The following is a 72,089-nucleotide window of genomic DNA, read 5'->3' as shown; positions in this document are numbered from 1 at the left end:
GCTCTCTTCCAACTTCTTGACCCAAGTGAACTCTTTTCCATGTATGGCATCCTACCAATTCTTTGAGTATTTTCAGACTCTGAAGTCAATTCTATCTCTTTATATCTAAGAAGTTTCCCTTTCTTTTCGATTGGATATTGTTTTTCAAGCCTTAGAACTCTGTAGATTCATCCTGGAATTCTTGAGGGTATTTATCTCATATTTCCTCTTATTTTCTATCCTTGGTCAATGGAAAGTTTCCATACATTTAGGGCCACTACTTACATATGTTGATATGCATTGTAATGTTACTACTACTGTCATTGAGTCAATGGAAAGGATAGGTGAATGGAAGAATTAATGTATGGGGGCTGGGAAGGTGGCTCAGTGGTAAAGTACTTGCCTTGCATGCATGAGGCCTTGGGTTCGATTCCTCAGCACCACATAAGCAGAAAAAGCCAGAAGTGGTGCTGTGGCTCAAGTGGTAGAGCGCTAACCTTGAGCTGAAGAGCTGAAGGACAGTGCCCAGGCCCAGAGTTCAGGCCCCACAACTGACAAAAAAAGGATTAATGTATGGATAGATAAAAAAATTGGATAACAAATTGACAAATTGACATGTGGGTGGAAAGATGGATGTGTGAGAGAATATGTGTGAATGATCAATGGATGGATAGATGAAGTACATGGATAAGTAAGTAATTATGTGAGTGAATGTAATAGCTGTTTAAAAACTCATTCCCTCTAATATTTTAATCCTTCACAGGCATAAATTATCCAAAGGTCACATTCAATTAATAATCATTTTATCATTTCATGCCTTATTAAAACTCTAACATTCTTTCTGATTATATTATGAACTAAAACAAAATTTCTCCTCCTTACCAATAAAATTATTTTCCCAGTCATATGTGCACACCAACCTCCTTATGAAATAATTTTGTCTGTTTAAAGATGTTTACTCATTTTGACATATAATTTTCTTAGTTAAAACTTTATATTATTAGTTGCATAAATGCAATTTGGTAATAGACTCAAACTAAACCTTCCCGTAAAAGACAGAAAATAGCTAATTCTATAGAAATATGACTATGAATATTAAGTAAAAAGCTTGTTAGTAATCTTGGGAAAGGGAATCACTATTAGCTGTTGCTATATGCCACTAAATTCTCATACCTATATTGTGAGTTAACGATTATTATATGTATTTTTTTTTTGTATGCTGATACTGGGGCTTGAACTCAAAGCCTGGTTCCCTTAACTTTTTCTCTCAAGGCTGGTGCTCTACCACTTGAGCCATACCCCCATTTCTGTTTTCTTGCTGGTTAATTGGAGATCAGAGTCTAACAAACTTTCCTGCCTGGGCTGGCCTCAAATTGGGATCCTTAGATCTCGGCCTCCTGAGTTGCTTGGATTATAGGTATGAGCCACAGATGCCTGGCTTATTATATTCATTTTATAAATCATCAAAGAGGTGATAAATCTTGCCCGAGGTGGCACATTTCATATATATGGGGAAATCAAGATTAATAGCTGTACTATTGTTAATGACTTAACATACTTCTGATTCATACTCTTTCCTCCTTGTCATGTGGGGATGTATGTGTGAACACTACCTAGCAATAAAAAATAGCGAATACTGGGACCCAGAACATACTCCTTTTTTTTGCGGGGGGGTCCGGTTGTGGAGCCTGAACTCTGAGCCTGGGCGCTGTCCCTCAGCTCTTCAGCTCAAGGCTAGCGCTCTACCACTTGAGCCACAGCGCCACTTCCGGCTTTTTTTCTTTTTGCTTATGTGGTGCTAAGGAATGGAACCCAGGTCCTCATGCATGCAAGGCAAGCACTCTACCACTGAGCCACCTTCTTAATCCCCAAAACATATTCTTCTAAGTGTGGTGCTTTGACATGCCAAAGACTTTGAAACCGAGGACATCTGAAGGGCCCTCAGAGCACATTCTCTTTCTGACATTCTCTTACCCTTATCTCCCAAGAGAAATCATGGAAACCAGAATTCCTCTTCCCCAAAGTGGATCATGAGAATTTGCAATCCTTTCTCTGAAAGACATCCATAGAATCTAGAAATGTTGCTCTACTCTTTCTCCTGCTTTTCTGTATAGGTGCTGCCCATTAAAAAAAAAAATATCTGTGAGCTACCTTGTTTGATAGTAGGTCATATTACCTTCATTCCACAAAAGATTCTGCCCTATATCAAGGAGAATGAATCACCACAGGAAAAGGCCAAGAAGAATCTGAGTAGACAAGTTTTGTTGGGTTTCCCCTCTCAGTTTGTTACTATTAATACACACCCATTTTTTGTCCAATAACATTTCAACACAACTGTCCATTCTTTATGGAACATAGTAAAAATAGAAAGTTTTATCTGAGTCTTTGAGTCTTTTCAGAAGTTTTATCACAAAAAAACTTGATTACATTAATCTCTTGGGTTTTTCTCTTGTTGATCTGTTATAGGAATATCATCTGTGACTCTTATAAAGTCACATCATAAGAAGTAATTACATTGTTTCAGTAGAGAAAAGGTACAGTGGGTTTGCCCCAATTCCCCAATCCACTATTCCAGTTTTCCAGTTTTCCATCTCAAGGAGAAAAGTATTATAAAAGAGAAGAAACTGTGGGGGAAAGGAATAAAAAATGACATGGAAGACAAAAGGAACCTGAAAAATCTACAGGATTTACCAAAGAATTTTTGACCATTTACTCTTCTTCCAACCAGGCTTTTGACTACTGATCAAACTTCCAAGTCATCCACTTCTTAGGAAAACGTGTTTAGGAAGAGAAAAGAATTGGGGAAGTGGCACTGTGGCTCAAGTGGTAGAGCACTCGCCTTGAGCTGAAGAGCACATGGAGCGCCCAGGCCCAGAGTTCAAACCCCACGACCGACCAAACAAAAAAAAAAAAAAAAAGAATTGTGCCTCCTGTTGGCAGACATGACAGATTTCATTTTCATGGCTTTTAACAGATGGGCTGTAGAGTCTCTTTTCCACATATGTGATTCGAACTTTGTACCTCTGATTCCTCACCTGTGAAATAGATACAATCATATTACCTACCTCATTATGTAGCTATAAAGATCAAATAAATAACTCTAAGACTGGTAATTGAATAATATTTCATAGATGTCCATGAAGATAATAATGATGATGATGATTATAATGATGATGGTCATATAACACTGGTGATGGTGATGATGATGATGATGATGGTGATGATGATGATGATGATGATGATGATGCTATAGGACAATTTTGTCTGAAGACTCCAGGGAGGCTTGTGAAAGAGTTACATTTGAGCTGGGTGCTGTTGGCTCATTTCTGTAATCATAGCATTTAGAACAGTGCATGGTACACAGTGAATATTCAGCTAGCAAGCCTAATTCTTACCCTCATGTATATTTACATTGCCACAAACATACACTTGTGAATAGACCTAGAGCTTGGAGTGAAATGCAGTGGGTGAGTGTGCTTGGATTAGACTTGACAGCAGTTATGTTTAAGGAAAACCTTCCATGCTGCTTTTTGTGTGTCCTGGTTTCTGGGAAGTGGTAAGAGGCATTTTTTCTTTCAGAGTACAGTTTATGTTGCTTCTGGATTGCCTAGTAACAAAAGTCTCTCCTTGTTCCTTGTCTGATCTGATTGTTTTTACCTCAATAATATTTTTTTAAATTGACAGTTTAAAAAAGTATTATTAATTGTGTTTTACTTTCCTGACCATTTGAAGTCACTGAATCTCAAACAGAATGTTTCAGAAGTGCGCGCGCGCGCGCGCGCGTGCGCGCGCACACACACACACACACACACACACACACACACACACACACACACACCATTTTCTGCTAGAACCTGCTCAGTTATTAACTTTCAATTCTGTTATTTTCATGTGCTTTCTTTGATGCATACATAAAGAAGTCTTACTCTTAAGGCAGCCTTACAGGCTGGGGGAGGCGGGGATGAGGTGTGAGGGCTTCTGACCAAGCTCTTCTTAAAGACAGGGTTCTCTCATTTTTCAGGCCTTGGTTAAGGAAAGAAAATGTGCTTGGCAGTTGAGTTCAATGGTACAAAACCCAAACAATCATTTGTATAAGAGTAGAGTTTATAGAGGAAAGAAGAGAAGTATGGTTTTAGAGTGCATGTGCCTGTGTGTGCGCACGTACACACATGCACGCACTCAGGGTCAACTCAGGGCCTTGAGCATGCTAGGGGTGCAAGCAGCCACTGAATTACATCCTCAGGCCAATAGAGATGTTTTTGAGTAACTTTAGTGATGTCTCTATAATCCCAATGGAACAGATTAGCTGTTCATTTTCAAAGTTGATATCTCACCTAAGAGGATACAAGAGGAGGGGTAAGGACAGAGTGGAACATGCTGGGGAAAAAGAGAATAGGATGTATTGGGCCTTGCTCTAACCCTACTAGAAGCTTCATTGCCATGAGTTTGGAAATGGGGAGCAGGATCATTATCACTAAGACTCATGGTGAAACATAGCAGCATTTTCAGCAACAACATTGCATAAATTGCTTCTTGTCTCCATGAGGATGTTTTCATGTTTATCAAAAGAGGAAGCACAATTAAGGTAAAGGCATCCACCATTAGGACTCAGTGAGTTTCTACTTCTTGCTATTCTATATCTTACTTTTATATTAAAGAATGGTGACTGTAGACATGAGACAGGTACTGAGCATCCTGTTCTATTTCCCTAAAGGCAACCAACCCACCACCACCCCCACACAAATGGGAAACGAAAAGCAAAAGATGTCATGGCTGAAGAAGAAACCAAAACTATAGCTGCTAGATTCTCCCATGACCCATGATGGATTTCCCCCTAGTCTTTTCAACTGCCTACTTCTTTATCTGTGGTTTCTCCCTATTCATATTTCAGCATATATGTTTTTTTCTTTTCCCTGTTTGTCCTTTTGTGTGTGGATGTGCGTGTGCCTGTAGGAAAGCTGGAATTTAGTGGCTCTCACTCTCACCTGCCTTTTTCTCTCAGGGCTGGCACGCTATCACTGCAGCCTCCTTTCTACTTCCTTCTACTTTTGCTAGTTAATTGGCGATAAGTCTCACAGACTTTTCTCCTCAAGATGGCTTCAAACCATGATCCACTGATCTCAACCACCTGAGTAACTAGGATTGCAGGCCTGAGCCACCAGTGCCCAGCTTCACATTTCTATATCTACCTCCTGTCCCCCAAGAAATGGTATGGTCCAGTGGTCAAACCTCCAATCACTATAACTCAGTTATTAGCCATGTGACTGAAGGGAAGCTACTTCCCCTCCCTGTGCCTCATTTCCTCCTTTAAAGAGAGTGTAAATGCTCCTATATCATAAGGTGATTGTAAGGATTCCATGAGAAAATCCATACTGGGCCTGGTGTTATATCCTTGGTTTTCACTTCTCTGAACAAATCCCATACAAGTTCCATGATCTGGATAGCTATGCTGGCTTCTGTAAGACAAAAGCATAATTTTGAATGCATTAATGTGTGCACATGGAAGAATGGGGAAGAATGTAGGAGGGGACAGTCAAAAGAGCAAAGACTCTCTAATTTCCTACCACACCCAAGAGACATTTTCCTGAGCAGACAATTCAACAGACACTCTGAAAGCAGTTCCATCCCAAGTCATGTAGGTCCCCCCACACTTCTGCTTGGAGCTCCATATGGACTGATGTTCTAAACTGGCAATGAATACCTGAATGTCTCAGCCCACATGATGCCACACCCTTCTGGGGAAGGTCCACTTCCTCAACTGATGCCTCAAACATGGCTGCAGTTACTTGCCTGGCATTCATAGCCGTGTTAGTGATGAATTACATTGTTGGCAGTATGGAAGCTTCTTAGAGCGGAGAACCGAAAAGTAAATACAAAAAAGTAGACAGCTCTTTAGGATGAACCTTGACACCCCTTATCACAAGTCTTTACCAGCTCTCCGGTCAGAGTTAGTCCTGTTGCACTTTGGCCCTTCCCAGTTCTCCACTTGCAATATGATTTTGAAGCAAATCCAGCTTCTCATACTATTTCATCTATAAATATCCCAATACCATTTCTCAGAAACAGAGTGAGCCATCTCTGGCCTGTGGGCTGATCTCCTGTTTTGTAAATAAAGTTTATTGGAGCCAAGCCACACCCATTCATTTTCTTACTGTCTATTGGCTACTTTCCCAGACAGGAAGCCTAGGCTCCTCAAAGCCCAAAATATTTACATTTGCCCCTTAAGAAAAAAATGTCCAGAGGGAAGGGAAGGGGAGATGAGAAAGAGTACTGGAGGGGGCGAAATTGAACAAAGAACATTGTGTGCCTATGTGGAACTATCATAATGAAACACCTTTGTACAATTAATAAATGCTAAGAAAAGGGTGGGGAGGGAGTGTACTGACCACTTCTGTAAAAGATAAGGACATTTTAGAACAACTAAGATGCTATTATCACACTTAAAATTAATACTAAGTTTATCACATTCATTAGAAATTGTTGAGGACTTGATGTCTTCTCAGATGCCTTTATATTTGTTATCTTATTTGAATCTCTCAACAAGAGGTAGAGAGAGAAAAATCTTAGTGTCATTTAAATCTCTTTGATATGTGAAAAAAGTAGGCACAGAGAGAGATTAAAAGGATTGCATCAAAGGAAGGTAGCTAATGAGCAATTTGGATAGGAGTCTACTTCTGATATATTGTGATGGAGCAAAGAGAAGCCTGAATTCTGCAGTAGATGAGTGATAAATTCCCTGTGTATTTCTTGGCTGTTCTACTTCAAGAGTATTTGACTTGAAGAACCTGGTATGGGATATATATTTCAGACATGACTTGGAGTTAATTTAAGGTGAGCCTTCTTCAAGCAGTAAAAATAACAGAGGTTTTATATTGAGTGAGAGTTCCCATGAAACCACTCTGTGTTTGAAGTGCCATAATGGTATTTGGAGAAAAATCTATGGGTAAGCCTTTTCTAGCATCTTCCTTAGAGTAGAACATGGTATGTTATTTTACAGGCCAAAAAAAAAAAGGTGAAATGTGAGGTTTGGATTCACTTTAGTTTCATGAACACCAAAGAGTCTTGAGGAGCATCCTGGCTATTTTGTTCCATAAAGCAGGCTGAAAACAAAATAAAAGTGAGACTTTCTTATGAGAAACATGATGACATTTTTATTGTTTTCCCCTGTGAGATAATACTCTGAGAAGAGAATCCAAAAAAACCGTATAAAACTAGAAAATGGTCACAGAAAGTCCAATCACACTTCAGAAACTATAAGAACATTAGTTTCCAGTTTGTTTTGTTTTGAGATAGAGTCTTACTATGGTACTCAGATTGACCTGGAAATCATAATCCCTCTGCCTCACCTTCCCCACTGCTAAGATCTAGTGCACACCTCCACTCAGCTTTTTCTGTGGCCTGTCCTAGGACTTGAACTCAGAGCCTCTTATTCTTGCTCAGCTTTTTGTCTTATAGCTGATGCTCTACCAGATAAACCATGCCTCTACTTCCAGTCCTGTTTTTTTGAAGCTAGCTTTCATCTTTATGTGACCTAAACTCCACTAAACAATCAGTGATCATTGCTGAAGCATCTTCCAGATTGTTTAAATAGAATATTTGTTTCTGTTTATAGAATGGATTTCTTCACAGACATTAAACCTATTTTACTAGTTAGTCAATTAGCTCCTTGAAAGCAAGGACTATTTGGTAATTTGTATATTCCCAGGACCTAAAACTGGGTCTGGAAGAGAGTGGCACTTCAAATAAGTATACTAAATGGCAGCATAATGTCAACCTCATTATTTATTTAGGTGCAAGTAAGATCACATTTCTAGTCATTAAAAGGTATCCAGGGCCCCAAGTATAACTTTACAATGGAGAATCCTAGCAGGCTCCAACTTAACCAAGTGATTGAAATTAACATCACCACCAATAAATCATGTAGATATCATGTACCTGTAGTAGGCTGAATATTGGCTCCTAAAGACATCTAGGCCCTAATCTTGGGTCCTGTGAATATGTTCCTTTACATGACCAATGGACTTTGCAGAGACAATTAAATTAAGGATCTTGAGACTATGTTAGATTATTTAGGTGGTTTAAATGTGCCATAAGGGATCTTACAAGTCAAGGGCCAGAGGAAGGTTTGCCCACAGAAGGAAAGACAATGCGATGAAAGATGAATTGATATGGTCACAAGCCAAGGAATGCCTGGACCATCAGAAGCTGGCAGAAGCAGTTAACATTTCCCCCTAGATCTTTCCAAAAGGAATCTGGCTAGGTGTCGGTGCCTCATGCCTGTAAAAAGTGGAGCTGAAAATGATGGAATAAGGATACAAGTCGACCCATTGTAACAATGAGATGGATAAGACACCATGTTGAAAACAAACTTTACAACTTGGGGTGAGGGGAGAGTTGGGGAGGTGGGGAGGGAAAGGATGGTAGGGGAAAACAAAGGAGGGGGTAACAAAGCTTGATAGGAAATGTACTGATCACCTTACTCATGTAACTGTAACCCCTCTGTACAGTATTTTTACAATAAAAATATATGTACAAAAAAAGAAGTGGAGATGTAGCTCAAGGAGGTAGAATGCTAGCCTTGGGATGAGGAGGACTCAAGGACAACACCCAAGCCCTGAGTTCAAGCCCCAGGACCGACACAATAAAAGTGAATATGTCCTGTTAACAACTTGCATTTATGCCCATAAGCTCATTTAAGATTTCTGGAATCCACACTTGCTCTTTCAAGCCACTAATTGTTATCATTTGTTATATTAGCAACTAATACTCACCTCCTGAAAGGATGTGATAATAAAGGCCCCTGCCTCTATGATGTTTCTCCCTTAAGTTCACACCTCCAATGTAGTCATGAAATGATATCAAGCAAACCTAGACTGAGGGACATAGAACTAGCCAGTGTTTTTCAAAGTGTCAAGAACATGAAACACAGGAAAATCTGAGAAAAGTTCACAGGAAGAGATGAAGGATTAGTGATCATTAAATACCATGTTGCTTCTTAGATTAGCCCCCAGAACCGAAAATGGTGATATAGAAAGACCAGAAGTCTGAATAAGATCTATAGTTTAGATAATTGCTTTATGCCAACACTATTTTTTAAATTTTTGTAAGATGTGAGTTAACAATAGACAAAGATGAGTGATGGTATAAGGGAACTATTTGTGCTATTTTTGCAGCTTTTCTATAAACCCAGAGTTTCGAAATAAAATATTTACAAACGGATCCATCCTACCAACATGTTTCTGGTTACATGGGTGTTATTGAAGGTAACAGTAACACAGAGGTAAGTTTAGAGGGGTTTAGGGTATAGTGAATTGGACTCTTCAGGAGGGAGGAAGAAAAAGCTGGAAAGAAATGGCTAAGTGTAGAGGATAATAGAACTCCTGGTTGCCTTTAGTGTTACGGAGTAGTTACTGATGAATCATGCTGTCCCAGGGTACGGGCAAGGGGAAATTGTCCCTGTATTTCAAGAATGGACAATCTACAACACAGAATACTTCAGTAACAAATAATGTTCATTGAATTGATTTGACTTGCCGAAGCTCACTGGCCAGATGTGGAGATGGAATATAAATTGTCTGATTTCCAGGTATATGGTGGCTGAGCAGAAAAGTTCAACTCATTTATAATATTTTTTTAAATACACATATTTATCCAGATAGGAAACTTGGGTGTTGCTGGGTGACAAATGGATTTCAGTCTGCATAACTTCTAGATTTGTCCAGACTTTCCTTCACCTCAAAGTCAGTTTGAACGTTCTAAGCTCAACTCAGCTTTAGGACACTTATCTTTTGTTTTGTCTTTCTTCCTCCTGTCCATCTGTTTTATGGACCAGGTATTATTGATCATGGCATAATAAATTAATGTAAAACAGTGGTTTTGATGTAACATTTGTGAACTCACAGTGTCTGTGGGTGAGGAATTTGGAAGTCATGTGGCTGGGTGGTTCTGATCACGGTCTGTCATGAAGCTCAGTCAGGCTCAGTCAGTTGAGTCTGCAGTCATCTGAAGGGTTGGTTGGTGCTAGAAGACTCAGTTGGGGCTCACATAGCTGGGGACAGGAGATCTCTGTTCTTCACTAGGTGGACCTACTACTACGGTCACTTGAGCATTCTCATGCTATAGGAGCTGGCTTCCTCCAGAGCAAGTGCTCCCAAAGATGAAGCCCCAATGCCCTTAACCATTTAGTCTTCTACAGTTACACACTCTGCTGCCGCATCGAACTTGTGGATAAGTACTAAGTATACCAAAGAAAGGGACATTAATCGCCCTCCTTGAAAATAACAACTGATGGATAAAGCGAACTGCCAAGGGCTCATGCCTGTAATCCTAGCTACTCAGGAGGCTCCAATCTGAAGATCCCAGTTCAAAGCCAGCCTGAGTAGGAAAGTGCCTGAGACTCTTATCTCCAATTAACCAGCAAAAAACTAGAAGTGGGGCTGTGGCTCAAGCAGTAGAATGCAATCCGTGAGCAAAATAAAGCTACACAACAGTGCCTTGGACATGAGTTCAAGTCCTAGTACTAGCACCCAAAAATAGAAAGAATTGGAAGATACACTGTAAAATCACATGGGTATTGTCTTCACTTCTGAGCTGACTGAGAATGTGGTCTTTCTCTTCAGGTGTTCTCTAGTCATCAGCAGGTATACCCACATTTTTGTGGGACTCAAAATGAAACGTCTCGTTTTTTTCTGGAATATTTCTCTCATCTTTTGCTTAAGTTTCCAAGCCCCACAGAGAGTCCCCGAATGTTGAGAACAGAAAAGGGAACTTGAAATGCTCCCAGCGTTAAAGGATCTGGATATAGTCATCCGCCTTGTTTGTTCCTGCTAGAGCACTAAAATTTGACATCTCTGATTCTTCTCAAGCAAAGGTTGCTGCAATATTTTCAGCAGTTTCTCCATGGTGCTGTCACAAATCTAATGCTGAAATCCTGCTCAGTACCCATTGACTTTTACCACATGACATTTTCCTCAAAGTCTAATGTCATTCTATTCTCCGTGAATCTATCAGTATACATTTGAACTATTTGCCATTCAGTATTCTAGTTCTCAGTTAGTCCTCTTAATTATTTAACTCCTGCCTTCAGACTTCATCTCTCATTTCCTTTGACTTACTTACATTCCCCTGCTCATAAAGCAAACTCAAGACTAGATTTGGCATTTCCCTCTAGAGTGTCTTCTCTCTTGCCCTTGTTCTTTATTCTTTTGAGATACACCATAAGAAACAAAATCTCTATTTGTGGTGGAATAATAAGAGTCTTGTCCCTGTGCTGTGACAAAAATGTCATACCTGCTGCCATGGCGTCTATGACAACTCTTAGCTGTTATTGGGGGTATCAAAAAGTCACAAAGCAGCACAGTGCTTTGTTTTGTTTTCAGAACTGGTCTTGCTCTTCAGCCTAGACTGGCTCATGATCCTTCTGCCTCAGCCCACGGAGGGTTGGGCTACAGGCACACACCACCATGCTTGGCTATAGTGTTCTTAGTTTAACTTTGAGTTGAAGTTGCTGGTTCAGTTCTCAACTCACGATTCTAGCCTCCAACCGGTTCCCAGTTCATGTCTTGGTTTCTAAACCAATGTTTCTAGCTCTCTTCTCCACAATACCTAGACCAGGATATACCAGAATTTAATGTGCCCATGAATCCTTAGGAATCTCGTTATAATGCAGATTGTTTGAAGAATGCAGATTATCACAAAGTTTAGTAGTGTCTGAGATGCTGCATTTCTAATATGCTTTCCCGTTTGTGTCCATGCTATGTGGCTTAAGGATTAGATGTTGAGTAGCAAGGAATATAACCTCCTATGTGTCCTTGCTTACTCTCTTCTTCAGTAGAAGTGGCAAAACAAGAACTGTCATGTTGTCATCATCTCTGGTGTACCTGCTGCCTCCAGCACGGATCCAAAGTATAACAGAGTGCTGGAATCCCCTGAGAATCTCAAGAAAAATACTGATCCTTCAGTTCTAGGCCTAGAGATTCCAATTTAATAGATCTGAGATAGACCCTCAGAATTTTTTATTGTGAAAATACTGTACAGAGAGGTTACAATTACATGGGCAAGATAATGAGTACATTTCTTATCAAGCATTGTAGTCTCCTCCTTTGTTTCCCCTTCCCATCCTTTCCCATCATCCCTCCGACCCTCAGAATTTTTATCTTCATAAAATACCATCAGAAAGAATGACATTGCCCCATTTCTTAGGAAACGGAATGGCTTGGAAAAAAACTATATTAAGTGAAGTAAGCCAAGCCCAAAGAAACATAGGTCCCATGGTTTCCCTTATTTGCAATATCTAGTATATGTCTGAGTCAAGCAGAAAAGGTCAGATAAGGTGATGTTAGGGAAATGAACCCTAAGATATGTATTCAAATGTTTTCTTTTCTTTCATGTGATTGTTTCTAACACATTTATAAGATTATTTCTTTGTTGCTATGTATGTCCCTTCCCCACAGTATAACCCCTGCTTTCACTGTATTTGATGTCGGTATAATTTGTGGAAGGGAAGGGGAAAAAACAAATTGTTTAAATAGGGATACAGGTGGACCCATTGCAACAATGAGATGTACAAGTCGTTATGTGGAAAACGAACTTTACAACTTTGGTGGGGGGGGTGAGGGGGGGTGGGAGGGGGAGGATTGGGTGGGGGAGCAGCGGGGAGGATGGGAAGGGATGAGAAGGGGAAACAAAGGAGGAGGCTACAATGCTTGATAAGAAATGTACTCATTATCTTGCCCATGTAATTGTAATCCCTCTGTACAGTATTTTCACAATAAAAAAAAAAGAAACCAAAAAAAAAATACCACAGGCAATCTTAATGGGGTTTTTGTTGATGATGTTTGTTTTTATGTGCCAGTCCTAGGCTTGAACTCAGGGCCTGAGTGCTGTCTCTGAGCTTCTTTTATTCAAGGCTGGCTCTCTACCCCTTGAGCCACAGTTCCACTTCTGGGGTTTTTGGTAGTTTATTGGAAATAAGAATCTCACAGACCTTCCTGCCTTGACTGGCATTGAACCATGATCCTCAGCCTCCTAAGTAGCTAGGATTACAGGCATGAGCCACCAACACCCAACTTTTGATGATTTTTTTAAGGAATGGTACCTTTTTGCACAAAATCTAATCTGAAGCCTTAAATGAAAATTTTCCCCAGAAGATTCTACATCTTTTATTTCTCGCTTGTTTCTTCAGTATCTTTTATTCCTTCCTTCCAAACTTCTGTTCCATACACACTGCATCTCAAGTGGACCCAGCGCAACCCCTTCTCTTTACTCTGGTTCCATTTACAAATCCCATTCATTCTATAATTAATCTTCTCAGTGTATGTCTATGCTTGCTATACTGGAAGACACAGCACCATCACATAGCTAGTAGGAAGAAATTAAGTCTCTATGCTCTTTGGTTCCATCAGATCTACCTGTCCTCCTACAGTTTACCAAGTAACACATCTCCCACCCTATCCCTGTCATTAAAGTTCTGCAGAAATTCTACTTCTTTGGAAGAATGGAAAATGTGGCTATTGAATGTAACAAAAGTACAAATGACACCCTACCCTAACACATAAGACAAGATGTTGAGTCAGAGTCCAATGCTATTCACGGACTGCAATCCCTGGGAACAGGGACTCTATTATATTTGTTCTGTATCATTTTGATAAATCACAGGCATCTCATGCTTTTCACTAAATTAAAAAAGCCTGAGTGACTTTGGTTCTGGGCTGAAATATGACACATAATGGTGGGAATGGGAAGAATCATTACAGCTAATTAGTTGAAATGGCATCAAAATTCTCTAACTAACCTTTTAAATCTTCCTTAATCCTAGAAAATATTAGGTGTCAGACCTTAATATACCTGCAGCACTAAAATACCATTAGAATATTCTATGGTGCTGTGCAACATGTAATGTCAAGCAAGTGTGAGAAATCATCTATCTGAGGATCCCATTTCAAAGCCAGCATGGGCAGATAAATCCATGAGATTCTTATCTCCAACTGACTACCAAAAAGCTGACAGTGGAGGTATGTCTCAAGTGGTAGAGAGCTAGCCTTGAGTGAAAAATCTAAAAGAGGTCAGGCCCTGAGTTTAAGCCCCAGTACTGCCACCAAAACAAAACAAAACAAAAAATCCTGCTATTCCTGTGTTCATTACTCTATTACTAAAGGCTTAATGAATGAATCCTGTGCATCTATTTCTCAGTAGCTCTCCCAATTCCAAGATGGCCAAGTAGGGCAGGTCACACATGGTTACCCTGTGTATCCTTGTGCGTTAAATCCAGACAGACTTCCTTTTCTAGCAACCCTAGTATGTCATCCTAGAAAAGATGAGAAAATGGGACAAGCCCCATTTGAATTCATGGAGGTAGTGTCAGAAAGATTGCCTGTGCTTTTGCAGAGTGTTAGCAGCATTTATTAAATACCTACTACAGGTGCTGCATGCTTCAATGAGAAGCCAAAAGTCTCTACTATGCCACGTAGAAACTGCAGTTGGCTGACTGATTCTCATTTGCAGAAAGCAGGTGGCTAGGCAGTGATTGAAGTGTCCAGCAGGGGGCTGGCATTCTCTGTCTATATGTGCTCCTGGTTCCTCTTCAGAGCCTCAGCTCAGGAGAGCTGCTGTTTGCTGGTGAAGCTGGTGACGTGTAAAGCATCCTGCCTATAGGATTGGACGTTTGCTCAGTGCAGTTTTTTTCTACTCACTTTAAACCTTCAGGTTCTAAGTATCAGAAAAGGCAGGAAATGCTGTGTGAAACTAGCAGGCCAAAAGTTCTTAGGAAGCTGCAGCCAAGCAGACTCAGACTGGGATGGAGGTAGAAAGCTGATAAAGAGCAAGCTTCATTCTAACGCCTCTTTGGGCTGAGTTCCTGTTGCTGCTCACTTCTTGGATTTAGAGGTAGATTGCACTGGTAGTGTGAAGAGGTCAGTACAGCACCAGCCGTGACAGATAGGTTTGAATGCCATAGTCTAGATGCCCTTGTAGTCTTTATTAAAGAAGATCAAAAGCTCAGCATAGATAATCTACTCATCATCCTCATCTAATTGCAAACACCAAAAGTGAAGCCACAGCACCTTAAGGAGACTGGGAGGAGAAAAAGTTTAGAGATGGATCCAAGTAATTGTTTCCTTCTGAACTTGGACGTGGACCGTTCCGTATACTGCAACAGCTCCAATGACAGTGTGGAGCTCCCCATGAATGGAGACTGGTTACACCCGGGGATCCTCTATATTATTCCTGCAATTTATGGGCTTATCATCCTGATAGGCCTCATTGGCAACATCACTCTGATCAAGATCTTCTGTACAGTCAAGTCCATGCGAAATGTGCCAAACCTGTTCATCTCCAGTCTGGCTTTGGGAGACCTGCTCCTCCTGGTAACGTGTGCTCCTGTGGATGCCAGCAGGTACCTGGCTGACCGATGGCTCTTTGGCAGGATTGGCTGCAAGCTGATCCCCTTTATACAGCTTACTTCCGTGGGGGTATCTGTCTTCACTCTCACAGCTCTTTCGGCAGACAGGTAAGTACTGACTGAAAGTTACATGCTCTCCCAGATGGTAGATGTCTTGCTAAATGAACGACCGTATCGTGACAGACAGAGTTGTTTGTGTAAAGGGAAGTTTTATTCCAACTCAGATTCCCTTCCAGGCATGTTTTTGTTCTGGGAATTACTTTTTGAGTTTGCTATATTGGTTTGAAAAAGAAAAATGGGTGAATGGTAGAGACAGAAGGTGACAAATGAGAATTAAAAAAAATTCTCGAACTGAGGTGTATTTTCCGAAGACAAACTATTGCCTTTTCCTAACTTTGCTCTCCCTGCAAAATTAATTGCCCAGGTGGGAAAGACAATCACATCTCATAGCTTCAACCTCAGGCAAATATTTCTCAGAAGCAGTTCAAAACCTTCAGAGAACAGGAGAAACCGACCACACTTGTTCAAAGTATTCTTTCAGAAATCACCAAGAGAAGAAAGTACACCTCATTTCTTTGAGATTTATTTTCCTCAGATTGTTTTTATATTGCAGCTGATTTTGTCTTTGGATATTGGTGACTGAATAGTTAGTTGTGTGCTGGCTTTTCGAAGTCTAAAATGGAATTGAGTATTTTTGTTCCTCTCTTCCACCTGAATAATGCTCCACTCAAGCTTAACTCCTAATTTTAATGTCTTCATTGACATTCTTCTATATACAGTATCTTCGGTGGGTTGTTCTTTTCTTTTGGGAGGGGGAAAGAGGAAATCTAGTCCAGGGATTTATTCTGGAAAATATTTGTGAACTGTATTGCTGTGTGAACATATTGCACAAACATTTGTATGTATGCAGTCTTAAATTTTCTTTTTCAATTTTGAGTATTTATCCAACCCTTATTGTGTAAGCAATGCCTGCTTGAATTAACAGGTCAAAAAATATCTACAGGTTGTTCACACATATTGCTGAACCTAATGCTATTCTAGATTCTGAAAGTTGGGACACAGTAATAAGAGTTTCAGACACAACATAAACTGGTCGAATTAAGGAAAGCCAATACTATGAACCAGTGGATAAAAATTGCTACCTTAAAATCAGATGTATGTTGTATGTTGAAGATACATAAGGCTTGACAGCATATGGGAAAAGGAATAGAAGAAGCTCTTAAAAGTTTATGCTGTGAAGAAAATGGACCACATTTTAATACATGTGGTGCTGGATTCTCATTTGGGAGAGGAACAAACAGTCCTCAGGTGAGCCGACCTTGAGAAGTAATGGACAAATAAAGATAGTGTTATCAGTATTTGTAGACATGTATTTATACTAGGCTGCCTGGAGTACACCGCTGGACCTGCATGACATTTTCAAGGATTGCAAAGTAATGGTCCACAAACGACAGAACGAAACCAGTTGGACAAGGTCTTCTCATTCCCTCTACTCACTCTGAGATTGCTCTTGCCCTGCACATTTATTTGCCCACCAGGTAGTAATGATCACAGACAGTCTAGCATTCATTCAGGACTACCAAAGTTCAGAGCTGGCAGAAGCTCTGGGGCTGGTTATCAGTGGCCCAGGGCACTTCAGGATGAGGATACTTTTCTTGATAGGAAGAAGAGATTTGGATTTCCGGGCTGGTGAATGCAGTAGGACAGATGGTGTTTACTGTCTTTTGGGGGAGGCAGAGAGGAAAGCAAGGGCATGGAATGTAAAGATGCAGCTGCAGCCCCCCCCCCACTTCCCAGAGTTGCAAAGCACATGAGCTCATGAGCAGCAGAAAGGGAGAGCTCTTTCCAAAGCTAGATTGCACACATTGGCAGCCACAGTGTATCCCGAGGAAGTTGATAGATGCTCTCTATCTTTAATAAGTTCAGTACTGCAAGCTCCCACTCAACTAACTTCCTGAGTTTCACTACTGCTTAAGAAATTGCTGAGGGAGAGGCAAATGGAGAATGGAAGGATAAGCAAATGCAGCCATAATATTCAATGTACACATATGAAAATGGAGCCAGGAAAATTGAGGGAACGGGTGAGGTTGGAAGATACAAGGAAGAATCATGACAGGAATGACATTGATGAAGATGCATTGTACTCATAAACTACCATGCTGGATTGAAACCCTTTGTGGAGCTACTTAAAGATGGTATGAAAAAAGCTGATGAATCGCTTGAATCACTGGTAATACATCTAGCTGATTACAACAAGAATGGGTATTGAGCTACTTAAATGTTGTAAGATTGTACTTTTCTATTTATCACAATTCTAAAAGGTACCAGATTTTTATAATACCCGATGAGGTTGTCAGTGTAAATATATATTGTCTATATTTATTTTCTCTTCTCAACAAGGTGTAATCTGCATAATGGTAAACTAAACAAGTTAATAGCTCAATACATTCTTACATATTTAGATAACTGCATAACCACTACTCAGGAGTTAAAAGAGTTCTGACACTCTCAGAGTTCTTTTAGGCCTCTTTCTAGTTAATACCCCCACAGAGAGTCAATCACTATTCTGATTTCAATCACTGTAGATTATTTATGCCAAGTTAAAATCTCACACAAATGTAATCATTACAGCAAATACTTGGTCAATGTCACCCTTTCCATCATTCTCTCCCTCTCCATCTCAACCAACTCCACCTATCCCTTTAAATCACCTGGTTTCTTTTTGACATATGTACATGGAGTGTTATGACTGTAATTGTTTACTCTCTCCACTCATCTGTGCTCCTTCCCCTTAAGCCTCATTCTCTTCAGACAAGGCAGGTTCTGAAGCCCAATCCTGAATCTACTGAATTAGGGTTTAAGTGGGTTGTGAGTAGGGCCTATAGTGAGAATCATTCATCCCTGCCTCTGTAGGTTTCTCACTAATGCCTGTATGTAGCTCAACCTCCCCTCTACAATCTTCCACTACTTCAGGTGAACTTGAGTCTTTGTTAGAAAAGTTTATGTCCCTGTCACCCTTGCAAATACATATTTAAAGGCAGTCCCAGAATTCAGAATTTTGGATTTAGTATAGCTTTCTAACTGAAGGTTTACATTCAAGCTTCTTCAATATTGGTACCTATCCTCCCTCTCATCTCAAATTCTCTGATCTTGCATATATACCAATGCTCTCCTATATACTGTTTCATTAACCCATTCTTGTCCTGATACTCTCCAGAATGAGTCCCTCTTTCCTACAATTCTTCTACTTGTCCCACGCGATATCTGGGTATCAGACTTTGTGAGGACTCCACAAGGAGTCCACTTTCCAGATCTGTACTGTGTCTGGCAAATGCTTTTGCAGGCCTTTCTCCACCTAGGAGTATACTTTCACATGCTCTTGTCCCAACACTTGCCAGAACTAACACTGCTCTAAACTAAACATTCCCTCCCACATGTCACCAGACTTCTCCCCTTTCCCACATCCTGTCTTCCACCTTTTCTGAGGGCTTGACCCTATTTTCTTTTTGCCCAAATTCTATCAGCTCTTCAAGGCACCATCCAAGTCTTTTTTTCTTTTATGAATCATTCCCTGATCTTTTACTTTCATTGATTTATTTTTCAGTTCTTCAAGTTATCTTTGTCTGTATTGTTTATCAGTTAAATACATCCTGCTTTGTACTACTGTGTCCTTTTTCTGGATGCGTTTTCTATATTCTTAATCATATGGGAAATTCCATGGAGTCAGTGTCTTCTTCAGTAGTCAGGCCCACCTTAGGTAAAGTGCTATGATGACTCTAGTTTGATTGTTTTTACTTGGTTGATGTTTGAGCAGTGCTAAATGATAAAACCCAGAAGCTAGAAATGGAAGTCACCTTAAAGTTCAAATGCTTGTTTGACACAGAGACCAAAAGAACTGATGGGATGTAACGTTCTTAACAAAATCAGAGTCGAGTGCACCCAAAGGCCTAACTCTCCTCATTCCAACTCCCCATGTCTTTGCTGGATCTGGAAATTTGTCTTCAGAAAAGAAAAAAAAACCAATATCAAAATCTAGAGTCTGACTCCAATACCCTTCTTTGGGCAGTGGAAGCAACCGATTCCAAAGAAGAACGATACCCTGAGGGAGTTCAGGCATATCCCTTTGGAATCTCTTAGTGATTTCAAAGTTGCATTTACTTTTGTGCTCAGCTTCCTTGGATTTCAAAGAGCTTGACCACTTTTCTCACTTTTCCATTTAATTCCTTATAAAGGCTGCTGTTGAGAAGTGCTTTGGTTGGAGCCGTTTGCATGAACAATTCATAAGTTTATGGTTTTGTTTTTCTGAGGCAAATGCGGCTTGTCTGCAAGGAAATTCAACTTCGGTCTCCCCACAGCAATGGAACTACCACCGCTGCCAGCAGATTCGGGAGCTGTCAGAGGACAGGTGCTGGGAAAGTGGGGTTCCCCTTGAGGATCTCCCAGCTAGAGGGCCCTGGAAGAGAAGGTCAGCCATGAACTTTGCTCTCGTGTCTCACACATTATCTTTTCAGTGTCAGGCTTTTATGTGATTAATTATCATTTCTGGCAACTTAATATGCATAGAGGCAAAAAAAAGCACAAACTTCATCATAAAATGTACAACATCGCCTGCAAAGGCTCCCTGGTGGGCTTTTTTGAACTGTGCCTGTCAATAACATCCTTTAAAAATAGACTCAATTTACATTCTTGCACTTAGAGATCTTCCTGATGTGTGGGGTGGCATAAATTCTCTCTTAATTAAAACACATGTGTTTTAGAAGCAAATGAAAGACAAAAAAAAAAAAAACCTTTCCATTCTTCTCTTTTACCTCCCAATAATAGGACAAGAGATTGTGAAAAGGTTCATTTTATCCTATCAAGCAGTTTCTTTTTTCAGGTTTATCAAGGTGTAATTCACTCACACACACACACACACACACACACACACACACACACACACACACACACACACACACACACACACACACTGAAGTCTTAGGTTGACATTTCTCTGAGTTTTGACATGAGCAGCACATCATTACCACTAGTTAATCAAGATAAAGAGCATTTCTATCCGCCATCCACCTCATTCTCTCATGTTCCTTTTTGGTCTATTCCCTTCCTCCACCCCATTTCACATAAATGTTGATCTTTTCTAGACTGTCAAGAGAATTATATCATAACAGATGGAACTTCTTGAGTCTGGCTTCTTTTTTTTTGGTAGTTGTGAGGCTTGAACTCAGGGCCTGGGCACTGTCCTAAGCACTCTACCACTTTGAGCCACAGCTCCACTTCTGGTTTCTTCTAACTCATGTTCTAGAACATATAAGTAATCCACTCTTTTTTTGCTGAGTAGTATTCTATTGGATGTATATATCACAATTTGTTGATTTATTTTTTCTAGTCAACAGACTGACCAATTAGTACTATTTTTAGACTTGGGTAATGAATAAATGTGGCCTATGCATTTATGTATAATTTTCATATAGATATGTGTCTTTCCTCTTGGCTAATTATCATACAGAATTCTTTTCTTGACAACTATTTTGCTCATTTGTTTACTATTTTTCTTGCAACACTATAATGTATCTCTAAAAAAGTGAGACTCCTAACTCATTAGTATAATCTCTCACACTAGAGTAGCTCCTAGCTTAAAATAGGTGTTCAATAAATCTTTGTTTAATAGATAAATTGATGAATACATAAAAGCAGGGGAAAATGACTGGATTCTGGTAGATCCTACTGAGTGAAACTGGAGTACTAGATTCAATTCTGAATCAATTGTCTATTTCCTCTGATAATTCATAATTCCTTTGACAATTCAGTGACAATTGGATAACATTGTTTCCAACCAGAGATGAAGAGCTCATCCAGGTTTTTTGAGAAAAAAACAAAGAAAATATTAATTTAAAACTTGGGTAAAGATATGAATGTAATAATTTAGAAATCACACATTAGATTTAGAAATCATGACAAATTTCAAATCCAAATGAGTTGATAAATTCTATGATCACAAAATCCTGAAAAATAGCATAATATCATCTGATAAAGAACTGTCTTATTTAGTCTATCATACTCACTTTATTAAATATTTTGGCTACATCTTAGCTTGTCTCTCAAAATTACCAGGATTTGGAAACATTTGCCTTTCTCCTCTCCTCTCCTCTCCTCTCCTCTCCTCTCCTCTCCTCTCCTCTCCTCTCCTCTCCTCTCCTCTCCTCTCCTCTCCTCTCCTCTCCTCTCCTCACCTCTCCTCTCCTCTCCTCCCCTCCCCTCCCGTCCCCTCCCCTCTCCCCTTCCCTCCCTTCTTCTTCCCTTCTTTCCTCTCCCCACCACTACCACTCCTTTCTTCTCATTTCCTTTCCTATCCTTCTCCCTCCCTTCGCCTCTCCTCTCCCCTCCCTTTCCATACCCTCCTCTCCCCTCCCCTCCCCTCCCTGTTGCTATGGACTGGATAAATTATAAACAATAGAAGTTTATTTATGATTCAGGTCTGGGAAGTCCAAAATATGGTGGAAAGATTGGCTAAGGCCCACCACACTCCATATTGTGTCACAATATGGAAGAAAGACAAACAGAACAAACAAACAAACAAAACCATGAGGACAAAGGACTTAGCTGACCTTGCTTCCAGTAACAATTCCCTTTCCATAGGACTATTTCCTTGTTGGGATAATGACATTAATCCATTAATGAGGTCTACACCCTCATAATCTAATCATATTTAAACGTCCTACTTCTTAAAAGTGAAGAGTTAGAATGACAAACTTCAACATGATTCTCTTTTGGGGGGGAAGAGGCACATTCAAACCACAGCAATCATTATTAAGTTTCTTTCCTATATGGGCTATTAAAATTCATAGCATTGCAAGTTTTCTTGTATCTGCAATAATCTTACATATTCATATACATGTTTATTAACCTATTTCCCATAGATGTTTTCATAAGGCCATTTTTTTCTTTTTTTTTAATTTAATTTAATTTTATTTGTGAACATACTGTACAGAGGAGTTACAATTACATGGGCAGGATAATGCGTACATTTCTTACCAAGCATTGCAGCCTCCTCCTTTGTTTACCCTTCACATCCCTTCCCAGCCTCCCCCCTCCCCCCCAATCCCAATCCTTCTCCTTCCCCCCCCTTCCCCCTCCCCCCCCTCCCCGCACCTACGTTGTAAAGCTCATTTTGGACATGACAACTTGTACTTCTCATTGTTGCAACAGGTCCACCTGTATCCTTAAACAACTGGTTTTTCCCCATCTCCTCCACAAGTTATACTGACATCAAATATAGTGAAAGCAGGGGTTATACTGTGGGGGAGGGACATACATCCAACCCAGATGCCCCTCAGTAGATGAATGGATCAAGAAAATGTGGTATATATACACAATGGAATTCTATGCCTCCATCAGAAAGAATGACATTGCCCCATTTGTTAGGAAATGGAAAAACTTGGAAAAAATTATATTAAGTGAAGGCCATTTTTTATCTTCATTAGCATTGATATTTCTTGGGTTTACATAATACAAGTGTATTTATTTTATTTTTACCTTAACATAACCCTTTGTTTTACTTTCTGCTTGCATGTTATTTTTTTAACTGTCAGTTATGGGGCTTGAATTCAGGGCCTGGGTGCTTTCCCTGAGTTCTTCAGCTCAAGGCTAATGTTCTACCACTTGAACCACAGCCCACTTCTGGTTTTCTGGTAATTTAAAGACAAAAGTCTCAAGGACTCTCTAAACCAGGCTGGGTTTGAACCACAATCCTCGGATCCCAGCCTACCGAGTAGTTAGAATTATGGATGTGAACACCAGCACCCATCTAGTGTTACCCAGCAAGGTAGTTATTTTGAAACTTTTCTTTAATCTCACTTGTAATAAGATAGAAATTCCATGGGCATGTTAACACAAGTGTATTTATGCAGTCAATTTGCTATTTGTAATTTGACTACTGTACTGTCTTACAAAGACATACTGATTGAGCCAGTTCTTAAATGTTTGAATTGCAATTTGAACCTTATTTGATTTTTCCCTCCTTCATACCTTATTTTATATTAATTAAATATTTAAAATGTTCTGTTTCCTCCCTCCATGAATTTGTTGATGTTGCAAGCTTTACTTACTATTTATTTAGGGACTACTGTAGAGTTCAGAGCATGTATGTTTGACTTACTAGAATTTACTATAAAATAGGACTTTCTTACTTCCTGAACAATTCAAGGATAACAGGACACAAAGTTTATTTAAAATTCCCTCTTACCTTTTGTTTGGTTGTTGTTTTATTCATTCTGTATTTGAATTCTTTATTTTAAACTCCATAAAATATTGTTTTTATTGTTTATACATGCTCTGCCTTTACTCACATATTTACTTTCAGGTTTAAATTATTATTTTGTGCAAATACTTCGGGTTTGGCCACAAGGCCTCCAGATCTCACTTTTAACCCTTTGAGCATCTGAACCAAAACCCTGACTGTTAACCTGGGTTCCCCTCCTTGTTGGGTCCTGGACTCCACTTACCATCACCTAGATGCTCTGTTCAGCACTGGAGTTTCTCTGCTCTTGCTTGATATTTATAAATGCTTTAAGGGGGAAACTAATGCTGAATAATAAGAACTCACCAGCATTTTGACCTCTCACATTGTTCCTGCCTTGGTATTTCTCTAATGTTTTCAAAGGGATTTTTCTTTCTGCGTTTTTATTTTAGAAGACTTGGTCAGCCACAGGCTACTTTGGCATAATCAGAAGGGGAAAAAATCCCATAGTATTTCTCTGAAAACCCTGATGTACTGCCCTTGAAACTACACACATCCTACTTCTGCTAAAGAGTTGTTCAGAACTACCTATCCAGGCGTGTAGGGTCAGCATTCAAGAGCCTCAAACTATCCTAGCAATTTAGAGTGAGAGAAGTTGCTCTGGCTAACTTCAAAGTGAGTAAGTCAGAAATCTCAGCGGATGCCTGCAGCCGTGTGCACTGCCAAGCATGGAGGCACATCAAAGCCTCTGGGAGACTCAAACCAGGTCGGGCCTCTTGCCTCAGTGAGCAGGAGCTCCAGCCAACATTTACTTATGCAATAAGTGATCATGGCTGAAGTTTCACAGGAAAAAGACAAAACGTTCCTACAATATGTTTCTTTAAAGTTTACTTCTTTATTATGTCTCCATCCCTCCTTTCTTTCTTTTCTTTCTTCTTTCATTTTTTTCATGTATTTGATGTACTCAGGCCAGTTAACCAGTGATACTAGCTAAAGGTTTATATAGAGAAAAATAATGGGAAAATAAAAAAAAATTGTCACATAAAGGAATCTATTTTCGAGCTTGAAAGGACTTACTGTGACAATACTGTCTATTTCTTGATATTTTCTACATACATTTAAGCCACAGTTTTCTTTTTACCTGTGCTAGTGTTTTTTTCTTGCATTTGGTTGGTTGTTTTGGGTTTTGTTGTGTTTTATTTTTGGTGTTCTTTTGTTTGTTATTTGGTTAGGAAATGTCATACCAGGCAGAACTCTTTTATGATAAATAGTTTGAGCACAATTTTAAAGTGACATAAAATTATGTGACAACCAAGTCATAGTAGTTTCCCTATTGGAACATACAGGAAATGCTGCTTTAAAAAATTAATCAGAACAGAGTTTTAAGAGTTTCTTGCTGCTTAAAAACATAATCAGAACAGATTTTTAAGAATTTCTTCATTATTTTTCTTCTGCTTTTACTTTAAATGGTTAAAAATATTACAGAAGAGCAGAAAAACAAAAGTTGGTACCATTTCCCCCTAGAATATCAACATAAGTGAAATCAAAGGTTAAACTTATGGTTTAAAGAATACCTTGCCGGGCGCTGGTGGCTCACGCCTGTAATCCTAGCTACTCAGGAGGCTGAGATCTGAGGATCGCGGTTCAAAGCCAGCCCGGGCAGGAGAGACCGTGAGACTCCTATCTCCAATAAACCACCAGAAAACCGGAAGTGGCGCTGTAGCTCAAGTGGTAGAGCGCTCGCCTTGAGCTGAAGAGCTGAGGGACAGCGCCCAGGCCCAGAGTTCAAGCCCCACGGCCGACAAAAAAAAAAAAAAAAAAAGAATACCTTAACTAGCTGGGTGCTAGTGTCTCACACTTGTAATCCTAACTAATCAGGAGGTTGAGAGCTGAGGATCAAGATTCAAAGCCAGCCCAGGCAGAAAAGTTCCTGAGACTCTTATTTTCTAATCAACCACCAAAAGACCAGAAATGAAGCTGTGTTTCAAATGGTAAAGTGCTATAGTCTTGAGCAAAAAAAACACAAAAAAAACACTTGAGGATAGCTCCCAGACCCTGAGTTGAAGCCCCAAGACTAGTGCGCACATGTGCATGTGTGCACTTGCGCACTTGTGCTCGCGCGTGCGCACGCGCGCACACACACACACACACACACACACACAAAGAATATATGAATTATAAGATGAAAACAAATTCAGCAAATATTTAGCTTTAAGTATTCTTGTGCTTTTAAAAAGCCCTGAGAACCTAAAATATAATGGTCAAATGTGAAATCCACTGAACTTGGGATCTAAGGCAGCATAGGCTGTAAGCTTCGTTCTCAGCTAACTAAGTGTGGGAGTTCTCTGATCTTATTTCTTCTTTTAGTTTAAAAATGGTCCTTGATGACTTATAAGTTCTATATTCCATAGTTGTTCAAAAAGTAGGTTTGTAATTAAATATATCATCATTTGTCTGTACAGAGATAATAGTACTTTATATGTTGATCTAACATCGCTTATTCTAAGAGCTCTTCACAAAGGTAGAGTCATTGTGTTATTCATTAAGGGCCTTTCTTGGGCATATCTTGCTTCCTTAATCAAATTTTAAATCCTCAGTGGCCAGGGACTTTTATACTCATAGTGACAAACAGAGCCTGAAATGTCAATTACTATTTAAATGTGGTGATAAATTGACTGAGCTTGATAAGCAATGAGTACTTAGTGGTCTATTGTCTTCATTATCACAAATTAATAAGTCTAACAGCCAGTGCACTGTTTTATATTCTCCTTATTTTGTTGCATTTACTAATCCTTTGGGGTAATATTTCCAACACTCTCAATGGGGGGAAATAAATTGAAAAGCATTGCTGAATGCTACTGGCTCACATCTTTAATGCTAGCTACTCAGGAAGCTAAGATTCAGAGTCCAAGGGTTCAAAGCAGACTAGGCAAGACTCCATCTCCAAAATGATCCAGCTAAAACATGACTGGAAGCATGACTCAAATGGTAGAGCAAGCAAACTGAGTGTGAATGCAAGACCCTAAGTTTAAACCCCAGTACTAACAAAAAATAAATAAAGCACTGAATTCAAAGAGATATGTAGGTCCTGTACTTCTAATAGTCGATTATGAGACTTCCAACAAATTACACTTATAAAGCATCTGATTTTTTAACTGTGGATAAAAATGTTTACTTTTTCATAGGACTTTCATTTTTGCTGTAATGATAAAATGATATCATATGCATCACTTCTTTATGAAATCTAGTCAAAAGTGGGTGTATAATTAGCATACAATTTATATTAAGAAGGAAGCCAAGAGGTGGGTTTTGAAATCTCTTCTAGTTAAAATTCTATTGGATAGTCATTCCTTGCCAGCAAATATAATCATCATTTGTTTTGTAAATAATGCTTCCTATTTTTCAAAGAACCTTTGAAATATCCATTTGCTTTTCATCATAGCATATAAACTGATCTCATTACTTCCATTTCATAGAATAAAGAAAAATTAAAATGGAAAAATCAAAATCTTGTGGTATAAAGTGCTTCTGTTCAAACTCCAGCTCTGCTACTGTTTGCCATATGGTCTTAGCCAAGTACTTTAGCTTCTCTGGGCCTCAGTTCCTTCCTCTGTTAAAAATGACAATATTAATATCTACTTTCTCATTCTGTTATGCAGATTAAAAATTAAATCTTTTTGATGCAGATAAATTCATGAAGTGCTGCTATGCCATGCACATTGTATTATGTAAACTTTTGTTAAATAGCAAACAATAAAAAGTACCTGAGTGCTGGGCACCGGTGGCTCATGCCTGTCATCCTAGCTACTCGGGAGGCTGAGATCTGAGGATCGTGGTTCAAAGCCAGCTTGGGCAGGAAAGTCCGTGAGACTCTTATCTCCAGTGAACCACCAGAACACCGGAAGTGGTGCTGTGGCTCAAGTAGTAGAGCGCTTATCTTGAGCTGAAGAGCTGAGGGACAGTGCCCAGGCCCAGACTTCAAGCCCATGACTGACAAAAAGAAAAACAAACAAACAAAAACAAAAGTACCTGAGATAATGCACTCTCAAAAAAGAAAATAGCATTATGGAAGTGGAAGGGAAGTTCAGAGCTCCCAGGCTCCACCCAGCCTCTTTGTCCCCCTGTGTAGGCTCGTCCATTTTATCTCTGCCAGGATCCACCTCCTATGCCAATGGACCCCATGCACCTCAAAGGCAAACCTCTCAGAAAAGTTTACTTAAATTATAAGACTGTTGAACTTTTTTTGGAGGCACTGCTGGGATGGGGCTGTTAAATCTTTATAATTAGACACAATGAGTCATATGTTAGGATATTATTTCTGAATACCATCAATGAATCTTATTTTGGACAGAAATATGTTTTCATAAGGTCATTTAGAACTTCTATTTTTCTTTCCAAGAATTTGGAAATATATTTGAAATGAAAAAATTACCTCAACGATTTCATTTTCTACATATATGCTTGATAAATTGAATGGACTGGGGAAAGAATCTAGCCAGTAGATGGTAGTCCTGTTTCCTAGGGCACCAGGAAATCACACATACATCTAGGCTTGTGGTGTTTTTCTGACCAAGGCCAAGGGCAAGGGCTGCTCAGAGGGAAGGATTGAGGCATGGTGGTGTCATGGAATTAGCAGCCCAGGATAGAGAGGGATGAGAATTGGCAGGTAAACACTCTAAGGGTATATCTCATGGATACAGCCCGGAAAATGTGTTCACTGCAGTCTCTCTAAGAGTCCTCTTCCTGTCTTCCTTCAATGTTCAATACTCCCTATGTTTTCTCACATCTCTCCTTTTACTTTGCCTAAATCCTCACCTCAGAGACTGTTTGGGAGTGAATGACAATTTCTAAAGACAATGGATGGCTCACAATCTATTATACATTCCACCCCAGAACATAAGATTATTTTTTGCCTTCATAGATTGTCTTCATTCTGTTTATGCTCTATGCTACAAAATATTGCCTAACTGTAATTTGCAAATGGAAGCTACAAATGTTCTTCAAACTTTTTGGCTCATAAAGTCTTGAAAAAGTCTGAAAGTCTAACATAAATATATGTTCTTGTCATCATAACATTTTTTGAGAAATGGACTACAAATAACTTGTGCCAGGATGTTTGCATTCTACTGAAAGTTAACTGGGCCACTCCTTTCATTGGCTATTTTAAACATATCCTCTGGCAAATGTAATATTTCATCCTGCTTATACCCCTTCTGACAGGCACCCTTACAGGATTAACATTGAATTTAGAATGAGATCATTCTGCTGAAACTCATTTTTGGCCCAACGGTCAATATTTGTCCAGTGCCTTATACAAAAGTGCTATATAAGATGTCCAACAACCGATTTCATCTTTTAACAGTTTATCCCTAAGCTTCTCCATTCTTTTTTTAAAATGTTCTTCAATGGAAAGAAAATAGTGCTTTTTAAATTGTTATTATGTCAAAAAGGAGCTTTACAATGTCGGTGGGGGGGGAGCGGAGGGGGGGAAGGATTGGGTGGGGGGGAGGGGGGAGGCTGGGAAGGGAGGTGAAGGGTAAACAAAGGAGGAGGCTGCAATGCTTGGTAAGAAATGTATGCATTATCCTGCCCATGTAATTGTAACCCCTCTGTACAGTATGTTCTCAAATAAAATAAAATTTTAAAAAATAAATAAAAGTGATGTGCAGAGGGGTTACTGTTTCATAGGTCAGGTAATGAGTACATTTCTTTTTGGACTTCACCCCTTCCCTCATTCTCTCCCAGTTTTTCCTTCCTGCTCCCCACCCACAAGTAGTATAGTTCATTTTTCAACTTAGTGTCTAATGTGTACCACTGCTGTATTTGTTCATTCTTTGTCCCTCTATTTCTATTCCTCCATTTGCCTCCAGCTTCTGTGATTCTTACACCCCACGATCAGTGCCTTGACTTCTGAAGCCTTTCCAGTGTCCATGGTTTTTTCTCTAGCCTCATTCCAGCTTATGACTTCTAGTTTTTCACTGTTGCCATTTTTCACCTGGACTTCAGTGATTTATTCACATGACTCCTTTCCACCCTGAGATCTCTAAATATATTCAAGAATGCAGAGCTCACTCAAGGAATGAGTCTCAGGAGATAGGGAATTACAATTTGTGTGTGTGTGTGTGTGTGTGTGTGTGTGTGTGTGTGTGTGTGTAAAGTAAGGGTGTTCAAATGACAGACTCAAGGAAGAACTTTCTGCCTAGAAACACACTGCTTTCACCATGGCTGCAGCAGGTAGAAGACAGACGTTATGGTAATTTTTAGTTTTCTTCCTTATTTGCAAGGCCAGAGATCCAAGGTTGCCTGGTCAACCACAGGGCCAGCATGATGAGAAGCTGTGTGACTTATTCCCAGGCTTGGGAGACTCCCTGTACTGGCTCTAATTCTATTTCCTATGTTTAACTCTAATGGTCTTACATAAGTTACTTAGCCTCAGTTTCCTCATTTATAAACAAGCATTGATAGTCATATATTCCACATAGGATTATTATGAAGATTTAAAAAAAGTTAATTTAAACAAACTTCACAGAATAAGTACCTGATCTGTTCTAAGTGGCCCATAATTTTTATCTATTATAGTAGTGAAAGAAGAATCATATTTCATGACTGTATTGGTATGAAGACAAATATAATATGAGAGAGAATATACTCATTTTTGTTCTGGGTTTAAAGAAAATTAAAGCATGTTGGAGCCCTAAAAGTGTCATAGGCCCTGGATCTTATGCCTATCTTCCCACTGGAGAAGTTGGTCTTGAGTTTGAACCGTTGAGGGTTTATTTCCAGATCACTCCTTTGTAGTTAGTGGTCTGAGGTGGGGTCCTTGTGTGAATATCCTGTTTCCCCAAAACCAGTCCTCCAATAATTTCATTATTTTTACCTAAATTCAATTATTATGTTGAAGGTTACAAATGGAGATGCTTCCAGTTCTCTTATTTCTTCTACATTTATGAGTTGGTCTTTTTCTTAATCTCATTTTGATTCTTTCTCAAGAATTTCACAAGCAAGACCCTTCAGGATGCCCTGTATATTCTTTGCTATAAATCCATTATTGTGCAAGCATTTCCTTTTTATCTGGCACAATAAGCCATTTGAGGTTCATCCTGGCATACTTCCTGATTCAGATTACGATTGACCATTTTCCCAATGACGTCTGTTTTCTTTTAGTGAGTAATAAATTTAAAGTGCTCTTTTACTGTACATACTGAGCATAATGGTACATGTGTATAATTTCTACACTGACACACATAGAATGTAGGTATATGCCCATTTTTCTTTTTTGCTTTTCTTTTTATTATCTTTAAGTAGTTGTATAAAGGGGTTTCAGTTCAGCATGTCAGTTTATGAGTACAGTGCACCTTGATCAATATCATTCTCCCCCTTCTAGCCAAAGTCCATTTTCATTTCACTGCCCAATTACTACACAAATAAAACGGGTATATTTGCCTTGGATTTGACATTTACTGCTTGGGTCATTCCTTATCTTCATTTATCTTTTAATGGTGAAGACGACTCTATTCAGTATTGTTACAAGAAGGAAAAAGGATTGAACCTGACTTCCTGCTCATCAACTTTCCCAAGTTTAACATTGATACATACTTGCCCTTGTTAATATAATTTCTACCAAATCCTGGACAAGAAAACACGAGCTACAACTGTGTCAACTCTACAAGCCCCAGGGTCTGTAGCCATATGCTGCCAATGTATATTCTTTTTTACAAGCTTGGGAAACATGCTTTCTGAATGGTTATTTCATCCTTCACCAAGATTGTCATCACTTTCTTAGCTAGAGCCCTGACTATTCCTAAATAATTCTCAGAGAAGGGGCTTTGGGGACTTCTCTTACTGTTCCCAATTCCCTTCAACAGCACACTGCCCTTAGTCTAGCTTCCTCTGGGTAGCAAAGTATCCTGACCAAGTCCTTATGAATAGACCAACTAGGGATTGGTACTTCTGCAATACAATTGTATTTCTAGATAGGCTCTACTTTCCGTCTTTCCTTCTCATCCCTCCTGTCCTTTCCCTTTCCCTCCCATCTTCTCCTCTCACCTGCTTCTTTCTCATGCTGTCTCCATTTTCCTCTTTTTCTTCTTTTTGTCCTCCTTCTTTCCCTCTATCCTTCCATCCCCCTAGAGATTGCACTGATTCCTATCCCATGCTAGAATCCAGAAAAAGCTACAGTATATTGGGAAGGGATGGTAAACAACATTCGATCTATTTAGCTTAAGGAAAGAACAGAAAAAGATAACTGTAATCTGTGATATACTTAAGGAAAATGATTGGATGTGCACCAAAGATCAGTACATTCTCCATTTACATAGAAATAGCTCAAAGGGGCATAAGAGTTCATTGCTCCAGGTTATTGCCATCTTACAAGCCAGCTAATAATTGTCTCACATTTCTCCAGAAAAATTCTTGGCTGTAGTCTCAAAACTAAGCCAGTGTTTCATAGTTTTGCCCAATCTTACTAGGAAGAATTCTCATTTAAATGTACAAAATGTGTCATTTACCCTAGAGACCATTTTGTTCATTTAGCTTTCGACTTCACTTCAGTATTTTCCATGAAATGTACATTTGGATTGTAATATTTTTATTCAACAATTTTCTATTGACTGCAGTAAGTAATTATGAACAAATAAGGACTAAAATGCTGAATGTATAGAAATGAACTCCTCATATTTGCATAACAGATATACCTTTTGTGGGCAAAGGTTTCATCCCTGAATTTGACAGCCAGCTACTTTTATTTGTCAAGAATCTCTTTGATACATTAATCTTGTTTTGAAGAATATTTTTTCATTGTTTGCGTAAGAAAAATGAAGCACAGATGTTTTGGAGGTGGGAAAGAATAATGTCGTCAGAGGAGTTAATTTGTCTGTTTATGGAAGAATAATTCTCACTAAGTATTATATATAAGAAAATCTAGTCTCTCATTTATGAGAATAAGAGACTTGTCTGTAAGTCATATACTACTGAACAATTAATTAGCAAGTATTTGCTGTAAGGTAAGTGATATGTAGAACAGGGGACTTGGGGCATTTTTAGTGATACAAAAAGACGAGAACAACACAAAATGTAAGCTTCTGACCTTGGGAAAATTATAAGAAAGTTTCATAGAAAAGATATAATCATAGAAAGCTAGCAGATAATTAATTCAAGACAGATCATTGTAAGCACAAAAATGAAAAGAATTGATAATCTAGTCATAAAATTCAAATAGGTTGAAAGAAAGAATACAAAATTTGAGACATACTCAGCAAGAGCTTCGTGAAGATGATACTTAAGCTGAAATTTTGAAGGATTGAATTCACACACATAGCGATTCTAGGATTGCACACACAGAAAAAGATGAAGGTGGGATGTAATGGCAATTTAGGAACTTGTATATCTCTTGGGAACAATAGGAAGTTACAGTTCAGTCTCTCAAGAGACAGCAAGGCAGGAGTGATATATAGGAAATGATCATAGAAATACATAAATGATCATAGAAATACATAAATGGCCATTGTATCTTATTGTCCTAGACAAAGCTCTTTTGTTGGCAAAGAGCAGAAGACATAACCTAACTCCAGTACAATGGGAATGGAGATATATTAAGAGTACAAAAGATCTCTTGTACATTTGGCAGTAGTTTATTGGGCAGGAAACAAAGACTTTGTGTATTACTTAGGGCCACATCACCTCAGTTTTTCCTCTTATGTCTTTTTCTCTTTTCCTTTCTGTCAAGCCATCTACTCTGCTTATTCACCTTTACATGTTTATGATTTGTGGCCTTGATCACTTCCTTGACATTAAAATCTTTTCAATCATTTGCTAACTGCGTTCTCTCCATAAATTAACTGGTTTAGATGAGGTATCCACTCCAGTTCAACCAGCTTCATCCCTAAAAAGGAACAATCTAATAGTGGCTCCCTGGATTGGGAGCTCTGGGCAAAACAGGCTAAGCAAGAAGAAGAAGAAATAGAATAATCAGTTCCATGTTCCACAGACCACTAGACATAGAGGGAGGGTGTAGTATGGTCTATATACATTTGAGAAACTTGTATGCCTTTGAGAGACCTGCTTCCCTCAACACAAGGGTCTCAGAAACTTTCAAGGTGATGGCTGGAACCTGAGAGGTGGTCACTCTATTGGCATGATGAGCAGTTCACAAAGTAGGCCATCTGTGCCACCTATGCTCAGGGATGTGGAGGTGTATGCATGTGCATATGCACGTGCATGAGTGTGTGTGTGTGTGTGTGTGTGTGTGTGTGAAGTAGCTGCAATCCTGACTCCTGAGAGCCCAGTGTCTGGTTTCTAGTCTATTTTTTCTGTATCTAGATAGGAGTTATCCAAATCTCCCTCTGAAGGAGCTATAGTCCTAGATTAGATATTTACTCCACCACCTCCTAAACTACCTGAGCTTCAATTTTCCATCTGCAGAATGGGGGTAATATGAACCTGTTAGGGTTATGTGGAACATAAGTGAGATAATGTAGATGTCATTTTTTTGCTTGGCACAAAACAACAGCTTAGGAAATAGGATTTCATTCCATTCTTTGATATATTGCAAATATTAGATAAAATATTTGTTGTTTTTTGTATATCTTCATTGCACAAATGATATGTCAATATATTGATGTTTAAAAATAAATGCTAGATACCATAATTATTTCACTGGTAAATATGTTAGTATGTCTTTAATAAACAAGGTCTCAAGAAATGTATGACTACAATACCATTATTTTACTCAGTACATGAAAATAATCCCATGCTATCACCAAAGATGCATACAAAAATATCCTCCTTAAATGAAAAAGTGAATCATCATTTTTGTAGAATTTTCCAATTCATAATTTGCCTAATTCCTATCTTCAACATATTATTTAATAAGTTATTCTATCCCTACATTCTCTCAAAAGTGGCACATAAATCTAAAGGCTTAGATTTAAATTCAAATGTTTCTTTGTGAAAAAGATGAAAAGAAATGTCCTTAAGTGATTTATTGGAAGTAGGGAAATTCAAATAAGATCTTGCTATGTAGCCCAGACTGGCTTCAATTTCGTGAGCTTCCTGCCTCAGCCTCCCAAGTGCTAGAGCTATAAGCCTGCAACATGATACACAGCTTTATATTATCTTTCATGAATAAATGTCATGAATCCAAAATAGTTTTCAATTGTTCCCAAGGCATTTTGAACCTAGGAACAGAAGATTCCCAAGAGAGATGAGGTAAGCTGTTCACACTAGTTTCTGAATCATGCATGAGTAAATCACCTTTACTGAAAGACTTGGTAGTACTTATGACTATTATCTGCCAGAAAATGCAGAAATCATAAGTTGTCATTTTAGCAAATTTATTAGAAATACCCTCAGTTATAGGCATCTTTGGTTGAAGACATTCACATACTTTTAATTTTTAAAAAATCAATTCAGGCTGGGAGCCGGTGGCTCATGCCTGTAATCCTAACTACTCAGGAGGCTAAGATCTGAGGATTGTGGTTCAAAGCCAGCCCAGGCAGGAAAGTCCATGAGACTCTTATCTCCAATTAACCACCAGAAAACCAGAAGTGGCACTGTGGCACTAGCCTTAAGCTGAAGATCTGAGGGACAGCGCCCAGGCCCAGAGTTCAAGTCTCATAACCAACCAAAAAACCAATATGAATTCAGTTCAACATAAGAATAAAAAGTATTGAAATGGCTAGTAAAGAGGAAAATAGAACTTTCTTTGAAATCATTATATGTTTCTTATAATTGTTTCACATGCAAACAAACCCAGGTACATTAAAGCAGAACTATGGTGATGTTATGGAATTTGGGTGATTGAGAGTACACACCAAATCATAGCCCTCTTCTTCCCTACCTGAATTAAGAATATAGAGCTAGATAAAGAAATCACACTGAAAACAATGGAACAATCACTTCTAAGTTTAATAAAGCTGTTTGGAGAAAGTAGCTTAGGCCTGCAGCAATAATCAATTTACAGTCACCCAATCTATTTTAGATATGCCATTCCCTTAGTCAGGGACAGTTGGTTCTTTCTTCCAAACTTGCCACTTAAGAACTCACTCCGCTTTGCTATACAGGAGGAGGAAAATGAGTGAAAAGTCAGGGTGCATCTTAGAGCGTTCACCCAATAGCTGTCTAAGAAAGGGAAATTCATTGAATTGTATGATATGAAGTAAAACCAGTTTGAATACAGTATTTTCAGTAATAAAGAGCCTCACATTTAGTTGACCCCAACTTATCAACTGCCACATTAGAGTAGCTTAGTTCATCAACTGAAGGAATGTTTGTATAATTTATGCATGTCAGAATGTGAGTAGGTATCAAGATGGAAAAAGACATTCTCTGTCCATCAAAGGCTCATTCTCTCATGGGTTTTAGACAAGTGTATTTGAGTGAGATACATGGACTAGGAATTGTATGGGGTGTTGGATCAGACATGGTGATGTGCTACTGAGTCCTCTGGTTCCTGCCCAGTTACTGAGCCAGGCAGTAATGGAAGTCACACTACTCTTGGAGTAGCCCTCAGCCAGTGACTTTCCGTTTCCACCCAAGACAGGATTCTGCACTGGACAATAAGTTCCTCAATTTCCTATTGGACTAGTGTAGGGTTGACCAGTTGTCTCAGTTTACTTAACTGACCATTCTCCCAGAACACAGGACTTTTAATGCTAAATCTGTGAATTTTCCAGGCAAACCACTATGCTTTGTCACTCTTGCTAGTGTAGACATTGTCAGATCTTCATCATTGTCTCATAGCTCCCTCCATCCAGTTATGTTCCTTCTCTTTTTTCCTTTCACAGGTATTATTACTGAACAGACTTTGTTATTGTTGATAATGATACTGAAGTTTGAACTCAGGACCTCATGCTTTCTAAGGCAGGTGCAAAACCACTAACCCATGCCTGGGTCCTGTTGTTCATGGATTATTTATGGAATAAGGTCTCATTTCTTGCCTGGGTTTGCAGGTGAATAGGGATCTATCTTCTTTTAGACTTCCCATCATCTCTGGAATCACAGGCACATACTACAGCATCTAGATTCCCTTCCATGAAATGGAATCTCAAAAATGGTTCTTTATGACCAGGTCTGATCCTCCAAATCTTAGCCTCCCCTGAAGCATGGGATGATAGACATGTGACAGTAGATTTTAAATGGGTCTTGTGACCTTTTCTGCCTTGGCTTGTCTCAAGCCATGATCCTCCTGTTATCAGCCCTCCAAGTAATCAACAAATGTTCTGAACTCCTGACTGCATTCCTGCATCTGCTTCCCAGAGCACGTGATCCAAAAAAGGCACAAGGGGTATAAGAGAAAATAATCTGAAAGTGAAAGAGGAAAGGGAAAGATTTGACAATGACAAGGCTCCTCTTGGGTATAAAATTTCCAATAGACCATCCATTCTCCGTCCTTTGAAAAAAGGAAGGGACATGTTTTGAATATTCAGTGACTTAAGTTCTTGAGCTATAGTTGAGCACTCATAATGTAGGATTTTCCAAACATAAAAAATAAAAAGCTAACCTCCTTGTCTCTGTCTCACTTTAAGCAACAACATGCTTTGTTATTAATTTCTGTGATAAGAAAAATGATAGGAACATCATCTTTTCTGAGAAGCACTTCTGAAATCAACAGAGATAATGAATTGTACAGCATAGTGATTATAGTTAATAACAATGTATTATATTTTTTAAATAACTGAGTCAATTTCACACGGTCTCACAGAAACAAAAATGATGGTCATGTGAGATAAGGCACATGTTAATTAGCCACAATAGATACATATTTGGTAACATGACATTGTGTACAACATATATATGTATATATAGTTTATAAAACAACCTCTAAATTGAGAGAGACAAAGACAGACAGACAGAAAGAAGAGAGAGAGAGAAAGAGAGGGAGAGAAGAAATGTGTCATTGTTAGATTGTTCTTGCTGAAGAAAGAGGTGTTCACTGCTGAGGCTGTGTGAGTTCAGTCACCATTTTCATGAACTTGAGAGTGAGTACGTCCTTAAATATTGCATCTCAGAAGGCTGACTTGCCTCCTCCTAGTCCTGGCCCTGGATCCCTATTAGGCAACTTATGCAGTGTATTCCTTCTTTCTTGCCCAGGTACAAAGCTATTGTCCGACCAATGGATATCCAGGCATCACATGCCCTAATGAAGATTTGCCTGAAAGCTGCCTTGATCTGGATCATCTCCATGCTGCTGGCCATCCCAGAGGCTGTGTTTTCAGATCTCCACCCCTTCCATGAAGAAAGCACCAATCAGACCTTCATCAGCTGTGCTCCATACCCACATTCCAATGAGCTGCACCCTAAAATCCACTCTATGGCTTCCTTTCTGGTCTTCTACATCATCCCACTGTCAATAATCTCTGTCTACTACTATTTCATTGCCAAAAACTTGATACAGAGTGCTTACAATCTTCCTGTGGAAGGGAATATACATGTCAAGAAGCAGGTGGGTACTTAGAGTTGGCTTATTTCCTTCTTGGCAATTTTGTCTCTTGCCTTTCTTTTGGATTCCACGAACAAGTGTAATATTTAGGTAGCCATCACTTACCTTTTTGTGTATATATAGGTACTACAGCTTGTACTCAGGACCTGGACATTGCCCCTTACCTTTTTCACTCAGGTCTGACACTCTATCACTTGAGCCACAGCTCCACTTCCACCTTTTTGGTGGTTAATTCGAGATAAAAGTCTCATAGACTTTCCTGTCCAGGCTGGCTTTGAACTGCAATCCTCAGAGCTCAGTCTCTTGAGTGGCTAGGATTATAACATGAGTTCCTGGCACCCTGATGATTTTCCCATTAGAGAAAATAGGCAATCTGCGGGCAGATGATTTCTTAAATTTGAACCATGTCATTTGGCTAGAAAGAATGTTCTCACATGCAATTGGAGGAGACAAATGAAAGAAAAAAAATTTGATTGAAAAACACAATGATCTGAGTTTGAGTTGAGACTGCATGATTTATTCTGTGTCTCACTTTCTTACCTATGATATGGATATTCATCCCTATATTGAAAGATTGTGGAAGGATTGCAAGAGAGAATCTGTACAAGGCCTGGGGGTCCAAACTTGCAGGATGCTTTTCACATGTTTCCCATCCCATAACTCCCATAATTTCATCCTTGAAATATAAATGATATAAACTAGGTGCTTTGACTTTTTCATCTTTATCAGTCTTTCTTGCTTTTAACCCAAATGCATATCAAGTGATACTCAAAAAAAATGTATTTCCACTTAAGTGAATAGCTGACCATACTTGAGGTCTCACCTTCAGAAAAAAAAATGTAGTCTCAATTGCTAAGAAAATGTACCAGTTGTCAGTGCAAATGTCTCTACTTAAAAGACCTTTCAGGAGCAAGCACACATTGTAACCCCAATTGGTTTTAGTTTTTGGCAGTACTGGGGTTCCAACTCACAGCCTTGTATTTGCTAAGCAAGTACTCGACCACGTGAGCTGCACTCCAGCACCTTTTGCTCTTTTTCCTTTCAGGTGAGGTCTCATGCTTTTCACCTAGCTTGCCTTAGACTGTGATCCTCCTATCCCAGCCTCCCACACAGCTTCAATTATAGGCCATCACACACAGTGCCTGCATTCCTAATTTTTTTAATAAGGAAGAAGTTTCCCCTTGAGGTTACAGAGAAACTTACGATCAAAAGGAAGTGCTCATTTCATTTTGTCTCATAAACTTCTTATATCGTGTAGTCCAGAAATAGCTTAAGATGAAAAAATAATAATGGGGAGTTCACTTGGCTTGACCAATGAGGAAGAACTAAGCTGATTGTTTTTATGAGCATCAGAGGGAATAAGAAATCATTAACTGTGAAGCAAAGAAAGGCTTGAAGTAGCATGGCTGATAAACTCCACTAGTGCTCTCTGGAGGAAAAAAGAGGGCACTTACTAGAATTTCATTGTGCAATCCATTCAAGCATGTAATCAACTTTGTTTAAAGATCTCTTCACAGCAGCATATTCTAACTCTATTCTACCTTGTGGGTCTCTCTCTCTCTTTCTCTCTCTGTCTCTGTCTCTGTGTCTCTGTCTCTCTCCCCTCTCTCTCTTCCTGCCCTCCTGTGTGTTTCTGTTGCATTTATCTTCCTCTATTGAATTCTTTTTCTGTGGCTTTGTACTCTCACCTGTTTATTTCACTGTATTTCCTCATCTATTTCCCTGTCTGAGTCTTTGTTTCCTTCCTCTGACCCTACTCTCTGGCCTCTCTTGTCTCTCTCCATGTGATTTTTCTCCTTAGATTGAATCCCGGAAGCGACTTGCCAAGACAGTGCTGGTGTTTGTGGGTCTCTTTGCCTTCTGCTGGCTCCCCAACCATGTTATCTACCTGTACCGTTCTTACCACTACTCTGAGGTGGACACCTCAATGCTCCACTTTGTCACCAGCATCTGTGCCCGCCTCCTGGCCTTCACCAACTCCTGCGTGAACCCCTTTGCTCTCTACCTGCTGAGCAAGAGTTTCAGGAAACAGTTCAACACCCAGCTCCTCTGTTGCCGGCCAGGCCTTATGAACCGTTCCCATAGCACTGGCAGAAGCACCACTTGCATGACCTCTTTCAAAAGCACCAATCCCTCCGCAGCCACCTTCAGCCTCATCAATGGAAATATCTGCCATGAAGGGTATGTGTAGACTATACCCCACCATGCCTTCCCAGGGACTCCTGCTTGCTTTGTGGCTGATCAAGAACCTGCAAATCTATTGTTGTCTCTGTACTTTCCTCAGATCCAGCAAAATGCTAGGTGGTGTCAATGGATGAATGAATGACCCCAAAAGGATCATTATTGTGTTTCAAAGAAAACTATTGTGTTTTAAAGAAAACCATGAAGGCACGTTCCCTTTGTAACTTGTGAGTCTTTTTTTCTAGTAGGGAGCAAATCTGCCCCGTTTAAGAAAAGGGAACCAATTATGATTTTAAGCATCAAGCCGTGGTATACAGGTATGGCCAATTAAGTCATTGAAATTATATGAACAAAGAGATTTAAATAGCAGAAAAATCATACTTTGGAAGTGTATTTTGTGAAAGATTTTGCCTTGTCGGTTCTTGAAGCAAAAGTTAATGCTTAAAAAATGTGACTTGGCTTTTCCCCCCAATAATGTCTATAATACCATGGAATAACTTTTTTTAATTCCTAACATGAAAAGTCAGCTCTATGAAAGAGCCTCATGTTTGAGGCCTCCTTTATAATACTGGAAGGCATATAAAACATATAAAACAAATCTCCAGATATTGATTTTTTAAACAATGTTACTGAGGATATAAGATACAGAGAGACACTTAAAACATAACATGAAGACAAAACTACAACCAAACACACAGATAAATATATCAAGATCTAGTGTGGCCAGAGAGACATCTCACACTGACCTCTCTTGATGGAAATTATCATTGTTGCTCTCCAATTTTGATCATTATAGTGCCATTCTACCACAAAAGAGAAAAGAATTGATCATGATATCATGATCATAATATTCTCTCCCTCTCCCCCTTCATTTGTCTACCCCTCCTCCCCATGTCCCCCACCCCTCTTGGATATGCCCATTTCCTGGTGTTGATTTTGTTGGTCTTTGACCTAGTCTTTCTGAAAGATACTGTTTGAACTCTCCAGAGGCTACTAGAGTTAATTCATTTGTAACCACTTGTATACAGCCCAACATTTTTACTTATAAATTTATAGGTACAATCTATCTACAACAATTCATGAAAGATGGTATTTATTCTAGGCATACATGGTTTGAGACAAGTGTATTTATTTAGATTTGACTGTCTTTTCTTGACATATTGAAGCAGTAGTTTCAATACCAGACAGAAAAGATCATATCTGAGTGGAAATATAAACATGTTTACATTTAACATGCCGTTCTCACAGTTCCCTTGAGTTGTGGAGGAAAGGAATAAAATTTTACTAATGTGTTTCTGTCTGAATATGTATAAGAGGCTTAATTTTTAGTTTGAAAGAAGAAAGGTATTTATTTCTACTTAGAAAAGAGTACTTAGGAAATATTACAGGTGCAGATAAAGACTGGACTGAAATCCTTTTCTTTTCAAAATGACTAAAATTGGCTCTACAAAGTTTGGATTGTCTTACTTTAAAAACTGATTTGAGGTTTGCTGGACTCAAAGGCAAGCCAATTCTGACATATCCCAAAAATGCTAACTCACGTGCAGATTCTAACATGTAGCCCTTCCATGCTAAGGCAATGGTGGTTCAGATTTCCACTACTTAAATGAGACAGAAATGGCTCTATTTTCCTGATGGGACATTTGATATTTCTATCTCTCTTTTTTTAATTTTTGTCTCTTAACAGGAGTGCTCATTGTCTGTAGAGCTTTAAGTTTGGACTAACACAAGTTGTAAAATCAATTGTGTTTTACAGTTGAAATAGCTGGAGTGAAGCCCCTTTGCTTCTGCTTTCTGTACATACTTTCTTTGCTAGTACTCCATAATAGTGTCGCACAATTTGAAAAGCACAGCACATTAACATACCTGAAAGAACCAAGACTTCTTGCCATTCCAACTCTGTCTCAAGGTATCTGGCTTTGGCTATTAAGTTCCCTTCTCTAGACTCAGTTTTCTGTTTCTACAATGAGAACAGAGATCCAGTCATCATTTCTAGTTCTGACTTTTTAAAAATTTATTTTTTATTGTCTTTAAATAGGTGTGAAAGGGATTTCCATTCAACATGTCAGTTTATGAGGGCAATACATCTTGATCATTATCATCACCCCTTTCATCTTTCTCCCTGATCTCTCCCGACCTTACCTGTGTACCCAATCAATGTACCTGAACCAGGATATCATGACTACATTCTCCCACCTTTCCTCTCTCCATCTAGTTCTATGCTTTTTAATGAAAAAAATGTATTATCTTTAAGTAGTTATACAAAGGAAGGGCCATACAACAAAGCTGTGTTTGAATACAGAAAGTCTTGATCAGTGCTGCGCCTTCAACATTCTCACCCACCTTCAACCTGCCCTTCCCCTTACTCTTCTTAGTTTTGTGCCATGTACAATGAATTCTTTTTTACTCCATTCTCTACCTCTCACCCTTCGTCTACCCCTTTCCACCTGGTCACCCCTCTCTTGGATGTACCCATTTCCTGGTGTTGATTTTGTTGGGCTTTGACCTAGTTTTTCTGAAAGACACTATTTGAGCTCTCCAGAGAGTCTACTATAGTTCAGTTAATTCATTTGTAGCCACTTGTACACAGCCCAACATGTTTACTTACATATTTATAGGTACAATCTATGTACCACAAATTAAGGAAACCATGAAAATTAATTTTTAAGTAGTTGTATAAAGGAGTTGCCATTCAACAAAGTGGTATATGTACACAACACATCTTGATTAATGTCGCTTCTTTCATCGTTCTCCCCGGTCCCTCCAAAATCCACTCCTTCCCTCAATTTTCTGAATTTTGTAGAATATGCAGTGAAAACACTTATGTAGCCTAAGTGCTTACTGCTGCTTCCCTTACACCAGTTATTCTTTGGAAATCCTTCAACCATTATTCCACACTTCTGTGTACAATAGCAGAATATAAGGAGACAGACCATTTCATTGCTTTCAGGGACTCCTCGGAATCATTTACACCAATGATATTCCAACAATTTGGGAATGATTTGGAATTAGAGCCTAAATATACAGAAGAACACATATTGCAGCTGGGTGCCAGTGGCTCAAACCTGGAATCCTAGCTACTCGGGAGGCTGAGATCTAAGGATTGAAGTTCAAAACTAGGCTGGGCAGGAAAGTCAATGAGATTCTTATCTCTGTGGAAGTGGAGCTGTGGCTCAAATAGCAAAAAGGCTGGCCCTGAGCAAAACAAGCTCAGGCACAGCATCTAGGCCCTAAGTTCAAGCATCAGGACTGGCACATAAAAAAGAACACATATTGCTCCATCTTCTTCTTATTTGAAGAGTACTCTTTCTATACATCCTTCTGCAAATCCCATGCATCTTCAATACCTGTTCCATAATTTTGTCATCTAAGCTACTTTCAAATTCTTGACTATAAGTTGCTCTTTACCTAAGTATTTGATAATGTATATAGCCTTCTGGATGCATAGAACTCTGGATGAAAGAACACTGAGGTCTAGCTATAGTTAGGTCCCCTAGGTAAACCGTATTACTTTCCTGAGACTCTTTATTATAGTGTGAGATCAAGCTTTTGCTAGCCAGTGACCAAGGATTGACAGACCTTATGTGAATTAACTAACAAGTTGACTCATATTTGACATCAAGAACCTAAAACCATATGGAAGAGACCCAAGGCCCATGTGGTATCAGTTGTCTGCCAGGGCAGAATATAGTAGGGACTGGAGCTGAGACGTTTCATGCCTGGCTTCCAAAGATAATCACGTTTTGTGCTTATGTTTTTGGTGAAGGAAAAAAATCAATTTTTGCCGTGGAAAACCATCTGTGTTTATTCAATTGACAGATACTACCTTTCAATCTATCTTAAATTGAGCCTCCCTGAGGCAGGCAGCTCACCAGTGATAGATTAAGCAATAAACAAAGCAGTCTTCTCACCGACAGGCTGCTGCTGCCAGGGAAGGTGCAGCTGCTTTGGGGAGCCATATTCCACAGCAAGATGATCCTCCCTGCTTAGTGAGGACAAGGCCCCGCCCTGTTGATGACTTTATGACTCTCCATAAACTTGGATGCCTAAACCCTGTTCTTCCTGCTGCTCTCACTCCCGCACTGAAGCCGGCCTTCTGCCTCATTAACAAGCCCTCAATCTCCCTCCTTGCCTTTAATGCTCTTGGAGGATGGGGAACCCTTTGGTAAATAACCCATTTGAAGGCTGGTTCAGGTGAAGCAAGCTCAATTTGTTAGGAGCGTGCACATGAGGGCTGGGAAAGTGGCTCAGTGGTAGAGTGCTTGCCTTGCATGCATGAGGTCCTGGGTTCTAATCCTCAGCACCACATAAGCAGAAAAACCTGGAAGTGGAGAACAAGTGGTAGAGCGCTCGCCTTGAGCTGAAGAGCTGAGGGACAGCGCCCAAGCCCAGAGTTCAGGCCTCATGACCGACCAAAAAAAAAGTGCTCATGAAACAGAAATAAATGAACTTGTCTGTAGGACATGGGCAGACTTGGGTTACTAACTCTTTGTTTATATTAACAGCAGTTCGTTACCAGTTTCAAAGCCTTCCCACACACCAAATGGTTTCTGGTAATAGGGAATGACGTACTTAATGGTGTTCTAATCTGTGAACTAAAAAGTGACTGTGTCCCTTTTCCCAGAAGCCAGAAACAATCAGCTTAACTATATGAAAATGGAATGAGTGGTAGGCACTTGAATGGTAGTGAAATGGGAGGGAGACAAGCTTATTTTTTTTTTTTTTTGCCATTTATGCCTATCATCCACATCAAGAGGAATATGTTATTAGAGAGTAGGATCAAATTAGCCCTAGGTTTCTGCATGGAATAGAGCACATATCACACATTTAACTTTTGACCATGTTCCCAAAATGGATAATAGCTACAAAGGAATTCCTCATTCCTAAGAGTTTAGGCTCTGTGTACTATTCAATAAAGCCAAGGCTTTACAAGCTCTGCTTTATTCTGCATCTGGATGCTCATTCCTCATGGCTCCCCCAGACACTGGTCCCCTACAACATAAAAACACAACTTTAATATTGTACAATCTCACTGAATATATCCCAATTAATCAATGAATAGCACACTGAGAACAAATTTCCTCTTGCAGCACCTCACATTCCAAACGCATCCAGTGGAACTTAAGTGATTTTTTAAAGTTCTGATGTTGCTGGGTGCCAATGGGTCATACCTGTAACCCTAAGTACTTAGGAGGCTGAGATCTGAGGATTGTAGTTAAAAGCCAGCCCAGACAGGAAAGTCCAAGAGACTCTTAGCTCTAATTAGAAAGGTCTGAGAGACTCTTACCTCCAATTAGCCACCAAAAAGCTAGAAATGGAGCTGGAGATCAAGTGATAGAATGCCAACATTGAGCAAAAAACGCTTAGAGACAGTACACAGGCCCTGAGTTCAAGCCTCAGGATTGGTACAGAAAAAGATTTTGATATTGGTCATATATTAATTTAAAGTGTTTGTGTTAGAATAATACATGTTCATGTTTGATTCAAAAGAGTAGTTTATACTTTGCATTTATCTAGTATTTGTGGTCTATAAACCATTTTCATACCTATTACTTCATCAAACCCAAGCCTTTCCTGCTGGTCAAAGAGCAGTTTTACTCTCATTACTATGGAAATTCATAAATCTTGAATTCACTTACTAGTTACCATCTACCAGTAGATTTAAAGGCCCATGGGACTATGGGACTAAAATGAAATTGTCTCTATTAGAGCAGAGTTGACCTGCAAAAAGGAGATTTCCCTTGGCTCATTTTAATCTGATTTCATTTTGTTCTAACATAGACTAACTAAGCCTTATTCACATGACCTCCCCTTTAATAAGGAAGAATGGCACTGATCATTGTGTTACCAACTTACGGGATATTTTGGTACCTCCACAATAAGTTGACTTGACACAAAGGAGTTATCAGGGTCATTGATGGCTTCTCCAAGAGATGCATGTTAATGGAAGATACATTTCATTCCACATCATAACAAAGTGCAGGGCTGAGGTACAGAAGGGTAGTATCCTTGGGAGTAAAAACAAAGCACATGAAAGCCAGGCACCAGTGACCCATGCTTGTTACTCGTAGATATTCAAGAGGCTGAGATCTGAGGGGCTGGGAATGTGGCTCAGTGGTAGAGCGCTTGTCTTGCATGCAGGAGGCCCTGGGTTCGATTCCTCAGCACCGCATAAGCCAAAAGAATATAGCCAGAAGTGGTGCTGTGGTTCAAGTGGTAGAGCGCTAGCCTTGAGCTGAAGAGCTGAGGGACAGTGCCCAGGCCCAGAGTTCAGGCCCCACAACTGGAACCCTCCCCTCAAAAAAAAGAAGCTGAGATCTGGAAGACTGTGATTTGAAGCCAGCTTGGGGAGAAAAATTCACAAGACTCCACCTCCCAAATAACTGCCCCCTTCAAAATGGGCTGGAGGTGTGGCTAAAGTGGTAAAGCACCAAAGGAGCAAGCCAACAGGGCAAATGCAAGGTCCTGAGTCCAAACTCTAGAATCACTAATACAAACAGACAAAAAAAGGATAAAATATGTTCCATTTGTCCAAAACCTGGATGGAGTCTTGTGGCTCAGAAAGTGCTTGGAAGGAAGGGATTTACAGGCACTACGCACTGATGGTGTGCTAAGTACTGCACTGCTGGGAACGTGAGGCTCCAAGAGATGACTCCATGACACTAAGGTCCCATGGAAGCTATGACTGTGAAACTGAGGCTTTAGCCCATTCCCATACCACCACCTGGTGTTACTTCTCAAATCCAGCCTGTTTGAGAAGTGAAGCTCATAGCACCTAACAAAAAGCTTCATTCCCTACTCGATCTAGATTTTGTGCAAAGGCCCAAGGAAGGGGTTGAGTCAAAGAACACACAAAAAGTATATTGAAATACACAGGTTGAGATTGAAGATTGAGGCTAAAATGCTGAACAAAATTGGCTGAGGAGAAGTCAGGTGTTAGTGGCTTAGGAGAGTCATCCCAGCTACTCAGGAGGCTGAGAGCTGAGGATTGGAGTTTGAAGCTACCCCAGGGAAGGAAAGTTCATGAGACTCTTATCTCCAATAAACTACATATTATCCCTCACTCCCCTACCCCCACCCTAAAAGCCAGAAGTGGAGATGTGGCTCAAGTGGTAGAGCACTAGCTTCGAGCAAAAGCTCAGGGACAGCGCCCAGCCTCTAAGTTCAAGCCCCAGGACTAGCGGTTGAGCAGGGAACTCCCATAGTTCACTTGCTTCTCCTTCTGTTGCAATCAGAAGACCCAAAGAAAATTTCCCACCTGGCTCTGTGGCTAATACAAGATAGAAAATATATATAACTTGGTAAAAAGAATAAGCCAGAATGAGGACTCAAGTGAAAATAGTTGATACAGGCCTCCTTCTTTGAATCAGGATTAGCTAGAGCAAAATGTGTCCGGAAGAAATGAAACCATTCACTTCTCTTTCCCCCTAAAGAGTAGGATATTTCAATAGATACTTTCCAAGAGCCTGGGGACTCTCTACTTGAAAAAGACCTCCTAGACTAAGGGGCCAGGTAAGGAATTCAGGTACAGAATAAGGAGTCTGGATGCTTAACCCTAACCAGGTGCTCAGCCCTGAGTGTCCTGCTATAAACACAGTTACTACCAGTACTCTGCCCTCTCAGAACTCACCCAGTCCTAGAAGATAAGATTTATTTTTCTCTGAATTTAAAATTCACTCCCAGAGTCATATAATATTAGAAAAGAACTCTCATAAATTTTATGGTCTTTTAAAAGAATCATTTTAATGGATGATAAAACCTCATATATTCAAGACCTCATTAACTCCCAGACAAGCTTGAAAATTTTGGTATAACTCAGGACTTCCACGTTTAAGGTATGTTGCATAATTTGGCCCTGTTGTGAATCCAAATTTTTCATCACTTTGCTTCAATGTTAGCTGTTGACATGGATAATGCACTTATACCACTAAAATGAAAGCTGATGTTTTAAAGTATTTTTTTTCTGTAGTCAAGACTTATTAGTTTGAACATGGCCTTTTTTGTATTCAAGTCAGTAGGGTTTGGGGTGATCTTATTTGTTGAAAAAGTTCAGTGACTTGTAAAAGTCCATGGCACGAACTTCTTTCATGTTATCTTACATTTTGTTTTAAATATTAGACACATATTTTGTAAATTATAATTGCACATGTTACTGTTAACTATAAATATTTATTGCATTGAAAAATGTACTGTGTGTTAAATAACTCTGAACAAGTTCCAGGTGTAGTACTTACTGTAAATAATGTCATAACTTGGCTTTGCCTGGACTCTTCGGATAAATGAATTATATAGAAGAAATTCACAATGTTAAGATGAGTGATTCAGATCCTTGTAAAATTTACAAATGTAACTGTATGGCTATGTAAAACTGTATGAAGTCTGTTCTGTGATTGAATGTTTATTCTCCCAGAAAACTTCCAATGCTTCTATCACATTCTATTTGGTTTGTGTGCTGTTAAATCAAATCCAATGTTAGTAAGCTCAGTGTTCAGGGTTGTAGAAGATAAGAAATTAACTAAGTGAAACATAATTTATGAAATGCATAGATGCATGTATCCAACGTTCAATAATTAAAAAATAGCTGTTGCATGAATGCAGTCTATGGCTTTGTGACCCTCAGTTTTTTGGTATATCAGCATTAGAACCAGTCAGGCTGCTAACTACAAAATACATCTTCTCCAGTCTTTTATTTCATTGGATATGGTCTGAGTGCATTTCAAGGCTTCAATTTCATGTAGTTAGGAATGGATCGGGCTAGGGCTCTCCGGAAATGATAAAGATTAGATAAGGTCATCAGGTGTGGTCCTCTGTGATTGAGCCCTGATGGTTTTAGGACAAGCATGTATACGCGTGCGCGCGCACGCGTGCACACATACACACACACACACACACACACACACACACACACACACACACGTGTAATGCCCTGTAATGCCCTGCACCCCCTGTGACTGTCTGAAAGAAGGCCATCCCCAGATGCAGCTGATTGACCTTACGTCTCCAGAAATCTCTCCTCTTTTTCCTTTTCTTTCTTTCTTTCTTTCTTTTTTTTTTTTTTTTTTTACCATTCCTGGGACTTGAACTTGGCACCTGGGTTCTGTCTCTGAGCTTAACTTTTTTTGCTCAAAGCTAGCCCTCTACTACTTGACCCAGAATTCCACTCCTGGCTGTTTACTGGTTAATTAGAGATAAGAATCTCATGGACTTTCCTGTCCCAGGCTGGATTTGAACCACAATCCTCAGATCTCAGCCTCCTAAGCAGCTAGGGTTACAGGCATGAGCCATCAGTGCCCAACTTAAACCCCTTTTCTTTATAACTCACCCAATCTGTGGCATTGTGTAAGTGACAACAGAAAATGAGCTAAAACAAAGAGGTTGTATGCATATATTTACATAGATGATATATGGTGAGTTTAGAAAGTTGTAGACATTTTCTCATAGCTTAAATTTTCTAAGGCATCCATGCTTCTAAAACACATACTATGTGTTAATATCCAACAGAGACAAAGACCACATGTCTTACTAAACGCAAGCACAAGAGCATTCTCTTCTTGCCATATCACCAGGAAAACTATGGCTTGAAAGAAAAGGGTTTTGAAGTGCGGTAACTTAAGGGGTTTTGTGACTTTAAGAAAATGACAGAATAAATCCAGAACTAAATTTCTCCTGTCTCTAATCCATCCCCAATAGGTGGATGTGATAATCTCACCATCCACCTATGGGAAAATTCCAGTCCTCATGTCTCATCGATATTGAGTACTAACAGCAGAACACACAGGCATCTAACATATAGGCAGTATTCTTTGTTGGGGGTATAGATTGATCTTTAAACAATCACCAGGTTCAAACCACAGATAGTTCTGAAGACTAAATTGTTGGGTTATGACACATTGTGCACAATATCAATCTGATTGCAATGAAATAAAAGGATTTCAGCTCCATATCACAAACAGCTTCAACTAAACCGTGTCTATAGCTTTTATAGAAAATATCAATGATTGAATTAAGTTTACATGGGCCCCTCACCCTGAGTCCTTTTCTCAACAATAAATTTATTTTGCATTGAATTTTCTCTGCGGGAAAGGAAAAAAATACACACACTGATGCGGGCCAGCAGGTGTGATTTTACATAGTTCCTATTCAGAGACCAAGGCTAGTCAAAAACATTTTTGAAACCACCTTGGTAGCCATACCTACCTTCGTGGTGTTGACTTGGGAGAAGGTCCTTTGGCCCCAAGATGTCTTACCACTTCCCCTGGCAGGTACTCTACCCATTTGATGTACATCCCACAATTAAGTTGCAAATGCTTTCTGGAAGAATCAATACTCTCACTAGCTAAAGATGATCATAACTGTGCCAGAAGTAGACCTTGTATCTTCAGTTTTCGTGGAGTGGGTGGAGATACAGATAATCTACTATCTTTTAAGATTCCTGGGCATTAAAAGGCCAAACTGACAGTTAAGGATGTCCCATGTTAACTGCTCAGAGCTCCATCCAAAGTCCAAGTGATTTTTCCTATTATCAGGTGTAAACCCTTTGTAAACATTCAGCCTACCATGTCTCAAAGAAACATTTATTAGTGGGCTGTAATAAAGAGGATTTAATATTCTCTTAGAAGCAGGGGCTATTGGAGTTGGAAGACACTCAAGAGAGTGCCACTTATCCCCTCATTTCACAAATGAGAATGTGAAAGGAAAGTGTCATAATTTGTGCTTCACTTAGCATCAGAATTGGGAAAAAATGAAAACTAATTGGCTTGAAGATGATGCAGACAAAATGGGCAGCGATGCATCTGTCACTTCTGCTGGCCGGAAAGCAAAGCCATGCACGACTGTGACATAACACACCAGGCACCCCTCCTATTCATTTGGCTCATCATTGGTAAACAGTGACTTCTAAAACAAGAGAGATGTGTAATTCTTGTTAAAAAAAAGTCAAACTAAGCCTCCCCTACTTTGAACAGGGACTGAATTGTGTGCAATATTACAAAAGTGAACTTCTGAAAGCATACTCCCTTTTTGAGAGACAAAGTCAGAGAGGTGGAGCAGGTTGCTCCAGATCCCATGCTAACTTTGAGCCCACCCCAGAATCTTTGTTTCTCAGAGGTACTAGGCCAGTGTGTTCTTTGCTAGAACAATCCACACTTTCCTTGGGGAGAGGGGGGAGGGTGTCACCGAACACTGCTACTTAAGTATGATCTGAAGACCAGCAGTAATGGCATTGCCTGGGAGGGAACTGGTTAAAAATGCACTCCACAGGAAGCTGAGATCTGATGATCCCAGTTCAAAGTCAGCCCAAGTAGGAAAGCCCAGGAGACTTTTGTCTCCAATTAACCACCCAAAACAGCCAAAAGTGGAGCTGTGGCTTCAGTAGAGTGCTAGCCTTGAGCACAAAAGCACAGGGACAGTGTCCAGGTCCTGAGTACAAGTCCAGGATTGGCAGAATAAATGCACTTGATCTACTGCCTCACCACTGGCTTTTTATAAATCCCTGAGAGGTTCCTATGCATGAATTGTGACCACTGACCAAGGATATCATTTGCTGTGAAGAAGGAAGAAACCCATGATAAGCCTGGTTGCTCCTCTCTGCCCTCTGGTACTAGCACATTTCCTAGCACATTGGATGATGAGCGTTAGAATGTCTCCTTGAATGCACTTTACAAACATTTGTAGCAAGTCCCCCACCCACAAGCCTGCTCTCCCAGCAAAACGTCAGTATATGAATACAGGACATCATTCTTACACGACTGCTTTGCTCTAATGGCACAGTCTCATTTAAGATTCATTACACAATTGATTGCTTTTACTTCCCAGTGGGATATAAATGAAAAACAACCTACAATGGCTATTGTCTCCTGTGCTAAAGTCACACCTAGCCCCCAAAAGGCTAAGGGGACTTTATGGGTTCCATTCTCTCATGAGAAATCTTAGTAGTAAAAAAGAAATCCCACAACAGAAACCTATATCTGTTTGTTTCTAAATATCTGCTTAAAAAAAAACTGAGCCATCTGTTCCACTAAAACCACCTCAAAGTATTGGATTGCTGACTAGATACTGTAAAGATCTAGTTGTACCTGCTCTTTCAGATATTCCTAACTACATGCAAATCCTCCTTTGCTATCTCTTTAGAGCAGGAAGATGCAGTTCTGCTTTGACAAATAAATAAGGAAAGTATTTCCCAAGCCCAGGGCTGAAATCAGTTGGGTCCTATCTGAATGTGGTGCAGAGAATAAAGGGACATCGTGTCCCATACTGCTCTGTAGGTCTCACAGTGCCTTGAAATTTCTTGCTGTATATTTGAAGGGAACGTACAAAAGAGTTGCTCCAAATTGTGCAGGTGCCTAACAATAAAGTCCATCCCACTTACAGGCCAGCTGATTATGCTCAGAATCAAGAACATTTCCTCTCAAGGTCCTTTACCTCTTCTTGTGTTCTCCTTGCCTACTAATAGCTCGCTAAATTCCCCTAACCCTCTAAACTAAAATCTTCCCAGTGACTCTAACTCTTTTCACTCAGATCACTCTCGTCTTACCAGCACCAGAGTCTCCTGTATGAGAGTTCAAATTCCCAGCAACCATCTTCAGCAATGAGATGTTTAGTCCAAGTACCTAAGCCTGCCTGTGGCCTCAACTTTTCCTCCATGACCTGGAGATTCTCTACCATACAGAAACTAAAAATTAAGCCTGCAGAACTAGGCCTGGATGGGGCAGTGGGGGCCATTCTGCTAGATTAGTGTCCGTACCAGGCTTAAATTGACATTGTTATTATACTTGCTCTTGAATCTGCCTAGTCTCGTGTCACTGTCCTAGATGCCTTCCTTGTTTTACTCAAACTCTTGCAAATGACCCCTACCAGGTCCTACTTTTATTCCTCTTCACATTGTTATTAAGCTTTTGCCTCCTTTTACGTACCTTAGATCACGTTGTTCTCATGCTCATATTAAGTTATTGGTGTCCTTTTCCTAAGACAAAATACAATTTCACTGGTTTGGGTGATGAATCCCTACTGCCCAAGTTTATCTCCTACTGCACATACAGAGACAGACTTTCTCCACACCTGCCTTGCTCCTGATACTTCCTGGGCCTTGTTTCTTAATCTGGGCTGCCTTTATTAGATTCACTTGGAGAGCTTTGAAAAAAAATCTGAATCTCGACCAGGTGTTGGTGGCTCGAGCCTGTAATCCTAGCTACTAGGGAGGCTGAGAACTAAAGATTGCAGTTCAAAGCCAGGCCAAGCAAGAAAGTCTGTGAGAGTCTTTATTTAACCACCAAAAAAAGCCACACGTGGAGCTGGGGCTCAAGTGATAGAGCCATAAACTTGAGCAAAAGAAGTTTAGGTACAGTGCCCAAACCCTGAGTTCAAGTCTCATTGCTGACAGCTCCTGAGCAGTTGAGTTGGAATCTATAGGAAAGAGGACTCAGACATCTCTCCTGTTCAAAAAGAAATCTACTCATTACCTTCCTTGTGCTACTGTTACCCCTCTGTACATCACCTGTACAATAAAAAAATTTGGGCATTTACCCAAATGTTTACAAACAAGACCACACTAAAGCTACCAGCACAACTATGTTTATTGCAGCATTATTTACCATAGCTAAGATATGGAACCAACCCAGATGCCCCTCAGTAGATGAATGGATCAAGAAAATGTGGTATATATACACAATGGAATTCTATGCCTCCATCAGAAAGAATGACATTGCCCCATTTGTTAGGAAGTGGAAAGACTTGGAAAAAATTATATTAAGTGAAGTAAGCCAGGCCCAAAGAAGCATAGGTCCCATGGTTTCCCTTATTTGCAATATCTAGTATAGGTATGAGTCAAGCAGAAAAGGTCAGATAATGTGATGTTAGGAAAATGAACCCTTAAATATGTATTTTAATGTTTTCGTTTCTTTCATGCATATGTTTCTAACGCATTTATAAGATTATTTCTTTGTTGCTTTGTATGTCCCTCCCCCACAGTGTAACCCCCGCTTTCACTATATTTGATGTCAGTATAACATGTGGAGGAGATGGGGGCAAACAAGTCGTTTAAGGATTCAGGTGGACCTGTTGCAACAATGAGAAGTACAAAATGTCATGTCAAAACCAGCTTTACAATGTCGGTGGGGGGGGGAGGGGAGTATAATTGGGTGGGGGGAGGGGGGAGGCTGGGAAGGGAGGTGAAGGGTAAACAAAGGAGGAGGCTGCAATGCTTGGTAAGAAATGTATGCATTATCCTGCCCATGTAATTGTAGCCCCTCTGTACAGTATGTTCTCAAATAAAATAAAATTAAAAAAAAATTAACCCATTCCAAGTGTATAATTTAGAGATCTTTAGTATACAAACAAAAATTAACAACAATTCAAACTACCTAATTTCAGAATACTTTATCACCTCCAAAAGGAAACACCAATAGCAGCCCCTACTTGATCGCTTCTCCTCTGCAAACAACCGCACATGAACTTTCTCTGTCCAGATTTTCTTATTCTGGATACATGATGTAAATGAAACATCATACTACAAACCAACCAAGCTAGTATTAAAAAGGCAAAGAAGCCAGGTGCTGGTGGCTCACGCCTGTAATCCTAGCTACTCAAGACGCTGAGATCTGAGGATCACAGTTCAAAGCCAGTCTGGGCAGGAAAGTCCATGAGATTCTTATCTCCAATTAACGACCAGAAAACCAGAAGTGGTGCTGTGGCTCAAGTGGTAGAGCGCTCACCTTGAGCTGAAGAGCTGAGGGACAGCGCTCAGGCCCAGAGTTCAAGCCCCATGACCAACCAAAAAAAAAAAAAAAAGGCAAAGAAAAATGGACTGGATCAGCGTAGCTGCAAATACACAAATGAGCAAAATGGAAATAGAACTAAGATTGGGAGAGAATAGGAAAATATTTAGTTCAAACTTTGGTCCTCAGATATGAAGTAATGTCTCATTTGGGCTTTTTGATCACATTTCCCCATTTGATGAGGTCGTTGATCTTTCCAATTCCTTGCCCATATGGATATCCTCCTTCTTGAGATGTCTGTTTACATTTCACATTCATTTCTCTATTAGAGTTTCTGTTTGCATTTCTTCTTATTGAATTTTATATCAATTCTTTATTCTCGGTATAATCCTCATAGAATTAATATGATTTTTTAATTTATTTTTTTGGGGGATCCGGTCGTGGGGCCTGAACTCTGGGCCTGGGCGCTGTCCCTCAGCTCTTCAGCTCAAGGCTAGTGCTCTACCACTTGAGCCACAGCGCCACTTCCGGCTTTTTTCTTTTTGCTTATGTGGTGCTGAGGAATCGAACCCAGGGCCTCAGGCATGCAAGGCAAGCACTCTACCACTGAGCCACCTTCCCACCCAATTAATATGCTTTTTAAGCACCATTTAATGCTATATGCCTGATGTTTTCCTGTTTTTACAGTGAGTTTTAAATAAAACTGTTTGGGTTCCTTTCAATTTTATCAATGCTTTCCTTAAAGTTTTATGGTCTTTATTTCTTATTTAAGATACCCTGTTCTACTTTGCAATAATCAAAATTTCTCCATATTTTCTTTTAAACCTTTACACCTCATATTAGTTTTTTTTAATTCCAGTCCCATAGATCCCATAGATATTCCCATAGATCTTTGAGACTGGAATTAAAGTTAAGAGAAATGTAGAGTACCTCCCTTTTATCTGTATCCAGTATCAATTACTGAAAAATCTATCCTCTGTGTAATGGTCTGCTGAGATTCCAGTTTTGTACACAAGTATATTTCAGGGCTCTGTGTGGTTCCATTGGTTGATTGTCTCTTCGGAACCAACTTACATTGTGTTTATCACTAAAGCTTTAAAGTACACCCTGTAATCTGCAAGTCCCTTCTCCTTTCTCTTTCTCCACAAGTTCTTTTTCTCTTTTTAGCCACTTTTATTCTTCCATATGAATTTTAGAATCAATTTGTCAATCTCTATAGTTATTGGAGTTTTCAGTGCTACAGATTAACCTATAGATAAATATAGAAAGACTTTATACCTCCACAATACTGACTTGTCTAATCCAGAATATGACAAACCCCTCAAATGATTTAAATCTTTAACAATTTTTGTTAAAATTTTTGATGTGCTTATATATCTCCTGCCCTCTCCATTTGTTAACTGACAAAAAGAAATATATGTAACATATATCATAACATATAGAACACATGTACAAACATATACATTAATATGTACTTTATATATAATATATAACATATATATTATATAACATATAATATATAACACATATATTTTGTATCTTTTTGTCAGTCAGCAAATGAGAAGCATACAGAGTTTAAAGTTATTGATCAGATAAATTGAATGTATATTATACACTGAATATGTTTATATATTGTATGTACATATCTATATATCTATAACTATAGATGTAGATATCAAGTCATGTTTAGGTTTCTTTGTTAATTTTTTATTAGTAGTATAAAGGTGATGTACAGAGGGGTTAAAGTTACAATGGTCAGGTAATGGTTGAGTACTTTTTTTGGACAATGTCACTCTTTCCTTTGCTCTCTCCAGAATTTTCCCACCTGTCCCCACCCACAAGTTGTATAGTTCATTTTCAACACAGCGTCTAGAGAGTACCATGCTGCATTTGTTCACTCTTCGTCCCTCCATTTCTGTGCCCCCTTTATCTTCCCAAAGACAGATAAACAAACAAAAAAAACAGAAAGGAAAGCAAACATAGCAAAAGATTAAAAAAAAACTCTTGGGGCTGGGAAGGTGGCTTAGTGGTAGAGTGCTCACCTAGCATGCATGAAACCCTAGGTTTGATCCCTCAGCACCACATAAACAGAAAAAGCTGGAAGTGGTGCTGTGGCTCAAGTGGTAGAGTGCTAGCCTTGTGTGAAAGAAGCTAAGGAGCAGTGCCCAGGCCCTGAATTCAAGCCTCAGGACTGTCAAAAAAAGCTCTTGTTTCCATTTCCTGGAGTTTATTTTGATAAATGTTATTTTATGTCACAGGCACAGGGCACTGTGTCTTTGTGTTCCTCCCTTAAGAATATCCTCCTTTGGTCTCACTGGGTGTGAATGCCGAGTCCTGTATAATTTATCATGTCCTAGAGGTGTATGTTGAGATTTCTTATAGATTTTTATTTGTATGTACCCAGCTTGGCTTTTCTATACATATAATCACAGCCTCTGTAAATAATGGTATTTTGTATCTTTCTTTTCAATTGTTCTTACATTTCTTTTCTTTGCCCTGCAGAAGCTCAGCACAGTGTGGAGCAGAAGGAATGAATGAGCCCCTCAGCTTGTGAATTCAGAGAGAAGGCACTCCGTGTCTCCAATGATGATGGTGTTTGCTATAGCTTTTTGTATTAGGTTGAAAGATATAAAAGTAGTCAATTTTCACTTATAAAAAATAGCAATTTAATGTTTTAACTCAGTAGTTCTTCTTGTAATGTGTTAAGGTAATTTCCTCTCAGCCTATTGTTCTTAAGATTTGGGGGGTAATTTTTAAAATGTGAAAAATACTGATTCTTTCAAGTGCTTTTTCTGTATCACCGAGTAAAGATAACATTTTAATGCTTTTTCTGTCAATGTCGTGGAGTACGATGGTTGATATCTAAATACGAATGCAATTTTGTGTTTCGGGATTAAATCCAGCATGTGTTGTTTATTATTTTTCATCTACATTGTGGGATGAGCTGGTCCCATCACTTTCTTTTTCTGTTGTGCTGTGTTTAAATATTTTCGCTGCCCTTTTACTCTCTTTGCCACTTACAGTTCTGATTAGCTTTTATGTTTTCTCACATTATTCTCCATGTGTATTCATTTCCCTTTCTTGTCTTCTTGATGTAATCTAGTTAATTTTCTTCTGAATATTCTTCCAGCTTACTTTTTGTATTCAAATGAGTCTAATTTGTATTAAACACCTTTTATGAGCCACTTATTTTTAAATTTGAGAAGCTTTATTTCAATTCTACATGGTCATTTTCACAGCTTTTTCCTGTGGATGTGTTTTTCACGTTGTACAGTGGGATATAATCATTTAAATGATTACTTCAAATGTAGCAATCATTAGCTGCTTTATATTCTGTGACTACTATGTAAAAACTTTGTAGTCTATTTCCATTTGCTTTTTTCTGCTAATTTTCAACAAAGGACTCATTCTTTATTTGCATTTTTAATTCTTTCTTTTTCAGTTGTTTTTATTCCTTAAAATTTTTATTTGCTGGAATCTCTGGTGATTTGGAAATATAGTTCCTAGCATACAAAGATTTAGCTGTTGCTTTTATTTGTTAGTTGTTGGCAATTATAAAACTTGTCTAAAACCACTGTATTAATTGCTTTCAGGTTTTGTCAAACAACTCATGAACCATAATTTGGGATTGTTAGTTCTCTATAGTCAGCGTGCAGTTACCACTTCCGGGAGCATCTTTTCCCCCTCTTTCCGTGCAAAGGTTCAGAAAGCAACTTTCACTACAGTCCCCTGAAACTATAGCCCTTGATACTCCTAATGTTATGACTGAGGGTTTTTTTTTTAATACTTAAGCAGACCCTAGTTTTCTCCTGAATCCATCCATATCATATAACAGCAACACTAAAATCCAAGTTCACATCAGTTTAGTCAGAACTCACAATGCCAAATCTTTCTTAACAGGGTTGCAATTGGCACTCGGTTTATTACCTATGCATTCCCTTCTTGTCACACTTATCAAGCTGTTTTATGTTTATGTGGTGCTGAGGAATCGAATCCAGGACCTCATGCATGAAAGGCAAGCACTCTACCACTGAGCCACCTTCCCAGCCCCATATCAAGCTGTTTTAATGATTTTTCTGTGTGTGTTTGTGGTCCTGGGGCTTGAACTCAAGGCCTGGACACTATCCCTGAGTTTTTTGTTTGTTTTTTGCTCAAGGCTAGCACTCTACTGCTTGAACCACAGCTCCACTTCTGGCTGTGTAGTAGTTAATGACTCTCATGGACTTTCCTGCCGTGGCTGGCTTTGAATCTTACCATCAAATCTCAGCCTTCTAAGTAGCTAAGATTACAGGCATGAACCACTGGCACTTGGCTTTTAAATAATTTTTAATTCAGCATTCTATAATGTGTAGAGAGCTGCGAGAGGCCGCACCTGGAAGATGGCGCCAGCTTCCGCCCTCCGCCTTCCCGATGGCGAGTGCTCTCTGTGGTAAACAACTCCTTATATGGCTAAGGCAAAGAATCTGGCTTGCTTTTGCGCACCTGAACCTATTGGTGGTTCCCACATGGCGTATCAGGGTTGGCTACCCAGCGGGTACTTAAGGCTGTGGGGAATTCTCCCCCGGGGTTGGGGTCAGAAGATTACAAAAAGGTCCTGAATAAACTGCAGAGAGAAGAGTCTGGTGTCGCGTCTTCCTTGCTGGTCGAGGCAGTAGCGACACATGGTGGCCCGTACGGGGACTCAGCCATAACCCCAACGAGATCTCAGAACTCTCTGCGGTCAGGGTGGTGCACCGGTAAGTTCCCAGGTAAAAGGGGAATCCGCGACAAAAGCGGGGGTAAGTCCCCAGGTAAAAGGGGAATCCGCCACAAGAGCAGGGGGATTTTTGCTCTTCTAGGTAGATAAAGAGAGAGTGAGAACCCGGGGCTAGTCAGTAGAGTAGCCAAAAGTGAAAGTAAAAGTTTGTTTACCAGCTTTAAATGTTTAAAACATGGGCGCTTCTTCTTCGCACCCAATTTTTTTGGCTCTCAATGAGCTACTGCACTCAAAAAAGTTAAAAATAAAAAAGAGTACTTTAGAGAGATTTTTGAATGAATGTGACATTGTTGCCCCGTGGTTCGCTGTCTCCGGAAGCCTCACGGTGGCCTCTTGGGAGAAACTAGGGAGGGACCTAGATTTTGCCTCTGAACAAGGAACGCTTAAGAGCGGAGTGAGACCAATATGGAAACTGATAAGAGGCTGTCTCGAGGACCAGCGTTGCAGTGAGGCGGTAGAGAATGGTCAGGCCGCCTTAGAAATGCTGCAGGAAGAAAGATCAGAAAGGGCAGACAGCGAAAAGGAGGAGAGCAGGGGGGGGTCATACCCCGATCTTGCCGAACTAGAGACCTCTGAGTCTACAGACTCAGAGGAACTACAATCACTCATAGAACAAATAGAAAAAACAAAGATAAGAAAGAGGAGGAAAGGGAAGGAGAGAGAGGACCCAGATAAAGACGAATGCACGCCCTCCATGCCCCGCCCCACACCTTCGGCCCCTCCGCTCTATGCGGAGGACCCTGGAAGTGGCAGCCCCGGCTGTTCTTTCAGCCCAGGCGTGTGGAAAGCGGTCAGAACCGAGTTACATCTAGCCTGTCCAATATTTAGGATCCACAGGGACAGCGGTATCATGAACCCTTAGATTTTAAGGTTATAAAATCTTTAGCTGAGTCTGTGCGGACATATGGAATCACGGCCTCCTTTACTGTAGCCCAGGTGGAGGCCCTAAACAGACACTGCATGACACCCGGTGATTGGAGTGGGCTCGCACGAGCTTGTTTGAGCCCAGGTCAGTATTTAGATTGGAAGGCCTTTTTGATTGAATTTGCTAGTGAAGAGGCTGCAGCCAATCAGGCTGCAGGAAACCCACCTTGGGACAGAGATACGCTGCTTGGACAGGGGAGATTCACCAATCAGCAGATAGGCTACCCGGTTCAAGTTTATGAACAAATCAATAAAATTGGCATAAAGGCATGGACGGCCTTACCAAATAAAGGCGAGGTGAGTGGCAATCTCACCAAAATCCTGCAGGGCTCTACGGAGCCGTTTTCGGACTTTGTTGCTCGTATGGTCGAGGCCGCTGGCAGAATTTTTGGTGACCCAGATGCAGCCATGCCATTAATTAAACAGCTTGTTTACGAGCAGTGCACTAAGGAATGCAGAGCCGCCATAACCCCATATAAGAATAGGGGACTAGAAGCATGGATGAGAGTTTGCAGAGAGCTGGGCGGACCACTAACTAATGCTGGATTAGCTGCTGCTGTGGTGCAATTAACCCAGGAGAATGGGGCTGGGAAGGTGGCTCAGTGGTGGAGCACTTGCCTTGCATGCCTGAGGCCCTGGGTTCGATTCCTCAGCACCACATAAGCAAAAAGAAAAAAGCCGGAAGTGGCTCAAGTGGTAGAGCACTAGTCTTGAGCTGAAGAGCTGAGGGACAGCGCCCAGGCCCAGAGTTCAGGCCCAGGAAAAAACCTATTCAAAAAACGCTGCAAATTTGTCTAAACAGTTGTCTAGTTATCTTTTAGGTAATTGAACTGGGAAGTTCGACAGCCTGATGGAACAGCTCAGGGTTGCCATCGTCATGGTGAACTGGACCCGAGTGGATGCCGGATTGGCAGAGGGGTTATCTTCATGGATCTCCGCTGCTATGATTCATCTTAAGGAATGGGCGGGTTTGGGAGCCCTGACAGGCCTCCTGGTGTTAGCCTCCTTGGTATGTCTGTGGTGCATTTGCCAAATTAGAGGTTCTCAGCGTCGCAGTGCAGCCATGATTATCCAAGCCTTTACAGTCATTGGAGCAGGTCAGTCCCCCCAAGCGTGGCTTGCCACCCTAAAACAATGAACACAGATTGCAAAGCCAAAGTACTGCAGTCGAGAGGCATGAGTTTTGCCCTCGAGGAGAGCATGTTTGATTGCACACGGGTTCGATTCGCCTTTTCCCGTCCTTGTGAAAAACGAATCAATGGACAGGCTGAGTCATCCCTAGAGAAGGTACCCTCTGCGAGAAGGCTTGTATGCAGTCCTTGCATTGCACAACAGGGATCAGACCTCTGTTCTCATCTGTGTTCTTTAAACAAAAAAGGGGGAACTGTAGAGAGCTGCGAAAGGCCGCACCTGGAAGATGGCGCCAGCTTCCGCCCTCCGCCTTCCCGATGGCGAGTGCTCTCTGTGGTAAACAACTCCTTATATGGCTAAGGAAAAGGATCTGGCTTGCTTCTGCGCACCTGAACCTATTGGTGGTTCCCACGTGGCGTATCAGGGTTGGCTACCCAGCGGGTACCTAAGGCTGTGGGGAATTCTCCCCGGGGTTGGGGTCAGAAGATTACTCAAAGGTCCTGAATAAACTGCAGAGAGAAGAGTTCGGTGTCGCGTCTTCCTTGGTGGTCGAGGCGGTAGCGACAATAGTGTTTCCTAAAGGAAGGTCAGTGTAAAAATTTTTCATACCCCATTTCTAGAAATGAAAGTCCAAAGATAATATTTCTGCATGATTATTTTTGACTGATTGTTTTTCTATTTCAATACCTATCATGTAGTCAGTGAATATAATTAACGACACTCAGACTTAAACTTATCCAGTGCCCTGGAGAAGCTGAAGCAAAAACTGAGAATCATCTATTTTCTAGTATGTAAGTAAAGATGGCATCCTGGACCATCTCTCAGGATATAAATAAAGATTCCAGAATTGAATTGGTCCCTATAGAATCCCAATGGCTTCTTTATTCTCTTTCCCAAACAAACAGTATTAAGCACTATTCAGATTGTGCCGATCTTGACTCAAGCCCTCTACTTGTGAGATGTCGCCTCCTTCCAACCCACGTTCGCACATAATTAAAGCCTTCATTTTGCTTTACATGCACATATGAAATGCTCAGCTGTTTCCATCTGGGGGTAATTTTATCCAGCCCTCATCACCCCAAAGCACATTTTGCCATGTTAGGAAACATTTTTATGTATTTGTCAGTTTGCTTGCTCATTTGGTTTTTTATTTGTTTTGGCTGTACTGGGAACGAAACCCAAGGCTGTGCACATTCTAGGCGAGTACTCTGACACTGAGCTAGAACCTTGGCCAAAGAAATCGCTTTTGAACTTTTCTTAATGGATTTTCATTCATTAAAATTTGCATACATGTATATAATGTACTTTGATCATATTTACACATACCCCATTACCCTCTCTTGTCCTAGGAGACATTTTTGATGGTTACACAAGAGGTAGAAGTGCTTATTGGAATCTAGTAGGAGGATCTTCAGGATGCTGCTAAACAGCGTCTCTCAATGAAGACTTATCTGGCCCCAAATATCGATAGTCCCAAGATTTCCCTATGCTGAGGAGCGATGATCCAAGAGGGTTTTACCTATGAGAAGATTACTGCTTCAAATAGTGGGAGTGGGGGAAATATGGGCTACATTATGAATCAAATGCAATTCTAGTACCTCATGGGAAGAAAGTCTAATAGTTAAGCTCTTCTCTAATGTAAAATCAACACGACTATATCCTACTGTCTGTGTTTATCTCTGTACTGGGAGAAATATTTCACAGGAATATTTAAGTCGTAAATGTTTCACTCATGTCAATGCGTACAAACTGCCTTTGGGGACATGTACACACTGTGACTTAGTTAAATAGAAAAAAAAGAAGTCTTACTTTTTGGTTTCATTTGTTTTGTACAAGAACGGAAAAAACACTACTTTTATATTGAGTGCTAAGACAAATCAGGGCAATTCAGGACAATTTAAACTCTCTCAAGAGGGAATTTAACCAAAGGTCTTCCTGGGTAGCCATGCAGTAATTTAAGTGAAATCTAATTCTTAGAGCTACTAAATCTATCTATCTATCTGTCTATCTATCTATCTATCTATCTATCTATCTATCTATCTATCTATCTATCTATCTATCTATCTATCTATCTATCTACCTACCTACCTACCTACCTACCTACCTACCTATCTATCTATCTTTCTAATCTGTCTACAGAGATATGTATATATAAAATCAACAACTATGGAAGACCACTCTTCTTCAAGAAAAAATAATTCACTAGCACTTGAGAAGCAAAAAGTTCTCATGATGGCCCAGTCATATTTTAATATGAATGTTTAACTTGCAGCTGAAAATAAATTCTCAATTATTCTATAGCAAATCTTTTTGCACCACTGGACTTCCTGAAGTCATTGATGAGAAGTAGTGAAATCATCTTTAGGAGAAAAGGTGGGGTTGAGTGAGAGAAGCAGAAACACAATGCAGCATGTAGGGTGAAGGCTTTCTTGTAGGGATTAGCCCTTAGGAAGTTGTGCGAGTGCGGATCATTACATGCAAGGCTGTTGCTTCTATATCATATTGACAGTTGGAATGGAGTATAAGACAGGAGTATAAGCAAACACAAATTTAAACTTGTATCTCTCACTACTCTAGCCTGAATGCAATGAGTAGCTTCCAAGAGAAGTTAGCTTTGCCATGGTATTCATATGCTCTTGTCCCAGAGAACTCCTAGGAGGAGCCTGTCAGGAGCTAAATGAGCTTTGTGTTCAGATACTGCTCTGTGTTGACAAGGTGAGCTAGCAGATCAATGACAACCTGCACAGAGCTTGACTGCATGGGGTAAACATGGTCTTTTTCCTTTGAAACCTCAAAACTTTTGCTTGTGTCCAATATTAACCTGCAGCTCCATAGGGAAGGAAATTGTAGAAAGCACAGTACAAAGCCACCATAATTATGGCACTTTCCAGTGGAAGAGTAAATACTCAAGCATATGCATTCCTTAGCATGAAATTAGTGGTCAATAATACATGAGAGACTGGCACTGGTGTAGCAATTGTGAATGTCAGAAAATAGATTGTCAAAGTATGATAGATGAAGATAAAATGACACAGAGAGTCTCTTCAGGGAAATCTCTATCCAAGAGGAGGTGAACTGTGGAACAGAACAAGGGCATCACAACTAGTTGACAGCTAAAACGGTGATGAGAACTAGACAACTGTAAGATGTGGAAGTTCGTTCCTTAGATATTAAGGTGTTTGATTCTACTTTATTAATGTGGGACTGTGAAAACTTGTTTGCAAGACTAGATATTGGAAGGTTAACAAATTAAACCAAAAACACATAATACTTGTATAGACGTTTGTATAGAGTTGGAAAACAACATTCACCCATTATTTAAAATAAATTGTTAAAAAATGAAGAACTGACTAATTTGCTTTCTTATCATGATAAAATATAACCAAATTTCAGTATTATATTTTACTATATTTTATGGGAAAATGTTAGATGTATCTCTGTTTAAATAAGGATAAGACAATAATAGATTTTATTGTCATTATTTTTTAATTTTTTACCCCCAACAATTAGAGAAATAAATGAAAAGCCATAAAAATTCAAAAGGAGGGTTTCAGGTTACCATTAGTCATGGATAAAATGGCTCTTTGCCAAAAAACCTAACACATTGCTCATTTTAGGAAACCCAAAATGATAGGAAACTTTAGTATATTTCTGTGTGCAAAATTAACATATGAGAAATAATAACTTTCATACAAATAAATAATATTCAATTATAGAACACACAGAAGACCCTACCTATATCAAAAATACTGAAAAAATGAAATAACTAGAAATAAAATTAATAAAAAGTGTGCAAAATTTATATACAGGAATACATACTGTATTTTTATTAGAATTGTTTACTACCAAAAATAATCAATCTACAAATTTAATAAAATCTTAATAAAAATGCCTTGTATTGTATGGAGAAATATATAAGCTGAGCCGGGCGTTGGTGGCTCACGCCTGTAATCCTAGCTACTCAGGAGGCTGAGATCTGAGGATCACAGTTCAAAGCCAGCCCGGGCAGGAGAGACCGTGAGACTCCTATCTCCAATAAACCACCAGAAAACCGGAAGTGGCGCTGTAGCTCAAGTGGTAGAGCACTTGCCTTGACCTGAAGAGCTGAGGGACAGCGCCCAGGCCCAGAGTTCAAGCCCCACGACTGACAAAAAAAAAAAAAAAAAAAAAAAATATATATATATATATATATATATATACACACACACATATATATATATATATATATACACATATACATATAAGTTGAACGTAAAGTTCATATGGGAAAATTAACATGCAAGAAAATCTAACAAAGCTCTGAAATATGAATTATAAAGGAAGAACTAACCTTGTCAAAGATTAAAATATTGGCAAATTATACTCTTACAAGTAGTGCACGTTAGCTGAGCGCTGGTGGCTCATGCTTGTAATCCTAGAACTCAGGAGGCTGAGATCTGAGGATCAAAGTATGAAGCCAGCCTGGGCTGGCAAATTTTGTTGCTTCTGTTTATTCTAGACTCTTATCTCCAATTCACCAGTCAAAAACCTGAAGTGGTGCTGTGGCTCAAGTGGTAACGCATTACTAGCCTTGAGCCTTGAGCACAAAGTGGTTCAGGGACAGCGCCCAGGGTCTGAGTTCAAGCCCCACAACCAACAACAACAACAACAAAAAAAAATCATGCATGAATATAGCAATCAACTGAATGCATTAGAAATTTCAGAAATAGATCTAAGTATATATGAGAATTTAAGATATGATAAAGATAGCATTTCAAATCAGGGTAGAAATCATGAATTGAAAAATAAAAGGAACTGCAACTATTGGTAATATATTTAAAATATATTTTGGTTAGTTATGTCATACAAATATAAATAAATAAGAATGTGTACTTTTAAAATACAAATAAAACCCAAGATATAGATGTAAACAATCTAACATTACAAAAGTATTGGGAAAAGAAGGCTTTTGAAAAGTATTTTGTTGTGCATAAAGCTATTCTAAGTAAAACATCACTTGAAGAATATCAGTAAATGCTGAATTTTTTGTCAGTTGTGGGGCTTGAACTCTGGGCCTGGGCACTTCCTGAGCTCTTCAGCTCAAGGCGAGTACTCTACCACTTAAGCCAAAGCACTACTTCCATGCTGAATATTTTTATAACTAGAAAACCCTCCAAGCAAAATCAAGAGACAAAACAATGCTTAAAGATTAATGTCTCAAGCATAAATAGCTTCTATATGAAAAAACGAAAAAGGGGAAATTACTATTGGAAAATGAACAAAGAATACTGCATTAGCTAGCTATTGCCACAATAATGCTAAGTAACAAGCCATCCCTAAACTCATTTGCACTAAGAAAATAAGCATTTATTTCATTTTTTTTACTCTATATGTCACCTATGAGTGTGCGTTAGGCTGTAAGTTCTAATTCTAGAGACTGACAGTCTTCATTTACCAGTACTCCAGGAAGAGTTTGCTTCTTGAAGCAATTAGAAAAACTAACATTAAATACTATCACCAGAACATACCAGGCAATGATGACCATGATTGAGAGACTATGATCAAAGGGAATCTTATCACAACTATGCCCAAGCATGTGCATGCATGTATACACACACACACACACACACACACACACACACACACACACACACAGAATCTACATGCATGCATCACTTAAAATCTAAACAAAAACTTGCCTAAAAGGAGCATTCTAAGTATTTTCACTCTGCAGACAAAAAGTATCTGATCAATTTTCTGATTCTTGTCAGGCCTCAAGGCAACATCACATCTCTATGATTGGTTTCTACATGAAATAATTAATTGCTTCCTCTCAAAGGCCTATTTCCACTAATGTTACTTGTCTTTTTCTAATCTCTTGTATTGAGCTTCGTAATATATCCTGAATTCCAAGTTCATCTTCTATTAGCTTTCTTAGCTGTTACTCTTTCCAGTTCCTGGCCACCATGATGTATATAGCTTTTTGCCACACTGTTTGGCTTTAACACACTAGCCCAGAATGAAGTAGCTAGACAACCATAGACCTAAACCTGTGAGATCACCAGCCAGGGCAAATCTTTAAGTTGTTTATGATAGGTATTTTATCACAGCAATAAAAAAGATTGGCTACTGCACATGTGTAAATCAATTTAATATCTTATATTAATAAAATAAAGGACAAAAAACATGATCATCTTCATAGATGCAGATAAAACATTTGACAAAAATTAAACAGTCTTTTATACTAAACAAAGAATACAACTTCTTCAAACTATTAAAGGGCATTCACAATAAATAAATAACAAAGAAAAACACTGGGTAATTGATGGTAGAAGATTGGAGAGTTTCTCCTTAAATTTAGTAACAATATAGAGACCTGTTCTTGTCACTTCTAGTTAACCTTGTATCAGAGGTTCTAGATTAAAGTTATTCAAAAGTTATCCATATTAAAGAGAAAGATGTAAAATTGTCTATCACCAGATGATATGAAGAAAATCATAATGAATACACAATAAAATATTACAACAAATTTGTTCAGTAAGACTGCAGGATACAAGTTCAGTGCACATATATAGATGTGTCACAATGAACCCCTTGTGCAACTGATGGATGCTAATAAAAATGTGGAAAAGGCAGTCATAATTAATAATCCAAACATGAAATAAAGAAAACAATCCCAATACAGTGAAGTCAAAAGGGATAAAATACTTGTAATAAATTGAACAAAAGAAATACAAGACTTGTATGCTGAAAACTACAAAACGTCATTGAAGTTAAAAGTATCCTAAGACAAGGCACCAGTGACTCATACCTGTAATCCTAGCTACTCAGGAAGCTGAGATCTGAGGATCATGGTTCAAAGCCAGCCCAGGCAGGAAACTCCGTGAGACTCTTATCTCCAATAAACCACTAGAAAACCGAAAGTGGCACTGTGGCTCAAGGAGTCTGAGCTGAAGAGCACAGGAACAGCACCCAAGCCCAGATTTCAAGCCTAACAATTGACAAAAAAAAAGTATCCTAAATAAATGAAAAGAAGACCATGTTCATGGATTGGAAATCTTAATATTGTTAAGATGACAATGCTCCACAAATTGGTCTATTGATTCAGTGCAATCCTTTTCAAAAATCTCAGTTTTATTCCTTGAAGAAACTGAAAGGTGATTTAAAAACATAATCAGAACTTAAGAGACTCAGAATAGACAAAAACAATCTTGAAAAGAAACTATTATCTTCCTGTGACTTACTTTTCATATAAGCTGTCCATTTCTTTAATTTCTCTTTTCCTTTTCTTATTATTTCCTTAATTACCTTGTATATCATAGGCATTAATTCCTTTATTTTTTGATGTTATAAAACTTATAAAAATTTCCTATTAAGGAGCTAGGAAGGTGTCTCAGTAGTAGAATGCTTGCCTCACATGCATGATGCCCTGGGTTCAATTCCTCAGGATGAAATAAACAGAAAAAGCTGGAAGTTGCGCTATGGCTCAAGTGGTAGAGCATTAACCTTGAGTTGAAGAGCTGAAGGACAGTGCCCAGATCCAGAGTTCAAGCCCCATGACCGACCAAAACAAATTTTCCCATTAAGTCATTCACTTATTAAGTTTCTATGTCTTGTTCACTCCCCCAAAAGCTTTATTGTTTGTGTAATCAAATAATAAGTTGTGTGTCAACTGGAAAATTAAATAACTGGAAAAAAACCACTTATTAGCAGAAAAATCATAGGTAAAGAATGTGATGTTGAGATTCAAGGTAAGAGTGTTCCATCCCTGCTTCCTTCAACTAATTGTCAGCTACCTTTATGTTTCTGTGAAATCACTTTCTCTGCTCTTACATTGAACAATCCATCATTTTATTGTTGCATTCAGATGCAATTTTACTCTTGTTTATACCAAATAATTACTTGATTCACTTATTAATTAGACATGCTGACATATTTCATCAACTTATTTGTTTGTTGTTCTACACACCTTAATCATTTCCTTTATGCTGACTTCTTGATGGTCCACATTGTTAATACTCCTTTCAACAGGGTCCTGTAGGTCATACATTCAAGTCTTTGTGAATTGTAGAGTATTTGTATTTTGCCTCCTTCTTGAATATATGCACATAAATTGTTAGCTTGGATATGTTACACTGTCTTCTTGATGTCATTGTTAAGGAAAACTGCTCTTTCTAATTATTTCCTTATAGCTGTCTTTTCTAGTTGGTTTCTTTACAGATATTTTCTCTTTATCCCTGCTGCTCCTCATATCGGCTGCACTATAGCTAATTATGGGCATAATTTTATTAATTCTGATCAGACTCAAAGAATGTTTTGGTCTGAAAACATGTCTCTCATCAATTATGGGAATTTTTAAATCAATATTTCCTTAAATATTATTGCCTGTTTAACTTCCTACTCTCTTTTCTTTCTCATGGAACTTAAGCCTATGACTTTGTTTTTGTTGTTGTTGTTGTATTATTGTCATCGCCTATTTGTCAAAAGTGGCTGACCCCTGTGGCATTCCACTGCTTAGGTAACATTTAGCAGGTCTTCAATAAAGACCAAGAAGCAGAAAATCCATCTAGCAGGATTATGTTAGCAGTCAGGCTCTTAAAATTCCAAGTAGGATGTTCATCTGAATGAATCGAACTGATGTTATGTTGGGTTGATAGGGCACAAATGACACCAAAAGATTTAAATTGTCACTGCTTTTCTGAATCTATTGAACCCACTGTTAAGAATAGGAGAACATGCAAAAATATTCTAAGGAGCTAAACAGGAACCAGAGCAAAGGAAGGGCTACAGAGACAGGGAAAGACAGAAATCCTCTGGAAAAGGTAGGAAATAAGAGTGGAAAGTACTTGGAAGGAAAGAGAGACAGGGCAGACCCAGGCAGAGACAGGGAGATTAAGCAAGGTCAGGGGGAACAAGCCCACAGGAAAAATAGACATGTGAGAGAAACCGACAAAGAAAGAATTTAAAAGGAAAGCTTGCAAAATATATTGTGACTGCATTGAAAGGACTTGATTGTCTTGCTTTTCAAAAAGTAAACATTACCAAACTCTTTTGAGTAGATTTACCTATGTTGTGTGCATTTTGGGGTAACACAGAAAGGAAGAAGGAGTACAAATGTCTAATGTTTCTATATGTGGAATGATCCCTTCCATGCTGGAAACAGGTTGTTCTATACTAGCCATTGCCTGCCACAGACAGGGAGCACTCCCACAGCCTGTGGTCACTTCTAACAGCGAGGCTGATTTGATAGTCTCTTCAATAACCCATTCATCCATAGCCTTATATTAGTTTTCATCCTGACTAGCACTAATTGCCCTTCGGCTGAGAGCACGTGTATGGCATTGATTGATGATACTGCAGTATTTTCCAACTCAGCAAGAGCAGCTGAATCTTGGCTGACGCACACTTCCCCCCTGACATAGGTTATTAAGGACCAGTGATTGCAGGAAAAGTGAGCCCTCATCAGTAAACTAGGAGTTGGGTTAATAGAATGAACCACAGAAGATTAACCCCATCCCGATGAGTGATTCTTCCTTTTGAAACAACCTGGTGAGCTAGCAACAAGAGACCAAATATTTGCTCTTCTCCAAGACTACTTCAGTTTATTGCGAACCTTGTCTTGACATGGGTTTCCCCAGGAGTAGAATCTGAAAAGAAGGATATAAACGCTAGTAGTTTATCTGAGAAGTGTTGATGACATTGGTAGCAGAGTGGGAAAATGTGCAAAAGAAGAGAAGGGAACTAATAAAGGATACTTTAGCAAGACAGCTTCCCCTATGGGCAAGTTGAGCTTAAGTCTCCAGGGAAATTCTAAGAAATGGTGTAAAGCTAAAATGTATAGGATCTGTGGGGAATCTTCTAACACTTGCCCCAAAGCCATAGTAGAGACATTGAGGCTTGTTTTGTTTACTGAGTTCATCTGGGAACAGCTTTCCATTTCTAAAGTTTCATAACATGAGCACATTTACAAGTAGTTTAGCAGTCTCTACATGTAGTACACCTGAAGTAATTCCAGCACTTGGGTTCAATTCTTTACTTGCTATACAATGAACCAGGCAGACATTAAACCTCTTGGGAATCTCAGGATTTCTTTTACACCAGTCAAATGGAGATGAGATCTGACTGGCCTTTCTCAGAGCATTGAAGTGAGGGCCTAATTCAAAATATAGTAATATATGTTATAAGCCCACAAACTTTTCTTCAAAAGGCCAGATTGTACACATCTCAGGCATTGCATGAGGTTTTGGTCCAAGCGACTGACCTCTGCTTTTATAGTGGGAAAAGAACCTAGAGAATAAATAATCTGATAAGTCTGGTTTGTAGTCCAATAAAACTTGATTTACAAAATAAGGTGGCCAGAT

General features: G+C 39.3%; 1 protein-coding gene across 1 annotated transcript; it reads left to right on the top strand.

Moving 5' to 3' along the window:
* The first annotated feature begins 14,741 nt into the window (after window positions 1-14,741).
* Window positions 14,742-40,546, top strand: Grpr (gastrin releasing peptide receptor). The gene is made up of 3 exons (XM_070039288.1): window positions 14,742-15,484; window positions 37,698-38,049; window positions 39,848-40,546. The coding sequence occupies exons 1-3, from the start codon at window positions 15,072-15,074 to the stop codon at window positions 40,235-40,237; spliced, it is 1,155 nt and encodes a 384-aa protein (XP_069895389.1). The 5' UTR covers window positions 14,742-15,071; the 3' UTR covers window positions 40,238-40,546.
* The last annotated feature ends 31,543 nt before the right edge of the window (window positions 40,547-72,089 follow it).

Source organism: Dipodomys merriami, unplaced genomic scaffold, assembly GCF_024711535.1.
Source record: "Dipodomys merriami isolate MVZ:Mamm:240054 unplaced genomic scaffold, mDipMer1.0.p SCAF_3, whole genome shotgun sequence".
In the NCBI taxonomy this organism is placed as follows: Eukaryota; Metazoa; Chordata; class Mammalia; order Rodentia; family Heteromyidae; genus Dipodomys; species Dipodomys merriami.
The sequence above is the reverse complement of the archived record's forward strand: the minus strand, read 5'-3'. Positions and strand labels throughout refer to the sequence as shown.

Coding starts and splice junctions, on each gene's coding strand:
- Grpr (XM_070039288.1), top strand. CDS start 15,072: ATGGATCCAAGTAATTGTTTCCTTCTGAACTTGGACGTGGACCGTTCC. Junction 15,485..37,697: donor ACAGCTCTTTCGGCAGACAG/GTAAGTACTGAC, acceptor TTTCTTGCCCAG/GTACAAAGCTATTGTCCGAC. Junction 38,050..39,847: donor ATATACATGTCAAGAAGCAG/GTGGGTACTTAG, acceptor TTTTCTCCTTAG/ATTGAATCCCGGAAGCGACT.